General features: G+C 35.2%; 4 protein-coding genes across 4 annotated transcripts in view; 1 reads left to right on the top strand and 3 right to left on the bottom strand.

The window, feature by feature from the left end:
- Positions 1-11,103: 11,103 nt before the first annotated feature.
- LOC145799478 (uncharacterized) lies at positions 11,104-11,466 on the bottom strand. The gene has a single exon (XM_082889069.1). The coding sequence runs from the start codon at positions 11,464-11,466 to the stop codon at positions 11,104-11,106; it is 363 nt and encodes a 120-aa protein (XP_082745195.1).
- Positions 11,467-16,153: 4,687 nt separating this feature from the next.
- On the bottom strand, positions 16,154-32,192 carry LOC114263568 (phospholipase A I). The gene is made up of 18 exons (XM_082886887.1): positions 31,265-32,192; positions 30,038-30,185; positions 29,769-29,847; positions 29,500-29,653; positions 29,195-29,404; positions 28,857-29,102; positions 28,528-28,690; positions 28,185-28,445; positions 27,975-28,096; positions 21,104-21,265; positions 20,798-20,990; positions 20,530-20,666; positions 19,474-19,612; positions 19,049-19,231; positions 18,486-18,966; positions 18,184-18,400; positions 18,002-18,091; positions 16,154-16,901 (listed from the first exon to the last, which is right to left on the bottom strand). The coding sequence occupies exons 1-18, from the start codon at positions 31,847-31,849 to the stop codon at positions 16,455-16,457; spliced, it is 4,017 nt and encodes a 1,338-aa protein (XP_082743013.1). The 5' UTR covers positions 31,850-32,192; the 3' UTR covers positions 16,154-16,454.
- Positions 25,338-25,971, top strand: LOC114263578 (acetyl-CoA acetyltransferase 2). Its single transcript, XM_028204141.2, has one exon. It carries the CDS (start codon positions 25,369-25,371, stop codon positions 25,954-25,956), a length of 588 nt encoding a protein of 195 aa, XP_028059942.2. The 5' UTR covers positions 25,338-25,368; the 3' UTR covers positions 25,957-25,971.
- Positions 32,193-57,724: 25,532 nt separating the features above from the next.
- LOC114321369 (adenosine/AMP deaminase family protein) overlaps positions 57,725-60,948 on the bottom strand; it is a 4,833-nt gene continuing 1,609 nt past the window's right edge. Inside the window, exons 5-11 of the mRNA XM_028268542.2 lie at positions 60,276-60,509; positions 59,812-59,888; positions 59,637-59,706; positions 59,432-59,545; positions 58,769-58,835; positions 58,492-58,596; positions 57,725-58,068 (exon numbers count right to left, since the gene is read on the bottom strand). Coding sequence (XP_028124343.1) covers positions 57,944-58,068; positions 58,492-58,596; positions 58,769-58,835; positions 59,432-59,545; positions 59,637-59,706; positions 59,812-59,888; positions 60,276-60,509 — 792 coding nt within the window. The 3' untranslated portion in view covers positions 57,725-57,943. The remainder of the gene's footprint in view (positions 58,069-58,491; positions 58,597-58,768; positions 58,836-59,431; positions 59,546-59,636; positions 59,707-59,811; positions 59,889-60,275; positions 60,510-60,948) is intronic.

Here is a 60,948-nt window from a genome sequence, read left to right as displayed (position 1 = left end):
AATATGGGGAGCACCTTTCTAATCATCGAGAAGTGATAAGTGGAGTTAGAAATGTGATTTCGAGACTTCTACCAAATTTAAATGAGCAAATACAGGCGATAAACCAAGTTAGTCATTATTTAATATTGGTTAAACTGATAATTTATTATTTGACTTGTGAATTGTGTTTGTAAATTGCTTATTGCCTTTTGTTCATTGCAGATCTCTTTATTTTGTAATAATGAAGATTCTTTTGGTGTTGTGTTAGCATAAAGAGCAGTGAAAGCAACAAATTCTGGTAATTATTATATACTCAATCAACTATTAACTATTTTAATTACATATCATTGTTACATTGTCAACACTTCTATATCAAATTATAACATAATCACTAATGATTGATTGATTTGTATATAACTGAATGGTGGATCCATTATGGTACATTGGCTCCTGCACTCCAAAAAGTGGCTGTGAGAGTATTGAGCCAAACCACGTCTTCCTCTAATTGTGAGCGCAATTAGAGTACATTTAGCCTGATACACACAAAGACAAGGAATCGGTTGAAGTATAAAAAATTAAATAAACTTGTTATGTGTATCACAATATGAGGCTAAAGATCAGACATGCAACATGAAAAGCCAAGATGACAAGGAGGAATCTTTTAACCCCATCAATCTTGACTATTGTAGACCACCCGAAACTCCCGGCTCCGTGCGCAAGGGCGCGAAATCATTTGTTCTTAAGCTACTACAATTCAGACTCAATGTCACGGTTCTGAATCTAATCTCGCAAAGTGCAATGCAAGACCGATAAATCACCAAAGAGCCCAAATCCGGCAAATCGTTTTGGAAAACTGATTTTTATAAAGAAGTGCCAAACATGGACTGTTTTGCCAAATACAGAGTCGCCACCTAAATGTTTTATTTTGAGAAATTTAGGCAACCCTGACTCGTGCCTAAGGCCACGTGTCCGTCATCACCAAAGTTGCCTCGGCTCGGGAACTTAGGTACGAGAAGGGAAGGTCATGCAATGAGCACTCCCGCTCGCCCGATCAAAAGATCGGCCTTTACTAACATGATATGTTGTTTTTGAAAACACATGTGTTCTTATTCCGATTTATTAATCTATCATTACTACGTGATGTGCACAACATACAAGTATAGACTAAACCGCCTAAGTTGGAACAAAATATCTCGTGTTTGTTTGTTTGAAAATGGTTTGAAGGTGCTACTCGTAAGTAGGCTAAGACGTGGATTTGCCACCCTCGAGTGGGCTTAAGAAAACATGATTTTGCCACCCTCAAGTGGGCTTAAAACTCACATTTTGATGAATTGTTCCAATTCAAGCAATCCAACCTTCATCCACAGGCATTCATGCAATTTAAACACTTAAGCAGTTAGTCTCATGGCAAGCATGCTATCATGGCAACACTCATACTCATGCAAGATGCTAAAGTATAAACACTTACAATGTACTCCGAGCCAAAACAAGAAGCTAGTTAGTAATCAATACGTGATCCTAGCTATGTTAAGAGTGCCTAATGCAACACATGCAAAATGCAACTAAGATAGGCTCAGCTATTCTAAAATGGCATATGAAATGCAACTTGATAACATGTATTCAAATTGGTATTGAAATACAATGCAGTTTGAATGATGCGCCGAGCCCGGTGCATGCAAGACAGATGAATGAATGCGAACATGCAAGCATAAGGATCCTAATCAAAACATGACCTAGAACTAACCATCGTAAGTGGTTAAGTAAAAGGGAGAAAGACGCGGGGTTGGAAGACATTCACACACACATGCACGCTTATTACAAAATTCGCCCTCTCGACAGAGGGTTCGAATGAATGATACAAGCTAGCTACGCTAAGCTATTCTAACTAATCTAATAATCTAATTAGACTAATTATTATATAATCAAATTGAATAACTAGCTAACACTAAACTAATTATTACAAAACGCTAACTAATTAACAAATTAACTAGTTTAATTACAAATTACAAAGCCTCAACTCAGTCCAAAAAGTTCAAAGATGCATGCTCGATCACCTCGCTCAGAAATTCGTTATCGTGCCTCATGTTGCCTCTGTTTGCACTGTTTTAGCCTTCTGAAAATCGTGCCAATCTCCAAAACACTTCTGATCCACCTCATGGACATGCAGAGAGGTCATCGGCCAAGAGGTATGGCCATCGGCCAAAGAATGATGGTCATCAACCAATCTTGAGGCTATTGGCCAATTATTGGTAGCTGATCGGCACATTAGATAGCCGATCAGCCATGTCTTCCTGCAAACTGCTCCTTTTACTGCAATAGAGCACAAACAGAGGCATGGCAATGTATTTGCAAGAAAATGTATGTGCCACTACACCCCTTATCATGTCTAAGGCTCAAAGGTGTGTAATGCTCGGCTCTCGAGCCATCAATCACGCATTTCAATGCATGATGGCCAAAGAGGTCGAGTTGCACAAATCAATATAACATGCATACACAAAAGACACAAAAATGCCTTAACCTCTATCATGTTTGATCAATAGTGTCGGCGACCGAGAATTGAGGCACGTTTCATCACTTCAAGTATGAAACGTCCCTCGTTTCTCGTGCTTGGCTTAACACCCAAACCAAACACAATGCAATGCATGTATGCCAAATACAATGTGATGTATGCAAGTAAGCAAAATGACATGCAACAAAGATGTAACAATGTCATGCAATGCAACTAGATTGACTTAGTGACACTAATGGCATGTGAACAATGTAATACAGCATGATTAACTTATCAAAGCCAAAGGCATGCCAACTCAATGCAATGCAACCTAAGTATACAAACAAAGCTAATGCAACATGAGCATGCCAACAACCATGTAAACAACATGCAAGATGGACTTAAACCGAATATGGACAGACCTCAATCATGTACAAAACAGTGGCCAAAATGCTGAAATGATGGCATGAAATGCAAAACAAAGCATGCACATGCTCTAGCCCACCAACTAAGCATAAAAGCATAACTCTCAAAAGTGCTCAAGGAGTGACAAATGTAAGAGTGTAGCCACACTATAAGCACTGAAATCATGTATGAGATGATGCCAAATCACTCAAACAACACAAGTATGGCATGCAAGAGTCCTTAAGTATAAAAGCTAGTGAAGTGAACTACACAAGAGGCATGCAATGTATGGCACAAATGGATGAACCAGCCACAAACAGAGCTCAATTAGGTCAAAACAAGGACCAAAACATGCTGAGATGGGAGTTCAAAGGTTTAGGCATGCATGCATACAAGCTAGGCCACAAACAAGGCAATAATGCATAACCCTTAGAGGCACTCAAAGAAAGAAAGAAGTGAGAATATGGCAACGTTATATGCTCTGAAATATCACGTTAAATGATGCCAAATCATACACATGTCACAAATGAAGCATGCTAGAGGCATGAAAACACAAGGCTAGCAAGGCCAATTGCACTATAGCTATGCAATACATGAACCAAAAGGCCAAGAACACCCAAAACAGTCCTAGAGCATGCCAAAACAATGCTAAAACATGTATGGAGCAAAGCCAAAACAAGCTAGCATGAAGGGTCAAAACATGGAGTATGCAAGGCCAATAAGGAGGATTACACTATACCTACCAAGACCAAGCATGAGATGACTTAACCAACAAAAATCAAAGTTATGACATGTCAAATTAACGCCAAAAATGGGCCAATACCAAGTCAACACATGCTAGAATAACAAGCTCACTCATTAGGCATGCAAGACTAGTAACGAGGACTTACACTACAAGTGTAAAAAGCAAATGAGGAATGCCCCAACCAACCAAAAACAGAGTTGTATCATGGCAAAATAACACCAAAAATACACTGAAATGGTGGCCCAAAAGCCTAGGCAAGATGGCATGCATAATGGCTCATTTTTAAAGCATAAAGAACCAACCCTCCAAAGCATTGAAAGAATGACACATGAGAGGGCATGTCAATGAAACATGCTCTGAAATCACATGAGAAATGATGCCAAATCATGCAAATAGCCCAAGCAATGCATGTTAGTGGCTTGGGAATTCAAAGCTAGTGAGCTAGAATGCACTATGGCTATGCAAAGCAAGGCATGCATTACCAAAATAACATAAATCAGACCTAGATCATGGCAAAACATGAGTAAAATCTTCCTGAAGTTAAGCCAAAATCACACTAGAATGATGGTCTAAAGCATGATGCGTGTTAGGCTAGTGTGCAAGTTTATACTACAAGTGTATAAAGCATGCAAGAGGTGACCAAACCAGCCTAAAATAGAGTTATGAAAGGTTCTAAAAGTCACAAAAAAAGTGCTTAAACAAAGCTATAAAGAAGTAAAAACACATGCTCATTTGGTTGGCCATCAACACTAGCAAGCAAGACAAGAGGAGAGGGGACCAGTCCCTCCTATTTGGGCCCTCAAAACATGGTTTTTACCATTGAAAATTCTTTGGATTTCAGTGGTTCTAAGGCCAAAAATAAGTTGGTTGAAATGTTTGAAAGTTAACTCACAAGGCCTTACAAGCCAAGGAGCAAAAGGGAAGACAACCCCTTAGCCAACCAAGGCACAAACCAAGACTTTTAGGACTGAAAAACAGAGAAAAAATAGAGATTTTTTTAGTTCAACACCACCCCAAAAAACAGCCCCAAAGTAGTTGAAAACTATGGCAAAGCTAGTATGCAAAACAAGCTAAAAGGGGTGAGTGATTACCTTTGGAGCATAGCAACAAAATGGCCTCTTTCTTGGCTCAAATGACCTTCTATCAGCCCAAAAATAAACTCTGAGGGACCTCAACCCAATGGTGATCAAGTCTTCTTAAGGGTTGATAGGTTGAAAATGGATGTATGCAAGCCTTCAAGTACAAAATCCTTAGAGAGAGTGAAATCTAGAGAGAGTTTCTAGAGAGAGAGGCTCCCAAATCTTTTGCCAAAATTGTTCTAATCTATTCCCACATGTTCTAACCCTTGAATATGAGATATAAGGCTTCATTATATAGCAAAATATCAAGCTTGGTCAAAAATATCTGAGCTAGGACAGGTGGCACAAGCTGGAAACAGCTGGAGGAGAAATATCTGCCAATTCTGGGCTTTCTAGACATTTTTGGCCAATCGGCCAACATTTGTGGCCGATAAGGTTCACTTTTGGCCGACCTATGGCCGATGAGGTCAAATTGTGACCGATGCACTTCCATAGAGGCCGATGGCAAAAATCAATCCTGGTCCCTGAATTGAAGAAAGCCTAACTCCTTCATCTGGACTCCTTTTCAGGTCATTCTTGAGCCTAAACTATAGCTCTAGAAGTCTTCTTTCCAATTATTCAAGCCTCACATCAAAATTCCATGTGTGCTAAGAGATATCCCTCTTTTAGTGAAGGTTGATCAGTTTCAATCCAACCGGAATGATGCCTAACTTTGGCCAATCATATCTCCCCCATCCGGACTTGGCTTCAGGAGATTCTTAAGTGAAAAATGAAGCCCTGGAAGTCTTCGTTCCAACACTGGTGGCCTCATAGCTTAAATCCAAGTGCATAGACAGATAAGCCTGATTTAGCGAGGACCGCTCGACTCTCTCTTAGCGATTCATACCCAACTTCTTCCTCAGCTAGGTTTCTTCCCTCTTCTCCTCTTTTCTTTAACTCCAAACCCCTAAACAAGGTGTTTTGAAAGATTTTTCAAAGATTTCAACTCTCTTTCAATTATTTTCACTTTGTCCTAGCTCGGTTTACCGAAAAGCTCAACATTTGACAAAAATGCGAGCCTCGGAACATCGTAGAAACTTCTTTTCAAAAATATTTTGAAAGGGAGGGTTTTAAGGTCTAAAAACCATTCAAAATAGCTTTGGTCTAAAATGGGGTGTGAGGTTAGGATTTGACTCTCCTCTTGCCGAAGAAATCGAACCTTTGCCCTGCACATCTTTCATCACCAAGTAAACCATCAGTAGCGCCCAAGTCTTAAGGACGGTCAAAAATGGGGTGTCTACAACTATATATTTGAAGAAGATGATTTATTAACTCCATGGCTTCAAGAGAGAGAACATGCAGTCTTGGATGATGAAGTCAACTCAAGTTGGTTGATTGTTGATGATGATGATGAGAGAGATCATGCCACTAGTAGCCAAGCACCTCAACACCATCAAAGATCAGGGTCTGCTGGAAATGGCTCTAGTGAAGGTCACGGTTTGAGTCCACCTAGTAGTAGTGGAGATGATAGTAATGGCAATCGTCCTCCAATAGGTGGTGGTAGTGGTGGACAATGGGAGTTTGTAGGTTTTGCACATGGTAGTAGATGTAGTATTCATCATATTAATCATGATTTGAACAGGGATTCTACATAGCAATGACGACATTCTATTTCTATTCCTGATGTAGAAGCATCAATTAGGCGTTCACAACATAATGATGATATTTATGGTCATTGTGACCTTAGAAATCAATTTGGATATCTCGGAGTTAGACAAGAAGATGGAAGGAGAACTCAACATTGACAACCAATATGCCCAATACCTCCTCCAAGTCAACCACCACCATACATCTATCAACCACCTTATATGGGAAATTGGAACTACTCTCAACAACCTTATCAATATCCATATACAGAGGGTTTCAATTATGGTACAAGGGGCTTGCAATGACACAACAACAATCAAGTAGCAGTGGCAGCAACAACACTACTTATGATCAATGTACTTTCAATAACTACTACCAGGAATATCAATATGGAGAAATAGGCCAACCAATTCATAGTGATGATCAACGTGATGTGAGATATGGTGATTCTTCTGTACCACCACGTAATTCTTTTTATTACTCAGTTTCAGAGTTTTTGATTTGTATAAGATTGTTTGTATACGATTATGACTGAAGCGAATAATTTATTTTCATGGCCCTCTTTCTCTTATTAATTTGTTGTGCATTTGGAAGTATTTCATTGTTGAAAATAAGTAAAAAAAAAAATTCCAAATCAATTTTTTTATTAAAATTTTAACATATATGCCAAATAAAAGCTTGAAACTAAAATAAATACATATCTTTTAGTTAAAAATAAGTCAAAAATGCTCCTACATATCAAAATTTTGATTAAAATGTGACAAATTAAGGCTAAAAGAGTCACACGAAAAAAAAATTTGCATAAAATTGAGTTTTAGAGGGATTGCTAATGATTTTTTAAATTTTATGACCGCGACATTAGAATCCCGATACGTACTGGTCGATATTACTGATAACGATATTCCGCAATCGATACCTTCACGTTACTCGATACCACGATTTAGAACTATGGTCATATGCTATAGATTCAGAATTTAGGATTTATGAATGTATATTGCATATGTCATCTTTTGTGTTGATCCAAGAAAAGATGATACGATGTCGTTTGATCATTAATGAATAATGTTATGAGTTGGATTATTGTTATTTAATTTAGGGCATTACACTCATTTCTTCGTGTAATGGACGATTTTGGTATGCCAAAAGTTTTCTGAAAACTAACTTTGAAAATTCTAAAATATTCATCTTTTGTTTCTTCCTCCTCTGTCTTTCTCATTCTTCTTTTTCTTTTCTCTTATAACATGATGAATAGCATGGTTCTAGGTGGTAATGGAGCTGGTGATAGTGGTGGTGGCAGTCCGACGATAGCGACGGAGCTCGCGGAGATAGTGGTCATGGAGCTTGATGGTAGTGGTAATGGAACTTGGTTATGAAGGAGGTGGGTTTGATATTGAAAGGTGGTGGTGATGGTGACGCTCATGGTGGCGGTAACAGAGTTGGGTGGCAATGAAGTTGGTGGTTCGGGTGGCGATGTTAGTGACGTTGATGAAGGTGATGAAATTGATGAAGAGACGATATGTATCTATATATCATCTGTCTATATATATACATATCAATTATCTATCTATACGTTGTTGGATTCACCTCACGGCTTAATTTTCGTATCACCTCTCACACATCTCATTCTTCTTCTTTTTGCATGCCATCGAAGCTCCGAAAGTTGATAATAAAAATAAAAAATAAAAAAGACTTTTTTCTTGTTTCCGACTTTTCTTCGAGCCATCTTTCAGACTTCATATCTTTCTCGATTCTTGATCGTTCTACTTCATCATTTTGTTATTCTTCACCTCACTTTCTATTTTGTCCTACACTACCTTACTTTCTCAATTCTTCATATAATAGGCAATTTTGGTATGCCGAAAGTTGTCTGAAAATTGACTTCGAAAATTCTGAAACATTCATCTTTTGTTTCTTTCTCTTTCATCTTCCTCATTCTTCTTCTTCTCTTCTTCTTCTTCTTCTTCTTCACTTATAACATGATGTAGAATATGGTTCTAGGTGGTAATGAAGCTAGTAATGGTAGTAGCGGCGGTTCGACGATAGCGGCGGAGCTTACAATGATAATGGTCGTGGAGCTCGATGGTAATGGTAATGGAACTTGGTTGTGAATGAGGTGGGTTTGGTGTTGTAAGGTGGTAGTAATGGTGATGCTCATGGTGGCGGTAACAGAGTTTGATGGCAGTGAAGTTGGTGGTTCGAGTGGTGATGTTGGTGAGGTTGATGAATGTTAATGAAATTGATGAAAAGATGATATGTATCTATATATCATCTATCTATATATATACATATCAATTATCTTTCTATCTATCTATATATACACATCATATCTCTTCATCAACTTCACCAACATCACCACCTGAACCACCAACTTCACTGCCACCGAACTCCATTAACGCCACCATGAGCATCACAATCACCACCACTTTACAACACCAAACCCACCTTCTTTACAACCAAGTTCCATTACCAGTACCATTAAGCTCTGTGACCACCATCACCACAAGCTCCGCTGCCATCGTCGGACCGCCACCATTACCATCACCAGCTCCATTACCACCTAGATCCATATTTCACATCATGTTATAAGTGAAGAAGAAGAAGGAGAATGAAGAAGATGAAGGAGAAAGAAACAAAAGATGAATGTTTCAGAATTTTCGAAGTCAGTTTTCGAACAACTTTCGGCATACCAAAACTGCCCATTACGCGAAGAAATGAGAAAGCGAGGTAGTGTAGGACGAAACAGGAAATGCGGTGAAGAGAATGGCAAAAGAATGCAGTAGAACCGTCAAGAATCGAGAAAGATATGAAGTCCGAAAGATGGCTTGAAGAAAAATCAGAAACAAGAAGAAAAGTCTTTTTTTTTATTATCAACTTTCGGAGCTTCAACGACATGCAAAAAGAGGAAGAATGAAACGTGTGAGAGGTGATACGAAAACTAAGCCGTAAGGTGAATCCAATGACATAAAAATGAGGCAAAACAGAGTTATGACGAAGGAGATAAAAGAGCTTGAAGTAGTGGTGGTTTGTTGGTAAAAAAAGGTGAGTCTGCATATTTTTTTAAAAAAAATTTAGAGTCAAAATGTAATTTTTTTAACCTTTTCCATTTCAAATGTGACGGCAAGGGCAAAATTGATAAAATTTCAAAAATATCAGGGGTAAAATTGAAATTATTTGTAGTTTGGGGGTGTAATTGAAAATTGAGGTAAGGTATAGGGGTAAAAATGAAAATTTTACTTTATTTTATCGCATTTGTCTTTGAAAAAATAGACAATAAATAAATTGCTATTCTCATTCTATTTTGTTCCAAATATACTCCTTTCTTTATCCTTATTATATATAGTTACAATAATATTCTTTTATACAAAATACACTCTCTGAAAAAACTAAATTTTAAGAGTATTAATATAACGATGTATAATAAGGACAAAAAAAGAAGTATATTTGGAGTAAAGTTAAGTGGGAATAGCAACTCTCATAAAATAAAATATAAAACTTTTTTTTTATATCATAAAATAGAAAACTTGTTTGATAAACTGTTTTTGAAATCTGTTTTCTAAAAGCAACTCACTTATTATGAAACAACTAAAAGTAAAAATTATTTTCAAAATTTAGAAAGCTATTTTTCCAAGAAAATTATAGGGAGGGGGATTTCCTCCGATCCAAAATCTAGACTAGAAGGGGTTGCTTAGGCCCATTAGGCTCACTATAGGGCCCGTTTTGATGATCCAAACTGTGCATTTTATTGGGTACTTTATGTATTTCATTTACATACAAAATTAGATTGATTTGATAACTGTAACTTCTTCAATTTATTGTACTTTTCACTAAAAAAATCGACGACAATTGTGTTTTCAAAAAATGAACCATACCTTTTTTTTTATGACAAAAATAATAAATTGAACAAGTTGCAGTTATTAGAACAATGTAATTTTTTTTATGAATGAAATACACAAAGTATCCAACAACATAAACGATTCAGATCATCGAAATAAAACCTGTGGTAAACCCTACGGGCCAAACAATCCCCTCCACCGGAGGGAATCCTCCTCCATTAAAATGATAGATATTTTCAAAGTTCTCATTATTTTGGTTTCCTAAAACATAAAAAAATATGACGACGACAGACGAAAACAAAAAGAAATACAAAATGATCAGCAATACTCTCGATTCCCAAGTGTCCTAGCCAAAACATTTACAACCATTAGATATTTCTCGAGATTTCTGTACCCATAAATTCTCATATGAGGTAGTAATTGTAAAAATATTTTAAAATTGAGGGAATATAAATATTTGTCTCAAAACATGTAGAATCACTGAATACATCTTGAGATTCCTACACCTTAAAATTTTCACATAATTAATAGTTGTTGATATTGTAGGACAGAGAGACATGAAGACAGAGGATCTATAGCCTGGCTAGCTAGCAAAAATACAACCACAACATGATGAAATTTATGAATCCCTGAAATTACATACATCTATATACACAAAAGTGTAGCTCCTCTTGTCTTACCAGTTCTCAGTCTTCTTTACATACCCTTCACATTAAAGCCTCACAAAGCAAAACTTCTCTATATCTTCATTGTGAAGATCCTTCAGAGCTTGATTAGTTCTCCAAAGTACAAAAAATGTGCCCAAAAAAATGGTGATCGCAAAAACAAAGGACACAATTGTCAGAACAAAGCCGTCCATGTTGCCAAACACTAGTTGAGAGAAAGAACAGAAGCAGAGAAGCACTGGCAAAGACAAAGCAGCCTTGTATGCTATCAAGACACCATTGTCTACACCTCATATTTCTTGGCATCTTCTTTGAGATTTCTGTAACTGAAACCCGGGATTCCATTAAACCGATGACTGTCTGAGACTTCCACAACAGAACACATGCTTGGAATCACTCCACCACTGCCTCTCCTCTTCTTCCTCCGCCATGTCATTACCAAGAAACCGAAACTAGGCCAGGAATGAGCTCTGCTAGAGGCTTCCACGTCCACAACATGCCCTTGAGGCTTTTTAGAGCTGCTGCTGCTGCTGCTAATGCTTCCTTGACGGCTTAATTCAATCCTCCGGAAATACTCAATTTCCTTCATGACAAGCGATGCCACAGTGCCTCGCGTGCCTACCTCAACCGGGGCAGTGGCATCCATTTTTTTTTTTCTCCAGGGAATTGGTGGCTGTGTTGATGTGTTTTATATAGGAATTTAGAGTACTATAGTGGAACCAATGTTGGTGGCTTATGGATTGAAAGGAGTGGTTGTTTTATGTCTTTATCTTGGTAAGAGGATTGCTTCAAGTTTGGAGAAAGTCTTTATTCTTTCTATTTTTATTTTTGGATTTTAATGATGTGTTTGTAGACATGCTTTATTCAAAGTGGACAGCGTGATATATTGCATAATTGGAGGTTTGGATTGAGAGGGGTGATCATTCTCTCATGTTTGCAAAAAACATAAAAATAAATAAAGGGTGAATTAGACTTTTCCCCTCTTAGTCTGATTCAAATTTCACTTCAATCCCTATTGTTTCAAATTAAACAAATTAGTCCAATTTTTTTTTTTATGCGAACACTTCAAGAGAATCCAAAATCGTTAATTTTAACCTCTAATTTCAATGGAAGGACTAACTTGAAATTAGACTTAAAGTTGTTCAATCTGAAACAACAACTAAAGTATATGAATTAAAAGTGTAATTTATCAAAAAAAAAAAAAAAAAGCGAGAGAGAAAAAAACCTTTTACCCTCTTTGAAATTATTTTGTTTTGAGTAAATTGTTTGGCCATGTTTGTTCACTCATTATGATGACAAGTAATCATGCTCTTTGAAGTATTGCCCATTTGGTTAAAAACCCAAAAATCTAAATACGATGGTAATCCGAGACACTAGAAACTGAACTTGTCATCTACTTTTGATGCCTCTCTCTCTCTCTCTCTCGTTTGTAGGTAGTAAGTGTAATTAGTGCTTTATGTCCATATATATTTGCGAGGCACGGTATACTATGTCAAGTGTACTGATTCACACAAAAAACTTTGTTTCTTTGGGCGGCAGAAGAGAGAGTATTGATGTATATTTTTTTTTTAATTTGATGAACCAAAATTGAGTGCTTTTTAGGTGGGTGGTCCTGGGTGTTCTTGCTTTCTTCACTACTTTGTTTTGCTTTACATTATTACTAAATTTCTAAACTGGGATGGTGGAATAGATTGAATACAATCCACATTGTGTGGTTTGCAATTGATGTTTCTCTTCCTCAATCGTTATTTATTATTTTTTTTAACGAATGTATTGGACTTCTTATTTTAACTAGTTTTTATATACATATAATATTTTATTCTACACATATCAAGTAATTACTGAATACATATCTTAACAGTGATTTTAAAAGAGTCGAGCGCATTATGAAATTCTAACTCGTGACCTGTACTTCTAGAGCATGGCTTGGATAGTTTTCAAATACTTCTAATGGATTATACAATACTTGATTAGTTTGAAGATAATGTTTACTTTTGGAGGAGTTTGGACTAAACCTAAAATACTTCGTTCTTATTAATTGGAAACATGAGTAGCAATGCAATTTAATATTGGTATTAAAGCACATATCTTAAGCCAAAAGCCATCAGAGGAGTGAGAGGTGGGGTGGGTCTTTTGTTGAAAAGTCAAAATCAACCCCAGTATCTAAATTAATGCCATTTTGTGACAAAGGAAGGACCATTGACTTCAATATTTTTTAACCTAATTCTCTGTCTAATTCTATTGGAGTAAACCGCTCTTCGAAATATGACTGACCTAAAGTGATAATATAAAAAACTACTACGAAGCCGCCGCTATTATTTGAATCTCATCAACTAAAAAGAGAAAAAGAATTTATTAAAAGACAAAAAAAAAAAAGGCTGATTGACCTGAGATTATGTAAATTGAGCTAGGATTGAGCACCATCATTAGGTATGATGTCGCCTTTCAACAAACAGTTAGATGAGAGAAAGGAGTTGTCTCATAGAGCAGTGATCCATCAAAAGAAAAAGAAAAAGAACCACAAAAAAAAAATATTGAAGAAAAAGAAAAAGGAAAAGGAAAAGAAAAAGAAAAAGAAGGAACTAAATATACTTTCATAAAACAAAAAAAAAAATTATTAGGAACCTTATGAAAAGTTATTTTAACACTTCGATCAGATAATTCTGTCTATCTTAATGTTACTTGTTGAGTCTAGTTACTATTTTCAAAAAATTTCTTTTTTAAATATTTGCCTATCTTTTTAGATAACATCATCCCTTTTTTTTTTCAATACTTTTCATGGGTTTTAAAAACATGTAATTTTTTTTTTTTAAAAAAAAAAAAAAGAGCAGAACATTGTGTCAAGAAAGAAAGCTAATCACCTAAACCCATCACAAAGCGGTGGCCTGAAGTCCTAGCCTATGGATACCTACACCAAATCCAAAAACATACAAAACACAGACGTTGACATCTATGAATGTTACTATAGTTAGTTGATAATTACATATACCTACATCTGAAAATGTTTGTCTTCTACCCCTTCTATAAGAAGAGACATTTTTCTACCTACCCTCTGTTTGTTTGAGGAAAAATTATTTTCTTGTATTTTTCAGAGATTTGGTACAACGAAAAAAAGAAAGTAAATAGAAACTATTTTTCATGGTCAATAAAAAAACAAGGTTATTTGAATAAAAAAAAATTTCACTTTTAAAAGGTGAAAATGATTTTCAGATTGAAATCTTACCAATATTACTACACTTTCACTACCATCATCACCTCCACCAACACATCACCATCACCATAGCCACCAACACCTTCATCCCTCCACTAAACAAAGAAAATTTTTTCTCCTAATAAAATTTTTTTAAAAAAAATTTCTTATCGACACAAATGGAGGGTTACACTCGAGTTGATGTTGTGTCTTGGGGTCGTAAAGTATCAATCAAACCATCCAAGTGCTTAAATTTGATTTGCCAAAAAAACAAACCTAAACTAATAAAGATTTATTTTTATATAAAAAAGAAATTAATTTTTTTTTTTTTTGGGAGGAGAAGAAGGGATAAGTGAAAATTGAAACCCCATGAGCATAGGATGGTCCACCATTTGCATGTCATGACCCTCAATTATTCTTTGGTTACCAAATTTTTCTTAAAGAGAGGTCTCGAACTCCACTCTTAAAACAAATTTTTTTACAAAATGTATGAGTGAGCGTGAATTTTAACTCTCCCAATATATTAATTTAACAATTAATCACTGACATTTATTAATAAAAAAAAATAGTATTTTTCCTTGAGCTTTTCTTCTCTCTTTTAATTATTAAAAGCAAATAAAAGAACACTGCTTTTATCATACACAATGATCTTATATATTCCTAATCATCTCACTTCTTACCTACAAGGCTACATCATTTGTCAACCTAATATCAGTTACTTCTTTGGTATTGTATCTCTCTCTCTCTCTCTCTCTCTCTCTCTCTCTCTCTCTCTACACTATTGCAATCTGGGCACAAATTTGAAGGTGAGACTTTTCAAATTGAACCTTCTTTCCAAAAAGAAACCTTTATTTTCTCAAATACTATGGTCCATTTTGACAGCTCAAGTTGAAAAGTCTTGACCTTCAAATTTGTAGAGGGCAATTGTTGAAATAATGGCATTCCAATATTAATAATTAGGATAAATTATACACATAGTCTATGTAATTTACACGATATCTCAATTTAGTTCATGTTGTTTCAATCAGCTTAATTTTGTCTTAATTTAAAGAATTGTGTAATTTTAATCCAATAAATAACGATTGTTAAGTTTGGTGGATGGAAATCAAACTATGTATTAGTTTGGTCCATGTAGTTTACACAATATGTCAATTTGATCCCCGTCAAAATTGAGCAAATTAAAACAAGAAGGACCAAATTGACCCATTGTGTAAACTACAGGGACCAAATTGACACATTGCGTAAATTTTCCGTTTACCAAACTTAACAGTCATCATTTATTAGACTAAAATGACACAATCTGTTAAATTAAAGAATAAAATCGAGCAAATTAAAATAACATAAACTAAATTGACACATCGTATAAACTATAAGGACCATTTACATAATTTACCCTACTAATTACTATTGAAATATCCTCCTTTATTTCAACAGTTAAGACTCGGAAAATTTTCGTCAATATCAATTGCCCCCTCTAATTTTTTTCATGTCGGTTATAAAAAATAAAAAATAAAAAATAATGTTTTATCACTATACGATGATTGTATTATTTGTGTCTATATTATTGTCCTATGAATTGTGGATTATACTATGATAGACATCTGTATTTGTCTTGAAGCCGTCTCCTTTGTCTATATAAGGGAGTCTCATCTCCTAGTGTAACCCAACCCAACCTCATTCGCTCGTAATAAACTTCTTTCTTAATGTGCTTAACAACCCTCTCCTCCATAATTGTACCTCCTTCCTGGTTTGCCTCTCTTGGTACCAAAGCAACAGTAGCATCAGAAACTTTATCACCTTAGAACTATTGTGTGTAACACACTTTTATGCCATTTTTTTATGGTCAAGCAACCATCGCAATGCAATGTGGCACTGACAAAATGAATGGCTAATTATGATTCCATTGCATCCACAACTATGAGACTTTGAATAAAATTTAGTTTGAGAATTAGAATAACCACAGAATAAGAGATTGATTTGGTATACCATAGTATAAGAAAATCAAAGAACTTTGTTAATCCATATAATTCATGATTAACGCTGGTCTCGACAAATTCAATTCATGACCCTTGGTTCTTAGCTAGATGTTAAAAATAAATAAATAAAATCATTAAAAAAAAAAAAAAGCCGTTGCACCACTTGCTCATCACAATATTCTCATTTTTCTGACATTTTTTTTCTTATTTGCCGAACATCCATATTACCATACAATATAGCAGGTCTTACAGATACATATATATACTCCCCCCAAAAAAACACTTGATTGAATTTATGATGACAAACAACAGATAAATTTGTAAGCCTCAAAATTGAATGTTCCCTCTTATTATCTCACAGATTATTTCACTCATAAATCTATATTATCTCCTCTATTTCCTTCTGTTGTCTTTTCCTTTTCTTTTGTTTGAATTTGTATATTCTTGTATAAATGCTATTCAATAAAATTATGGTATACTGGGAAGATGGCACGAGTACCTCAGCTTCCGATGTGAGGCAAGAGCGTGTTGGAGGGCGACATCTACTCTTGCACCTTCCCGAAACAATGAATCATACAATTGACAGACAAACTGAGACAATTCCTCTTCATCATTGTCCCAAAATCCCATCGAGTGCTCCCCGCTTTTCTCAGGTTCGCTATCTTCCCAGTCACTCCCTGGACTGGCAGGCTCTGCCTCCTCGTCTTCCATTTCTTCCTCTCCAATCTCAAACTTCCCGTTCTCCAAAGCATTAAAGTCGCCATACCCATGAAGTGTTGTTAACTGCATTTCTTGGGGTTCAGCAGAAGGGCATACAACAGCTTTTGCACCGGAGTCTATAAGGGCCTTAATTAAAGTCGGGGTAGGCCCATATGTACCAGTGCAGATTATGATCCTGTCCCTCCAAGCTCCAACCTGAGTTTAAAAGAGATACGAGGTATTAGTCACATCAACAGATGGGAGAAAATTTGCAAAATGATAATGAGGATAGTAATGGGTTTGATGGAAATCTTGCAAACAGAGTTACCATGCAAAGAATATTGACCCCAATGAAAAAAATAAAACAAAGAAAAATAAAAATAAAAATCAAGGAGTCTTGATGCCAAGGAAGTGTACAGTTTTAACATCTATCCATTTCATTCCAAATTCTTGGACAATCCACACGAGAAAATGACAAATATTGGTCCGTTCATTATTCCCACTGAACTAGATGAGGCATTTCATAATTACATCCTAGGGGCTTACTTATCATCATCTCAGTAATCATTTGTATTTAATTTATTTTTGTTAGTATGATAAATTGGTAACAGTTTCTTCTATTTCAATGTGGGTTCATTCGCTATACATACATATAATTACATATATATGTCCAGTAACTTGCCAATCTCTCCCACAATTCCACTTGCCAAAAAAAGCTGCAGTAACTTGAGAACGTAAACTACACTGATGTTACAATTTTATGTAAATAGGGCCACTTTCAATAATGGTATCATGGATGAGATGGATTCTAATTATCAATACTGTTGAAATAATTACTCCGCCCCAAGTTTGATTAACTTTGCCCATGATTTTCCATTTAGCTGATTAGGGCATCTCTGACTTTCCTAAGGGTTTGATTCATAAGCCACAGAAGCTGACAGGAAACATCCTCCTCCAGAAGAGTTATATAAGAACTTGATATTATCGAGTACTGTTACAATGCTGATGTCACAACCCCTTGGTAACAAAACAAATATATTGACAGCATATTGTAACTAATGGCTTAGTTTTCAAAAAATTATCCTGTAATTCTAATTTTGGGTCGAAAGCAGTAGTCATGAGTACATCAAATGGCCAACTACACCAACTTATTTCAATCAAGTCACAAAATAATTATCTCGATGCTGAATACAACATATCAGAGAAAAGCCCAAGGTAAGCAATTGTAGATATTTAGCAAATAATATGTTGACTTAATGGATTATAGGAGTAATAAGGATAAATGGAAAATCAAAATTAGGATCCAAAAACTTTACCATCCAACGAACATCATCAGGAGTTAAGTGCATAGAAGGGACTGTTCTACGGAACATAAATGCCCCAATTTCCTGATCATCTTCCATAACCTTTATAAAAAAAATAGAATGTGTAAGTAATTTTGTAGTTCTTAGTTGCTAAAACCAAACAGACCAATCAGGCATGAGCCAAAGAAGCATACTTGTGTTTGGCGTCCAATATACCGGTGGACAATGCATCCAATCTGGAAGTGCGGCCTACATGCTACTAATTCAGCAACAGTTGATATGTTGTTAATGGCTGATGTAAACTTCCTCCGCCTGGCCCTCATCATTGACAGCAAGCTAACTTTTACACTCTGTACAAACTTATCTGCAAGTTCTCCCGGTTCAGCAACCACAAACACATCATTCTGCCAGCTACAGTGTAAGAAAGAGCAAACTTAGAAGCAAGTACAAAGTATGAAAACAACATTGACGAGGAACAAGAGAGGGAAAATTCGACCTTAATATTGAGCCACTTGTGTCATTCTGCAAAGCCAAGTGTACAATTCCAACTTGTGGTGAATTCTGTAATTTCTCATGCAATGATTTGACAGGCAAAGAGAGCTGCCTGGGTACCGGGGGAGACTCGGGTGGTGAAGAAAATGTTTTTCCAGATTGAAGTCCATCCAAGCTTAAAGGTGGAACCAAATCTATTCTACCAATCCTCTGAGGACCAAGATCGGGACTGTATAGAAGTGGGCTTGATGGAAAGCTCCCAGTGAACAGAGGTGATGAAAATGGTGTTGGGACTTTTTTACCAGGTACAGACTTGAAAGTTCCTGATATCCCATTCATAAGAGACAATCTAATTCCATTTTGACTACAGAATGTCTCTAGTGACCGAGCATGATGAAAAACTCTTCCTGAATCAAGACTATGAGAAGCTTCCACAAGTAACACATTACGTCTCCAACCCAAAGAGGGGCTTTTCTCATTTAGCACTACCAAAGACCAAAAATATTCAAGTTCAAATTAACAGAATATCTGAAACCAATAAGAAGCAGCTACAGAGTAATCTGGTACCTATAGCAGCATTTGTAGCCTTGGCATTCAAACACTTTTCATCATGCTGATTCTGCAGCAGTCTTTCACAAACACTCTTGAATGCAGAAGAGTTGTTTTGGATGTACTCCTCTGTTGCAGCCTCTAACTTCAGCCAGACTGTAGGATCAGTCTCATCCATCTCCATACCACACCGTTCATCCACTGAAATACAAATGAATATAGAATGTTAAATAAGGCGGCACTAATTCAACCACTTGGACATGGATATCGCCATTCAGCACTTTCTACATTCATTCTTTGACATAAATGATAAAACGTGAAAATCAGAATCGAAGATAACTGGACTCTTTTTTGAGGTTTCAAACAAATTGAAGAACTTGTTGAACCACATGACTCTAAACCATCAATGATTCCCAAGAAACAAAAATAAATAAATAAATAACCTGGATTGAAACGAAAATAATGTATTTCAGGAAGCATTGGAAGCAATGCACTTAAAGCTTCCTCCACCCGGTCCACTGTGCACGCACTCTCAATCAACACTTGACCAGTATCCAAATAACGCCATCCACCCCTCCGAACCTAAAATAGTGCACAACTCTACATTAACAATGAAAAAGATGTACAAAATTGCATCACAACAAAGAAATCAACTTTTAATACGAAGTGCCTTTTAAGAAATGTGGGCAAGAAGAACCAGATAAATCTGTCCTGTAATTAATATAAGGGTAAATTATAAATACACCCCCTAAGGTTTGCTTAAGAAAAGTGCCTTTTAAGAAATGTGCACACTACACATTCCTTGCAAGATAATTTAATCTTGTTTATACAGCATTTATCTTTTCGCTTAAATTATATTACAAGGAATGTGTAGCGTGCACAAATAAACCACACCAATACAATATTTGTAGCTGAAAATAATTTTGCCAAACAAAAAAGCCAAAAAGCCAAAAATCTAGCTTTTACCCGAGTTCCCAAAATATGCATTTGATTCAGATACGACAAGAAGAAAATTTACAATTTCACCATCAGTTCTACTTTTCTAAACAACCAGATGATCAAGATACATTGAAGAAAAAAAAATCCAGAGAGGATTTTTATATTGTTTATAAAAACATTCAGCAGCAAGAATTCCCAAATTTAAGTAAATGCAAATTCATGCAACATATTAAAACTTTTTGTTGTATTCTTCAAAACTTTGAAAATATTCTGCCAACTTAAAAGGCCTTGTTTGTCATAACCTAAAAAAGTCAAAAAGTCACTATCCCATTTAAGTCACATCTTATTTAAGTCACATCACCTCTCTACCACATCACTTCAAACCCAACCCATACCTAACCCATATTTCATAAAAAGTCAAAAAATGCACTTATTTAAGAACATCCCAAACAATTTAAACATATAAACCAAATTTTTATTTTTATTTTTATAAACAATATATAACTCAGAATCTTTACATACATCTCTACTGAAAATGAAATTCACAGAACTATGGTTACCTTAGTTGGAACTGAACCACATCCAATGGAAACTAAACAGTCAATTTTTGTATCTGGCCATAATAGTTGAGCTTCTTGTATGGAAAATATGGTAGGATTATTTGCTACAAGAGCACCATCTTGCCACCGATACGCATCTGCAGAAAAATGGAAGTCAAAAAATTGTTAGGACAAAGAAGGGGCAGGTAAACACCATACTACAAATCAATGTGAAAGAAACAGTATATCAGAAAACTGAGTAGTCCAAGAAAGAACGGAAAGAGAGTACCATCAGAGAAATCATCAAGATAATATGGAGCTGCTGATGATGCTCTTATAGCTTTCCATATGCGATGCTTACAACTTCCCATAAAAGCACTGTGTTTGTATCCAACCTGAGGACTGGCATTAGTGGTTCCTAGGCCACTAGTTGCTGAACCTTCTGAAACTGCAAAAGGTATCTCTGGTGTGCCAGCAGGGTACTACACTTTGAAACAGAGAAATAATTCATCGAAGCTTCAACAACTAAAGTAACGTCCACTAACAGAATGATAATCTGTCCATGTCAATCAACAAAGGAAATCTTTGTATTAACCTGGTAATTGCGGAATATAAAAGGTTGAGCTGGCGCCATGCTGACCAGAGTTGATACTATAAAAACTTTGGGAATGTTTTTCACTGCCGACTCTATCAAGAGATCACCATCCTCATCAGCACACAGCTCCTTCAGCAATCTCTCAAACTGATCAGCACTGTGCTACAAATCAATAATGACATTTCACTTATTGCAGGGTATAATGCGATACTTTACTTATGAGAGGAAGAAAACTTGGATAACTATTTCATTCCATGTCCTCAAATATGTCTTACACTAACAGTCCCCAAAGTATGCACTTTAGTCCTCACAATCTTTTGATTTTGTCAATTTGATTGCCTAAATAAAACTACAAAAAAGTGCATTAAAATGGACCTTGTAGGTATTACGAATGTATGGTGGTCAGTTGTGAACCTCTTGGAAGATGGTGGGCACTTCAATGGGTAGAGATTGCCGGACAAGATAACCAAGGAAGCTTTAGAGAGAGAGAAAAGGAAGCAGTAAGAGACCTCAGTCACTGGAGCTATGGAAAATGATAAGCCTAGATTATGATTGTGTTCTATGTGCATGGATACTCCCTTTTATAGGTTCCAAGACTGTTGGAGGACAATTCATCTATTGACAGGTGGCCAGCTCTCCTTGGTTCGATAGAGCGGAGGTATCAGGCCTATCGCTACATCCTATAATTCAGACCTTGAAGGTTGTACCATGGGAGCCACAGATATAGGTGTAATATCTCAAAGGGTGTATCATGACATGGTGTAGGTTGTAGGTTGTAGGTGTGATACCTCTCCAAATTTGTCAGGTATTGGGTAAATGTCCCTCTTCTAAGATTAGGCAATGTAGAATTGTCTTCCCTTGGAGACCCAGCTAAGAAACCTTAGGAACCCATGATCCTAGCCTCCAATCCACAATCTTCCAATGATCCCGAGCAGTGGATGCATATTTTTGTAACAAACCCATGCCTCAGGCTCTTCATATGACTAAATCACTTGGTGCTCTGGCCTACTGGGGCAGCGAGCACACTAGCGCCACGAGCGCGCTAGTGAGTTGAGCAACCATATTTGGTGGTTTATGTTCCCCTTTCAGGCAATACAACGCCAATTAGTCTTCTTAGGGACATTGTGGTGCCTCAGGAAAACTAACAAGTGGAGATGATGACACCGAGACGGCAATGACATGGCACAAATGGGACTCATCACATAACAAGTATGGTATAGGTACACCCACAGTCCCCAACACTCACACCATCTAAATTAATTAATGAAATCGGGGTATTTTCGGAACTTTAGAAAGAAAAAAAAAATTAACAAAATTAACATATTGGGACCAAATTTGTTAATCCCATACCGGACAAAGTACCATTTTTTCAATTGGTACGGTATGTACTGGTACCGGTATATTTCCGGGTACCGTTTTGGATTTATAGTAAAAATATTATATATGTAATAAAAATATTATGAGACGAAGTGTTGGGCAACCAAGAAACAACATGTAGATAAGATGAATGTGGCTGAGATGAGTATGCTAAGGTGGATGTGTGGTAAGATTAGACAAGACAGAATTAGGAATGAATGTATTCAGGAATGGATCGAAGTAGCACCGATAGAACATAAGTTGAGAGAAAATCGATTGAGATGGTTGGGCCATATTCAACGGAGACCAACGGACACAGTAGTGAAGAGATGCGATACAGTGGCGGTAGATGGTAGTATTAGGAGACCGGATAGGCCTAGATTAAACACTGGCTAGTGTTGTAAATAGAGATATAGATCTACTTAATTTGACTAATGATATGGCCTTTGATAGAGCCGCGTGGAGAAGAATAATTCATATAGCCGACCCCATTTGATGGGACTTAAAGCTTGGCTTGGTTGGTTGGTTGGTATGTATTAAAAATATTGTCTAGTAGAAAATAATTTAAACATATATTAAGCATATAATTTAAGTATTCAAGGTTGTATTGCTTTGTTTTCTTAGGATAACAATTTATATCATATAATATATTTGACATGATATATAAATACTAGCGTATGCCTGTATCTGAAGGCACGGTATATGTTAAAATTCAATGTATAAAGAGAAATAGAGAGAGAATAAATTGTATGTATTATGATTGATATTGATATTGTTATATTATTACAAATGGTGAGGGGCTCCTTATATAGGAGATGTAGTGGAGTAGGTGGTAGTAGGTGGTAGTGGTAGGTGTGTAGTAGGTGGTAGTAGGTGGTGGTAGGTGTAGTAGGTGAAGTAGGTGATGGTAGGTTTTAACAGCCCCCCGCAAACTCAAGGGGGATAGGAACTAACCAACTTGAGTTTGGAGAGAGTAACAAAACAAGAAAATAATCTGAAAAATAAAAAATGGATAGGAGACACTGTATGGTCGTGTCAGACCGTTGTAGAAGACTGTATGGTTATGGCAGACCGATGTAGAAGACACTGGCTCGTGTCGGACCGATGTAGAAGACAGTTTATGGGGTCATGTCGGACCGTTGTAGCAGACAATGTTGTGATAGTTGTTGTGATAGTTTACGGAGTCTTGCTGGACCCTTGTAGAAACTAACCGGAATCAATGTCGGGACAGTTTACAGAGTCTTGTCGAACCCATGAAGGAGCTAACCGGAATCAATGTCGGGACAGTTTACAGAGTCTTATCGGACCCCTAAAAAGTCGCACCCTCAAAAGGCGTGCCCAATTTTTCAAAAGGCGTGCCATCAAAAGGCGTGCCATCAAAAGGCGTGCCCAATCCATAAAAAAGGCGTGCCATCAAAAGACGCGCCCATGTTGTCGTCGAGCGCCGAGCGGCGCATGATGCGCGTGTCTGCCTTGGCTATTTAACCAAGGTTGAGGCGGAGGCTGTGCAAACCAGTCTGAAACTGCCGAACATTTGCATTCTGAAATACTCTGTAAACACTTTGTAACCAATCCTTCTCTGAAAGTACCAGTCGAAAATCGCTGCTTCGTTGAAACGCTCAGCAACCCAAAAACATGGCCTCTTCTTCCCGTTCAGCTACCCAGAACATGGCCTCTTCTTCCCGTGGTCTGCTCACTCTCTTTCCCGACCTCAACGAGTCCACAAGAAAGATAACCGGTGCGGTTGCCCGTGAACCTCAACCAAGCACCTCTAGTTTTGCTCCGTTGAACTTTCCGATGCGGTCTGTGGAGCAAAAAATGACGGTGCAAACTGATATTGAGGCCAATCAGTATACACTGAAGTCATGTGTAGAGACCATGACTGCGGTCACAAACTTGTCGCACCGGCTTCAGAGTAGGACAAATGAGGTGCAGCAGTTAAACGCCCAACTGGCTTTGCTCCAGCGCATGTATAAGGATGCGCGAGCAGAGATATGTGTGCTAAAAGCGGAAAACAAGGAGCTGAAGCGGAAGGCCACCGTGATGTTCCGATTTGGAGATCCGCCATATGCTGCAATGGAGGAGCAGCGGGGAGTGAACGTGCTCGGTGGCGTGGGAAACACGGAGGCAACACCGTCAAGGGTCGCGCAGGACGGAGGCAAGAAGAAGAGACCGGCGACAGAGTAGAGAAGAAAAATCCCGCCAGCGAATGTGGTTGTTTTGTTTGTTTTTTTTGTTTTTTTTTTTGTGTAAAATTCTGATCGGGGTTGATCCCCGACATGAAGAAATGACAAGTTTGTGGAATGGTTTTGGTGTTATTTTGTGTTGTTTTGTTTAATAAAAATAAAATAAAATAAAAAATAGAGAAAAAAAATATATATTTTTGGATGGGTTATTTGAAAAAGATCGGTGTGAGGTGGATGACGAAGGGAACATGGATGTTTCAAAATAAAGTTGGGGGTAGTGCCCTGCAAAAGATATATTATTATAGAGTGGATATTTGAAAGAGATTAAAAATGGTTTTGAGAAAATAAATAAAAATAATTGATTTTGAAATCAAACGGAGGAGAGAGAGGGGACAAGCCCATGTGATAAAGTGGAGAGAGAGGGTGTTGGGTTTGGAAAGAAATAGATAAAAAATGGAGCATCTCTGCTGTGCTACCCCATCATCAGTCTCACATAATAAAGGAGGAGAGAGAAAGTGGGTATTGAAATTGGGGGAAGTGAGACCAACTAAGGTTTATAATAATGAAAATAAAAGTTGGGCGGTGGATCGGTGTGATTAAAAAAGAAAAGGAAGGAGGATTGGTATCCGTGTAGGTTTATCAAAGACAGCGGTGGCAGATAGCTTCATCCCCCTTGGTGCACCACCACAACTCTCTCTCAGATATTCATTTACATATATCATCATGGCTCCAGCAGCAGCAACAGCATCTGCAGATTCTGTAAAGCCTAGAGATGTTTGTATTGTGGGTGTTGCACGTACACCAATGGGTAGATTTCTTGGTTCTCTTTCATCTTTACCAGCCACTAAGCTCGGATCTATAGCTATTGGCAGTGCTCTTAAAAGGGCTCATGTTGATCCGTCACTTGTCCAAGAAGTTTTCTTTGGGAACGTCCTCAGTGCCAATTTGGGGCAGGCTCCGGCTAGGCAAGCGGCATTAGGTGCAGGAATACCTAATTCAGTGGTTTGTACCACCATTAACAAAGTTTGTGCATCAGGGATGAAAGCAACTATGCTTGCAGCACAGAGTATCCAGTTGGGCATCAATGATGTTGTTGTAGCTGGCGGCATGGAAAGCATGTCCAATGTCCCTAAATACCTAGCGGAAGCAAGGAAGGGATCTCGACTTGGACATGATTCTCTTGTTGATGGTATGTTGAAAGATGGATTGTGGGATGTTTATAACGATTATGGAATGGGAGTTTGTGCTGAATTATGTGCAGAACAACATAAAGTAACAAGAGAAGAGCAGGATGATTATGCCGTTCAGTAGTGGGTCCACCAGCATTCCTCTCAAGGCCACCAGGACTCGTTACTTCATATGTGGTGTCGTTGGTCACTGTGGCAGTGGCATGAAGCTGATCGAGACGGTGGTGGGTTTGGGTTGACAGGGTGAGTCAAGGACAGCGACTCGAAGGAGTTGGGCATGAAGGTGGTGGACTCGAAGAAATTTCAAGGTATGTGTAGAGAGAGAGTTGTGGTGGTGCACCAAGGGGGCGACTTAGGGAGTGCGCCATGAGCGACTTATACATGATACTGTGTATAACCCCCCCTCAAACTCAAATAGGTGTGAAGATAGAAACCTATTTGAGGTTGAAACAAAGGGATTGATAAAGCGGACCAGGTTAAGGTCCGGCGGGCGGCCAAGGCGAGGTTGCCGCCCGCCGGTGAAGCGAAAAATACTAAGTGCTTAACCTTGCTCTGATACTATGTTAAAATTCAATGTATAAAGAGAAATAGAGAGAGAATAAATTGTATGTATTATGATTGATATTGATATTGTTATATTATTACAAATGGTGAGGGGCTTCTTATATAGGAGATGTAGTGGAGTAGGTGGTAGTAGGTGGTAGTGGTAGGTGTGTAGTAGGTGGTAGTAGGTGGTGGTAGGTGTAGTAGGTGGAGTAGGTGATGGTAGGTTTTAACAGTATAAATAATGTTAGGATTATAATATAATTGTAATCCCAATACTATTTAAATTTATTTTTTAATTTGATAAATTCACAAATTTATTATAAAATTTTGGAGTTCTTACAAAACTCCCAACGAAAACTCACTTTTGCTTATACAATATATAGCTAGATAGATAGATGTGCCTGGCATACATACAATAATGCTTTTGCTTATATAATTATATAGAAATTGTATGTATGCTCGTATTGTCCTAGTGTATTACGGGCATACATATATTGTATGGAAATATGCGTAAAATATATTAAACAAAAAGGAGAAAATAAAAGAATAAACAAATAGAGAGAAAAACAAAAATGGGCGAAAATAAAAAAAATAAAAAGAAAAAAGAGAGGAAGATGGGATCATTGGATCATGGAATGATGGGTGAGAAAAGAAAAAAGAAAAAAGAAAAAAGAAAGAGAGAGAAGCGGGAAAGTAGAAAATGTACATGTAGGACATTTTTTGAAAAATATATCTCAAACAATTATTTTATAATTTAAACAGATTTGAGCCATTCAAATGTCCTAATAGGACAAAAATATGTTGAAGATTCAAAAATCGTCCTGCTTTATTATATAGATATAACATAAAACAAAAAAAATCACAAATTCACTTTGCTTGGGTACTGTTCAACTCCGCCGGAATTATATTTTCTGGCTAGTATTGTCGGGTATTTACAGAATTGGCCAGTACTCAACGAGAAATTAACCAGAACAGTATTGGCTTATTTGTACTCCATTTTTTTCTCTAGTATGGTACATACCGGCCAGTACGGTGCGGAATTGACAACTATGATTGGGACCAAAATGCAACAAAGTGTATGCTTTGGGACTAAAATGCCACAAAGTGATACTTTGGGGACCATGTGTATTTGGTACTTTTGGTTTCTTGAGTCTTCATGTAAAATTACAAAAATACTCCATTTTCAGTTAATCAATTTGGAAGGTGTGAGGACTGTGGACCATTTCCACTCAAATTTAGTGGTTTGAGAACTAAATTAACAAAATTAAAAGATTGGGGACTGAAGTGCAACAAACACATTCATCAGGGACCATTGGTTAATTAGTCCAAGAGAAGTAATTAAAATAAAAGAACGAAAAAACAAAAACACAACACCACCCATGTTAACAAATAAAGTTTCTTCAGCAAATGTAAATCATATCTGCTTACACATTAAAAACTTTTTATAATAGCATAGTAAATTTTGTAAAAGATACATTTTTTTCAGAGAAATTAAATTTTTATACTTTAACAGCAAAATTATCCTGAATTTCCAGAAATTGACATCCATGAAAGAATTCAAAAATAACAAAATAGGGAAAGAAAAGATTTTCATACTTTAGATCCATGTACAACAACTCTAAAATTTTGCGATGAGCTTTTGTAAAGCTGGTCCAACTTCTCTCTCCAAGTTGCTGCTTCGTTATCCTTCGGCACAGGGTCAGCAAAGACAAGTTTTCCTGAAGAGTTACATCAGCAAAAAGAAATGAAATTACTGAAGAAATCATAAAAAATTTGAAATGCTCATCCCTAGTGCAGCATACCCACCGAGATTTTTGTATATTTCTTCACATTTTTCCAGGGACATTAGTTTGATTGCAAGAGCAACAGCAAGCATACCACCCGTTGATGTGCCACATATAAGGTCAAAGACCTCATGTATCTGTTTCCCAGTTCCTTTCTCGATTTCTTTTAACATCTGTACAGTTGCCATACCTTTCATACCACCCCCATCCATCGAAAGTATACGCAATCCTTGCCTTGGAACAGGTCTCCCTCTAATGGCGCGCCGCAGAATCTCATTCTCTCCTGTTGTGGCATAAGATAGGCCTTATCAGGTTAGGGCAAAATGAAAGTCTAGATGCAGAAATTAACAGATATAGGAACAAACCAAGAATTGCCAAAGCACGAGCAGCAGCTTTATTGACACGTGGCTCAGATGCAACTGTCAGCCGTAAAAGAAGTTCCCGCAAACTTTCAGAAGTAGCAAGTGTACGACGGTTCTCCAAGCAAAAGGCTAGATTTCCAACTGCTACTAAAGCTAACCTTTGGACCTAATGAAAGATAAACCGTCATATTAAATGACCAAGCAACATGACGGCAAGCAACAGAAACAAGAAAATAAATTTTAACTTCGAAGTAAGTGGACTTGCAAGTTGTTGACGGCAAGCAACAGAAACAAGAAAATAATGATTTTAACTTCGAAGTCAGTGGACTTGCCTCTGGGTTTTTATGGGCACATAACAATTTCAATGATTTCAGTAAATCCTTGGTCAACATCTTTTGAGCCACAGTATCAGATGCAAAAGCCAAGTTGACAACAACTTGCAACATAGAAATTAGTTCTTCAGGGCCAACGGATTTCAACACAATCCCAATTGGTTGCATGATGTCTGATTTCATCAACTGCATTGCCACAGAAACATCAGCAGCAAGAGATGAAAGAGCCGAGCATGCTTGTTCAACCTGAGAAAAAGAAGAGAAATTTAGACGAAGTGCTGAACAGAAATTAAGAGAGCAGGATATCCAGCTGATAAAACTACAATCAGCTGACTTACCACATGGCGATTATCACTACTTATCATACTTATGAGCTGCCGGACAGCATTCTCGTCTTTGCCAACAAATACACGGTTTCCTTGGTCTTGGATTATCTTCGCAAGAGCAGATGCTATGAGTGGGTGATGGCAAGAAGAAAAACGAAATATAAGAGAGAAGAAGGCGCTCAGTTTGTGTCGAGATGCACCAAAGTAAGAACTGTTCTCCATCTGCCATGACCCCATATGTCAATAAAAACGTATTTTAATTTGACAGACCTAAAGTGGTCTATAAATTTTACAAGCATTTCAGCATCCTTCGATACCTCTATCTGCACATTCACTGATCTTAGATTTTCATCAGCTACTATTCTGATGTTCGCCAGAGACAAGTGGCGAAGTTTGTGTAATGGCAAAATTTCAGGAAGGAATTCAAGGGGATTACCAAACAGTCTAAGAACACGTAACTCGGACATAGCCCTGCAATTAAACTGAAGACAAATATTAGACCTAGAGAAAATAGGAGATACTAAAAAGTTCACTAAAAAATAAAATACATAGGCTAATCAAGGTCATTAATTGCTCATGAAATGACCTGAAATCAAGAAGAGGTCGGACAAGCTTGTTGTGCTCCAATGATAATTCCTCGAGTCCAATGCATTGTCTCAATTCAACTGATTACAGTTTCCAGCAAAGACAAGCAAAAGGAATAAGTAATACACATGCCCTAGACCTCCAGACTTAGAGGGTTTTTTTTTCTTTCTTTTTCTTTGGTTCATTTTATTGGACCATAAACAAATATATATGTGGGTGTAAAATAAAAGGACAATGCCATTAAAAAAACACACACAACTGTAAGCTTACCAGGTACTGAAACCAGCATATTGTTGTCAACCCTGAGAACTTTTAACTTTTTCAGATTGCCTAGCTCAGATGGCAAAACTGAAAGCTTGTTGTTATCAAGGTATAGCTTCTCAAGAAGTGGCAGCTGAGTTAACTCTACTGGCAATACCTGACAAGTGTGCAGTAATCAACTATAAAAAGGTTATTCCAATTGATAGCATACCTCAAAGGAAATACATTTTTAAATTTCTCAAGAATTGGACTAGTAGCATTTCTTCATTGACCTCTCATTTATTTTAAACTTCATCACAATTTCCCCTGACTAGATGTCATTAAAACCCCACTACAAGCCATGGTTTGAAATTCAACCCATTGTTGCTTCCCTTTCAGAATAGCTAGACTTGCTCTCTTTCCACTTAACCAACTTAATGTCAACAACCACCAAAAGTTCAGATTAAAGACTGCAAAAGTCATTTTTAAGAGGTTATTCCTTGTTGATTAACTTAATTGAAAATCTACATAATTGAGTGTGATATAAACAACATCACAGCTTAGGCATCCATTCAAATCATAATAGGAACAGAAACTACTAAAAAAAATCATTCTCTTTTTTTGGCGTTCACAAGAACAAATAAGCATAAACTTTCACATCAAATCAAGAAAAACTGAAATTTTATCACTCGGATATTTCGAAATGAACCAAATCAATAATTTCAAATCTAAGTATTTTCAGTGTTCAGTATATCTTAAATGAAGTGAAATAAGATGCATAAAGAAAAAATAACAATAATAAATAAATAAAAAAGCATAGCACCAATTTTTATCTAATACTGAATTCTTTAGTGGGATTGAATAATATTTAAACTTATTTTATATTTTTTCTGTTCATATCAAGCCTTCAACTTTATGCAATATTCAGTTTCCTATTTCACTCTGATGGATTCATTTTTTACTCATTAGGGTAAATGAAAAATTCCAGATATAGTTTTCTTCTAAAATTAGACATCTGCTCTCAAACTTGAACTCAGATCTGTTCTCTCAAGCCGAGCATTACCCAGTTTCTCTCATTCTCAAAATTACCACTAAACCAAGCCAAACCCAACAATTTAAGCTTCAATTTTATTTTTTCTTCAAATAGAAACACCAACCGTTATCACATTCAAAATCTTGATTTTCTTTGGTTTCCTGAACAAAACAGAAAGAAATCCAATATAAAAACAAGTCATAGAATTCAAAGAAAAAACTCACCGACAATCCACAACCATTGAGGTTTACCACAACAACACTCATCCAATGATTAGCAAAACCCACCACCCCATCTCCACCACTCCCAGACAAAGAAGTCCCTGCCGCTGCCCCCGGCGGCACAAAATTTGACTTCAACAGCCTCGTAAGCACTCCAATTCCTTCACTCTGCTGCCCAGAACCCCCAACCCTCATCAACCTCACTGCCCTAAGCGGCTCTCTCCGCTTCAAAACCTTCATATCCACACCCACATTGCCTTCAACCTCCTTCCCCGCCTTCAATTCCACGACCACCGAGTCCTGAGGCATTGGCAGAGCTACCATTATCTGCGATTGCAGCCTCAAAGCCACCTGATCTTCATCATCACCAGCCGTCCAATCAAGATCGATCCTAAACCCTAATTCTTGATCTTGGGGTGCCGGTGCCGATGTCGATGCTGATGCAGCGGATTCCGATTCCGATGAGGACCTTGATGATGATGATGATGATGAAGAAGGGCTGTGATCGTCCAGGGTTTCTTCGGAACCATAGTTAAAAGTCAAATGAAAAACCTCTGAAGGTCGCTTCCAACCAAGTCCCCAAGACATGGTTAGGGTTTTGCTACAATGACGATCTCATCAAACATCGAATTGAATTGAGAAATGTAATTCACTATTTTTTTTTAAATCAAAATTTAGGGTTTCAGAGAGAGAAAGTGAGATTTGTAGAGAGAGAAAGTGAAACCGAACTACTATTATATTATCTATATATATGCACATGTTATCGTTACTTGTATATATATATATAATATCTTGTATATATATATATAGTATATATGCATATCTGTAATTGCTGGGGTTTAAAGGAAGAAGACAATAAATACGACGGCGTTCCGGAGAGAAAATCGATGCGACTTCTTACCTATATACGCGACGTCGTATTAATGTGGCAGTTGCCGACAGTTTCTAAAATTCAATTTTTTTTTTTTTTTTTTTTTTTTTTTGTATATCTTTAAATATTTTTTGCTATTAAAAACTAAAAGAAAAATTACAATGCAGTTCACTTTTCAAAAAATAATTACATATTTATTAATGTTTATAAATTTTATCACTGATTTATAATTACATCTCCAATGGTTCATCAAACTTGACATCAGATTTGAATTTTGGCGAAAAAGTTACTTTTTGGTGCTCCAACGGTTTCAGCAGATTGGTATCAAAATGAAAATTCACCAAAAAATTCATCAAACTGAGAACAGGGTACAAATTTCACAATTTCACTGTGCATGACCATTGGAGGAGAACAACCGATCAACCAACCGGTTAACCGGCCGGTTGACCAACCGGTCGACCACTAAAAGGTTCAAAACAGTTCAAATGAGTAGGTTCAAACAATTTCAAAAAAATTTTTTTTTTTTTTTGCCTTATCAGTCGACCACTAAAAGGTTTAAACAGTTCAAATAGGTAGGTTCAAACAATTCAAAAAAAAAATATATATATATATATATATATATATCTCTTTTTTGCCTTACCGGTCGGCCAACAGGTTATCCCTGGACTAGATTTGATGAAAATCAACCATTGGAGCAGTCTGTATCAAATTGAGAAAATGGTCATTTTTTTAATCAAATTTGGTGAAAAATTAGATGAACCGTTGGAGATGTTTTTAGTTGATATTTTCCTCCAAAAAAAAAATATTAAGTAAATTTTTTTAAATTTTTAAAATACTTAATTTTTAAGAAATTGTTAAACATGCTTACTAACAAAATGAAAAAGATATGTAAAGCTTTTCAATCATTCATTACTTTTATTGTTTTAAATCTTAAAAAATCAAAATCAAAATCAAAATCAAAATCAAAATCAAAATTAAAATTAAAATTAGAAATGTGAATAATGAGAGCAATACCAAAAGGGTCTCAAAATTTCTTAATTTACGTTTGGATGATGCATTTTGGATAGGAATTTTTAAAATATACATATATATATGAATGAAATAAAATTATATTTTTTTTTTCTTTTCTAAATTTTTACTTAAATATATAATCTAAATACAACCTAGGAGTTTGAATTTTCTCGAGTTTGTCATTTAGCTTAAGAAAACAATTGAGTTTAGTAGGCTTATTTTAGAGACCTGATCTGTAATTCGAACCGTTTACTTTTTAAGACTTATTATGTAGAATACTCGTCGGATATCGGTAACTATATGTTTGAATTATGTTTGTCTTAAAAAAATGGATGGGTATTATTAAAATTCTAAAACAAATGTAATTCAAATATATAGTTATCAATATCCCATCATTTTAATTTTTTTTTATGAATATTTAACCCAACGAACCCTAAAAAACAAACGATTTAAATTATTGAAATCAGCCGAAAAATAGGCCCCAAACCTAAACATTTCTCAAATTGGCCAACTTATAATTTAAACCCAAACCATTAGATTAAACTTGAATAAGATGTCTTATGTTTAATATTCAATGGCAATCTTTTACTTGCCACAAATTAACACAACATTTTCTCTTTAATTTTCAAGAAATAGTTAAACATGCTTACTAACAAAATGAAAACGATATGTAAAGATTTTCAATCATTCATTACTTTTATTTTTTTAAATCTTAAAAAATCAAAATCAAAATCAAAATTAAAATTAAAATTAAAATTAGAAATGTGAATAATGAGAGCAATACCAAAAGGGTCTCAAAATTTCTTAATTTACGTTTGGATGATGCATTTTGGATAGGAATTTTTTTAAAAAAAAATATATATATATATGAATGAAATATAATTATATTTTTTTTTTTCTAAATTTTTACTTAAATATATAATCTAAACACAGCCTAAGAGTTTGAATTTTCTCGAGTTTGTCATCTAGCTTGAGAAAGCAATTGAGTTTAGTGGGCTCATTTTAGAGACCTGATCTTGGTAATCCGAACAGCTTACTTTTTAGGATTTACTGTTGTTCAAATTGTGAAATTAAATAAATAGGTTTATGAAGAAATCAAATTATATACCAAGAACATATGCTAATAATTACAATTAAATTTCAACAGAAATACACAAAACAATAAAAGGGTAAAGAGACGAAACCGAAGCCTCCACGGAAGCAGTTTCCTTAAAACAGATTTCGCCGCCTCACGGGTCGAGTGCTTGAGGAATCCCGGCATCTGTCTCTCAGGATACGACAGTCAAAACCAGCTACGGCAGAAGCACTTTCTGTCTAGCTTAGCGAACAAGAACAGTGGCAGCACTCTCTCAATGTAGGAACTTTCTGGCAAACTGACTTGTAAAATGGAAGCAAAAAATTTCTATTTTGAAACTTGATAGGAGGGTCTCAATTTATACATGTAAAGGGGAGAGAAGAAGAGCCTCCAGCCTTTAAGGCTGATTATTAAAACACCAAGCATCCATAGCCCCTTTCCAAAAATATGAAAGTTTGGATGCCCAAAGGATTCACACCCTTTAGCCAAGAAAAATGATTTAAATACTCTTTAAAAGCCTATTCATGAATCTAACATCATGAGGCAATTTCTTGGCAATTTCTTATTCAAAACCCAATGATTTTTGGCTCACTTGGACCTAACACAATAAAAGGTTGGGACCCACTTTTATATTTAATTAAAGTCATCACACTTTAATATTAAATTAAAGTCACCAAAAATTATTTTTTCCAACAATCCCCCACATGAATAAAAATTGACCGAAAGACTCAACAAACGGACATCGTTCAACAATAAGGACTCGAAGAGAGAGTACAACGAACTAACCCCGACATCAGAGAATGTAGCTTTTGGCTTTGAATCTCTCCCAGTGAAAACCTATCGAGTTTACTGGCTGATTAGTGAATAAGACATCTTGAACTGCTCTGCCGTTTATGTAAACTTAGACAATAGATCTCACACGGGAATTACTCCTACCACCATTCTGTTCTCACTGGTGTGCCCCGTGTGACCCTGGACACTAGCCTGGTTCAGCGAGTGGCTTCAAAGAATCTTAGCCTGCCCAATTCTTCTAGAAGCGGCCCTACTTCACACTCACATAGGTGACTCTACTTGAGTATCCTGCAATACTCAGCTCAACAGCTTAACACACTAGAGTCATTAAAAGCTCAGCTTAACCTCTACACTTGCAGGTATCACTGATAGAAAGAATGGCTGAAGCTTTAACCTCCTCAGTGACATACCACTGTTACACGCAATTAGGTTGTCCCATTGAACCTAGATCTTGGAATCTCCAGTCAACTAGGTTGGGTTTCCATTCCGGTAACTTCCAAAGGCCTCAACTCCATTCCTTTTGACGACATTTCGACTAACACTCGACTTAACCCTTTGGTTGGCGGATCCGCAATGTTGTCCTTAGACTTTACAAAGTCTAAAGAGACAACTCCATTCGAGAGTAGTTGTCGTATGGAATTATGTCTATGACGGATATGTCTAGACTTTTCATTATACATATTACTCTGTGCTCTACCAATTGTAGATTGACAATCACAATGAATACAAATAGCTGGCACAGGTTTGGACCAACGTGGAATATCTTCAATGAAATGGCGAAGCCATTCTGCTTCTTCCGTTGCTTTATCCAAAGCAATATACTCTGATTCCATTGTTGATCTAGATATACACGTTTGCTTGGAAGATTTCCAAGACACGGCTGCCCCACCAAGAGTGAACACATATCCACTAGTGGACTTTGAGTCCTTTATATCTGATATCCAATTCGCGTCACTATATCCTTCAAGCACCATTGGATATCGAGTATAATGCAGCCCATAATCCCGAGTATAGCGTAAATACCTTAACACCCGCACAATGCCTTTCCAATGAGAAGCATCGGGATTACTTGTGTATCTACTAAGCTTGCTAACTGAGTAAGCTATATCCGGCCTAGTACAACTCATCAGATACATTAAACTTCCAATTACCTGAGAATATTCTAACTGTGAGACACTTCCATTATTATTCTTGGTAAAATGTAATGTAGACTTAAGTCTACAGGTGTCGATGACACATTCGTATCTAATCCACTAAACTTCTCAAGTATCTTATCAACATAATGAGATTGAGATAGTACAATTCCGCCGGAGATTCTGGTAATCTTAATTCCCAGAATAACATCTGCAATGCCCATATCCTTCATGTCAAACTTAGAGTTTAACAACTTCTTGGTAGTTTTGATCATTTCATCGTTACTACCGATAATAAGCATATCATCAACATATAGACACAAAATGACATAACCTCTGTCAGTGTCTTTGACATAAACGCACTTGTCACATTCGTTGATTCTAAACCCATTTGACAACATTACATTGTCAAACTTCTCATACCATTGTTTAGGCGCTTGTTTCAAACCATACAAAGATTTGACAAGTTTACAGACTTTCTTGCTTTGTTCTAGAGCTGAAAACCCTTCAGGTTGCTCCATGTAGATTTCTTCATTCAAATCCCCATTTAAGAAAGCTGTCTTTACATCCATCTGGTGTATCTCAAGATTGTGCAAAGCTACTATCGCAATCACCATGCGAATGGATGTCATCCTAGTTACAAGTGAGTACGTATCAAAGTAATCCAAGCCTTCTCGTTGCCTATACCCTTTGATAACGAGCCTCGCCTTATACTTGTCAATTGACCCATCGGCCTTCATCTTTCTTTTAAAAATCCATTTGCAGCCTAAAGGCTTGCAACCTTGAGGATAATCTACTAACTCCCAAGTGTGGTTCTGTAAGATGGAGTCAATTTCAATTTTGATCACTTCTTTTCTTAAAGGATTCTCAGGAGAAGTCACAGTTTCGTGGAAAGTTTGAGGTTCGTTCTCAACCATATAAGTCAAGAAGTCTGGACCAAAAGATTTGGATATCCTAGCCCTTTTACTTCTTGTGGGCTCATCTAAAGAAAACTTGCTACTACAAATTGGTAAACAAACCAACTACATCTGAAGCAAACATGCTTCAAACATTTAAATAAAATAGTCAATCCATAAGGATTCTATTTAGTCCAAAAGCCTTTCCACACTTAGGTATTCCTATTCAACACAAAAGTTAGTAGTCCAAACATTTTTGTTTTTTCATTCCAAATACTATTCATTTGGTTTTATATTTGTTTTTCGCATTGGTATCCCTACAAAGAAAGTTAGTAGCAAACCACAACAAAATACAAACAAATAATTTAAAAAATTTAATAAATTAAATGAAACCATCTAGCCAACTTTTAATTATATAAGTAACCAATGCATTAAAATGCCAATTAAATTAAAACTTTAAAATAAAGTTCTATACTCATGGGTTATGAATGAAATTAATTCATAATAAACATTTAAACTATTAACTCCAAATAAATAAGTTAAATTCAAAGTTAATGCACCCAATTAAATAATTTAGATTAATGCTCCCAATTAGATAATTTAGAGTAATGCACCTAATTAAATAATTCACATGAATGCACACAATTAGATAATTTAGATTAATGCTCCTGTAGACGTCCCCGAACGCCCCAGGAGGGTTAGTCCCGTTCAGTTCATTTGGGGTCACTACAGCTCAGGACTCTCAAATTTGTCACGGTTCTAAGTCTGAACCAAAGAGTCCAAATCCGACAAATCGTTTTGAGAAAAACAGATTTTTGAAAGAAGTGTCAAACATGGACTGCTTTGCCAGATACAAAGTCGCCACCTAAATATTTTTTAATGGGAAATTTAGGAAACCCTGACTCGGTGCCAAAGGCCACGTGTCTGTCATCACCAAAGTTGCCTCGGCTCGGGAACTTGGGTACGATTGGGGAAGGTCACTTCGTGAGCACCCCCGCTCGCCCGATCAAAGATCAGCCTCTACTAACCATGATATCAATTTTTGAAAACTTTGTGTGTCCTTATTCCGGTTATTAGCCTAGGTTACTATGTGATGCACACAGCATATAAGTATAGACTGGGTCGCCTGAATTGGAACAAAACATTTCATGCTTGTTTATTTGAAAGATGATTTGCTACTCGCAAGTAGGCTTAAAATGCAAATTTTGCCACCCGCAGGTGGGCTTAAGAAAAGATGGTTTTGCCACTATCTAGTGGGCTTAAAACAAACATTTGATGAATTGTTCCAATCCAAATAACCCAACCTTCACCCACAGGCATTCAGGCAGTTATATCATATAAGCACATAGCCTCATGGTAAGCATGCTATTCATGGCAGTCACTCACACGCATGCAAGGATGCTAAAGCATAGAACTTACCGAGTACTCCAAGCCGAAATAGAAACTACATTAGAAATCATGCATGATCCTAAGTATACAAAAATGCCTAATGCAACACATGCAAGAATGCAAACTATAGCAGGCTCGGCTATTCTAAACATGACATATGAAATGCTACAACTAACATGTATTCAACTTGGAATTGAAATACAAATGCAGTTAGTATGATGCGCCGAGCCCGGTGCATGCAAAACAGATGAATGATGCAAACATGCTGTCATACTGTATGCTAATTGAAATATGCCCTAATCTAACCATCATAAGCAGGTAAATAAAAGGGAAGAAAGACGTGGGGTTGGAAGACATACATCACACTCACGCACAATTATTACAATTATGCCCTCGCACAGAGGGTCCGAACAAATATACAGTTCCGAATAAAAGAATATTACAGTCCAAATATTACAGTCCAAATAATATACAAATTCCTAATTAATTAATCAAATTAGCTAAGAAAGCTGTGAAACTGGCGTGCAAGCCAAGGACTGCCTTGCTCCTGATGAATGATGCATGTCTGGGCTGCCTTGCGCGGAAATCCACTGGGATGCCCCAATTAGCCTCTGTTTAGCAGTTATTCTTGGAAAGCGTGCTGAGCTCCGAAAAGTTACTGATTCTTCATTTTGCTGCAACAGAGAGCAGGAAAGGGGCATAGCAATGTATTTTCACAAATATATGCATGCCTCGATCCTCGTGCCACTAATCACGCATACCGAGGCATGATGGCCGAGGAGTCGAATTGCACAACTCAATATAGAATGAATGCACGTATAAACACAACAAGAACCTAACTCCATCATAGATGATCCGGAGTGTCGGTGACTGGGGAATTGAGACACGTTCCGTCACTCGGAGTACGAAACGCACCTCGTTTCCCGTGTCCGGGCTAACTCCTATCCCGAACACGATGCAATATGCATGATATGCATGAAATGCGACTAAGATACAATCCTAACATACACAATGCTATGAAAATGAGGTGCCTCGAGATGCGTGCACATGGGCACGCAAATCAAGAAAATGACAGAATGCGATCTAAGATACAACCTAGTATGCATAATGCTATGAAAATGAGATGCCTTGAAATGCGTGCACACGGGCACGCAAACCGAGAAAATGACATACGTAATGCAAATGACATGAAAATATGATATGGGCTTACACTAACATGAGAGAGCCTCAGCCACACTCACATAAGAGGCCGATGGATGAAAATGAAGTGCCTCGAAATGCGTGCGCACGGGCACGCAAATCGAGGCAATGGTATATGCAATACAAGATGGCTAAAATGGCATATAGAATGTAACATGGACTTATACTAACATGAGAGAGCCTCAGCCACACTCACATAAGAGGCCGATGGATGAAAATGAAGTGCCTCGAAATGCGTGCACACGGGCACGCAAACCGAGGTAATGACATATGCAATGCAATGGCATGAAAAATGATATGCAAACATGCTAATGGATTTTCAGCAATGAAATGTGGGGGAAAACAGCCCCGAAATGAGGCGAAAACACACCCGATGCATGGAATTTCTCCCGAAATGCAAAATTAGGCACATAGAATGAACTACAGCTATACAAAGCATGCATAATTGGTACATGAGATGAAAAGACAGAAGCAAGGCAGCCTCAAAATAAGCATTTTACTAGTACAAATCATGGCCAAACAGCAAGCGAAGATAGGGCAACAATGGCATGCAAAAATGGCCCTAAACATGAGATTATGAAGCAACTCATAGCTGCTAACTCCAAATAGGTTAGGGCCCTTCAATAAAGTTGAAGAGGGGCCAAAAATAATCCACTTTACAGAACTGTAAAAACCTTAAAAACAAACATAGATATGGCTAAGCTCTCATGCAAGAAAATGAGCCAAAAGGTGGCCAAAGAAGCAAGTGGTATATGCAAAGCCCAAACTGAAAAATTCCCTTCTACAACATTGAAGAGGGACAAAAAATAAGCATATATATAGAACTGTAAAAACCCCAAAATAGTATACAAACATGCTAGAAATGCAATGCAAAATAAGGCTCAAAAGAGGCTATAACACAAAGTATACAAAATATTCATCAAACAGCCAAAGACCCTTAATGAAAAATGAATAATGGGCCAAAATAAGACTATTTCTAGGCCTGTAAAAAGACCAAAAACAGAAGCATAATAGGCTGCCAAAGCATGCAAGAAAATGGCATTCAAGGAGGATATTGAAGCAAGTGCAATATGGAGGGCTCAAACAGGGTTGAACCCTTAATGAAACAAGAAAATGAGCTCAAAAAAATGACCTTTTCAGTTTTGGTCGGAGCTCAAATCAGCAAGCATGTATGGCTTGTAAATGGTGCAAGAAATGGACCGAAAATGGGGAAATGCTACTCACCCTTGAAGACCAATGCTTTTGTTGCTTCTTGGACCAACTTTGATGATTCTAAGCTGCTGGAATTCCTCCCCTTGCTGCTTGGAATGGAGTGGTGGTGGTGGTGCTTGGTGGTGATGAAGGAATGAGGTAGAACTTAGGAGTTTTTCAAGGAAAATGAGAGAGATGGATGGAGATATGGATGCTTATGCTTGAAGCAATTTTTTTCCAACCCCTAAAACCAATGCTTGCAGCTGGTTATAAGGACCAAAAGGAGGGGGAGCATGGAAGGAAAGGGTGGGGGAAAAGGACCAAGGCTTTCCCCCACCAAATATCCCCCGGATTGAGATATTTTCTGGGGGAAACAGCTATACAGCTGTAAAGTGTGCAGAGAGAGGAACATGGCCGGCCACCTTTTGGGACTTGAGGTGGCCGGCCGGCCACCTACCTTAGCCGGCCGGCTAGGGGTCAAAAAGGCCAAGTTTAATTAGTGGCCGGCCACCACAAAAAGGTGGCCTCCCAGGTCTCCTCTTCACAGCCCTGTGGTTCGAATTTGGAAACTCTAAAACAAGAGAGAGAACAAGCCATTTTTAAGAGGGGTTCAAAAGGTTCAACTGGAATTTCTGGCCGACCATAAACTTTTAGGGTCCTCCCATGTGTGTACAACACAAATATGTGGTTTGGGGTTGAAGAAAGTGGCCCTAAGGTGTTCAACATTGGCTCGGAAGTGCGAAAAACGGGCGCCGGAGGGCGAAAATGGAATATAACTGGTTGCTAAGATAATTGCTGGCCTCCCACCCTCCAGTGACCTTCCTGGTGATGAAATAGAGGTACCTGCCAAAAATGAACGAAAACCGATGCAAAACAAATGCTCGGGGGTCAAAACACGCAGTTCGGGGTCTCGAAAATGGGCTGCCGAGCACCGAAAGTGGCGTTCGGCCACGAAGTGGATTTCTCAGACCCCAGTGTCCCTTGAAAGGGAGTAAATAAGATGTATGCCAAAATTTAGAGCAAACGGAGATGGTTAAGCGGTCCCGAACCGAGGCACACGGCCAACGGTCCCGAAAAACCGAAAACCGGGCTCCGAAATGGGCAAAATGGCTTACGACCATAAAACGTAGCCTACGGCCACTAAGAGATGGCCTACAGGACCTCTCCCTCCCCTCAGGAAAAGAAACCGAGAAAACCCAGTCTGGTTCGCAAACTGAGGCAAGGCACAGAAGAGGGTTCGGAAGTCCGGAGGCGGGGCTCACGGCCGCGACTCTGGAGCTTCTGAACGAGCACATTATGCAATATCACCAAGCGCTCAACTGGTGACGTCTAAGTCTTAAGGTCGGTCAAAAATGGGGTGTCTACAGCTCCCAATTAGATAATTTAGATTAATGCACCTAATTAAATAATTCACATTAATGCACCCAATTAAATAATTCAGATTAATGCACCTAATTAAATAATTCACATTAATCATGTACACAATTCATAAAAAAAAACTCTATAACTCCAAAATACATTAAATTATGTAATATAGTCTAGAAAATAATAAGCATGTAACAAATTAAAACTAGAATAGAATTAGAATGTCAAAATTGCAACATCCATAAATTATATTTTATAACCTTAAATTCCATGCAAATTATGATAGAGAATTCTAACTAAACTAAGCAATTAGAGAGTACCATTGCATAATTTACAATCATTGAAATAGTGAGCAATACCGCAACAATTCCTAGTAACATTATACAAAGCTAACCTAATAGTCTATATAAATCTATTCGATCAATTTCATAGAAAATATATATAAAATCTATTTTAAGCTTGTTGTTCAAATTGTGAAATTAAATAAATAGATTTATGAAGAAATCAAATTATATACCAAGAACATATGCTGATAATTACAATTAAATTTCAACAGAAATACACAAAACAATAAAAGGGTAAAGAGACGAAACCGAAGCCTGCACGGAAGCAGTTTCCTTAAAACAGATTTCGCCGCCTCACGGGTCGAGTGCTTGAGGAATCCCAGCGTCTGTCTCCCAGGATACGACGGTCAAAACCAGCTACGGCAGAAGCACTTTCTGTCTAGCTTAGCGAACAAGAACAGTGGCAGCACTCTCTCAATGTAGGAACTTTCTAGCAAACTGACTTGTAAAATGGAAGCAAAAAATTTCTATTTTGAAACTTGATAGGAGGGTCTCAATTTATACATGTAAAGGGGAGAGAAGAAGAGCCTCCAGCCTTTAAGGCTGGTCATTAAAACACCAAGCATCCATAACCCTTTTCCAAAAATATGAAAGTTTGGATGCCCAAAGGATTCACACCCTTTAGCCAAGAAAAAGGATTTAAATACTCTTTAAAATTCTATTCATGAATCTAACATTATGAGGCAATTTCTTGGCAATTTCTTATTCAAAACTCAATGATTTTTGGCTCACTTAGACCTAACACAATAAAATCTTGGGACCCACTTTTATATTTAATTAAAGTCACCACACTTTAATATTAAATTAAAGTCGCCAAAAATTATTTTTTCCAACACTTACTATGTAGAATACTCATCGGATATCGGTAGCTATATATTTAAATTACGTTTGTCTTAAAAAAAATGGATGAGCATTATTGAAATTATAAAACAAATGTAATTCAAATATATAGTTATTAATATCCAATCATTTTAATTTTTTCTATGAATGCTTAACTCAACGAACCCTAAAAAACAAATGATTTAAATTACTAAAATCAGCCGAAAAATAGGCCCCAAACCAAAACATTTCTCAAATTGGCCAACCTATAATCCAAACCCAATTACTAAGGCCCTGTTTGGTAGAACTGTGGGAAAGTGTTTATAGCTTATGCCTCAACAGCTTATAGCTTATAACTTTCAGCTTAAGTTGATTTTCAGCTTATTCTTAAAGCATCTCCTGCCCCACTCAAAGAATAAGCTGATTTCTGACTTCCAAAAAATTATAAGCTAAACTAAACACATCAAAATAGCTTAAATTAAGCTGAAAGCTGAAATAAGCTGTAATTAAGCTCTGCCAAACAGGCACTAAACCATTAGATTAAACTTGAATGAGATGTCTAATGTTATTCAATGGCAATATTTTACTTGCCACAAATTAACACAACATTTTCTCTTGCTATATACTTAAATAAAATATATTGAAAGAAAATCCCAGGTTGTATTTGGTAGAGTTTTCTAAATATGATTTGAGAATAGAGTTGTATTTTAAATTTGTGAGTTTTGAAATTATGATTTGAGTGTGAAAAATTTGTTTGGTAAATGAGTTTTGAAAAGAGTTTTGAATTGAATGAGGAATTTTTGATATGACATATGATATTTGATATAAAAACTTACAACTCATAACCAAACATACAACTTAAAATTGTATTCAAAACTCATAAAAAATTTTAAAAATTCAAAAAATATTTTTTATTAAATATATAAAAATTAACATGTGTCAATTGTAAAAATAAAAAATAAAAATTATGCACTGTTCTAGTCAATCGGCCGGATGACCGGTTAATCTAAATTTTCCTGTCTTGGATAGAATTTTTAAAAATGAGTGTGGAATTAATTTTTAAAAACTATAATCAAACACGCTGTACAAATCAAAGCCTGAAACTAACGTTTCAAAACACTACCAAACAGAGCCTCATTTTTTCTTTAATTAAAGTTGTTACTATTTTATAATAGCAGGCCAGCAGTGGGTCACTAAGGAACATGATTGTTATGCTTTGGTTGCTTTACTAATATTATTTCTCTTATTTTACAAAAAGGTGAAATTTTAAATTAATTTGTGTTCTAAAGTGACTTCAAATCACATTGCAACCAAGACACCAACTAATTTATTAATAAGGACTGATTTTCAAGTCGAAAGTAACATGTTTGGCTTAAACTCAGAGCATAGCGAACTTACCATGATACTAATCAATTTAAACTGAACAAATTAGATAATTTCAACTTGAATTTTGACTTTTAAATCATTTTCTTTTACAGTCTTACATGACTTTTAAATCATCTAGAATTAGAAAGATTTTTTAACCTTCACAAAAGTTCCTCGCATTGACCGTCAATGTAATTTGTTATATTATTTTCTTATCTTTTTCTACTTTTCTTCGTTGACAAAATAAAAACTAAAAGCCCGTTTGGGAATATATTTTTTTAGTAATTTTTTAATTTTTTTGGCAAAAATATGATATAAAAAAATTAATATATTTGGAATGACTTTTTGATTTTTTATAAAAAAATATGCAAAAAGTAAAGAAAAAATAGAATCTTTGACTTTCTAGTATAAATTGTTGACTTTTTAATTTTTTTAATAACTTTTTAACTTTTTGACTAAAAAAATCACTTGCCAAACGAGACTTCAAAAACAAGCCTAATTGGGCCTTCTCTCAAAAGCAACATCAATAAAATTTAAGGTATATCATATCATCATGCACATGTGGTATTATCAATTAATTATAATTTAACACATAATTAAGCGAATCTTACTTTTTAATTGTAACTACCCACCCCCGTCATTATTATAATTTTCATGTCATCATAATAAAGTTAAACCCCTGTCATTATTATAATTTTCATGTCATCATAATAAAGTTAAGATTTCTATATACAGTGAGTAAATGATAATATGTTATTAACTCGGTGATATCACACATACATGATGACATCATATCATCATTATAATGAATTTTTGGTCTATAAGCGGAAGGCAAATGCTCCTCATGGATTGTTTTATGTTGTGTTTGAATTTTAAAATTATGATTTTTTTTTTCCTTTTCCTCAAGTAATCTTGCCTTAATTTCATGATTCAAACCCAATTTTTAGGATCACAAACAAATTTAACTATTCATGAATGTTTTGAGCTTAACTTATTGAAACTTGATTCATTTCGTAAATAAACAAACTCAACGTTTTAAATTTGTTTATTAAAAAAATTAAATTATATTTTATTCACTTTTGCGTCCACAAATCCGTACTCAAAATTAAATTTATGATGTTAATTATGATATTATATTGGTTATGATGTAATAGTTTTTTTATTATACATTAAGTGGTGTTTGATCATAACTAATTTTTTTAATTATAACTCTCATAATATTGAATTATACTATTTATCATAATCATACTCACAAATAACAGTGCACACCTATGAAGCACGACTATGAATACGAATACTGGTACTGGTACGATAAAGGTACGTCGATACGATAAAATTCAAAAAAAATGTAGGGTATAGGTACAGGTACAGGTACGATTTGATACGTTTGTAAAAAAAAATTCTTTTTAATTTGAAATAATATAAAAATTAATTAAATGATTTAATTTGTTAAGATTCAACCCACCATAAACATTTAATATCAAAAATAAAGGTATAAACGAAAATTAAATGTTATTATATTAAATAATTTAAAAACCATAACTTAATTTAAAAATCATATTAAATATAAAACTAAAAATAAAAAATAAAAAATCTAATGAAATAAATTTTATCTTTGTAATAGAAGAAAATATTATTTTGACTAAAATATTATTTTGATAAAAATCATATATTCGGTACGTCTGAGTACGTTAAAAAAAAAAATTTTAAAAATAGATACAAGTTTTGTATGCCTAATAGATATATAATATCATACATAAATAAAGAGTCCAGCTTGTCTCTAGTTGAAATTAAGACTGGATCCGTCCAGTCCGACTCATGGGGCCCTTTTTTGGCTCGTTTTGATAATCTGAACCATTCAATGTGTAGAACTCGTCGAGTACTATAGGCCTGTTAAAAATCATGTTGATCGGATATCAATAGTTATGTGATCAAATCAGTTTTGTATTAAAAAAATGGACGGTGAAAAAATTAACGGTTGATAAAAAACTATTTTGTTCACATAGCTATCGATATCCGATCAACGTGATTTTTTACAGGCATATAGTATTCAACGAGTTCTACACATTGAACGGTTCGAATTATCAAAACGAGACTCGTGGTGGGCTCTCACAAACCTAACAACACAATCCAATCTGATCTTAAACTGGACCAAAATCATGCCTAAATAAATACCTAATACAATATATTTATCAAAATATTCACATTCCATAAATGCACGCCTTTTTAAAAATGTGTACCTTTGACACCCATCTTAATCCCCACGGAACTCTTTTTTCTTTTTTCTTTTTTGTTTAAGGTATAGAAAGTCCTACGTAACTTTAACATCCATTGTAGATGCCCAATCAGGATGGTTTTGGCAACATAAGTGAAAAGTCAGTTTTTTTTTTTTTTTTTTTTTTTAAATTATATCATTTTTCTATTTTATAACAAAAAAGTTAAAAAAATTATAAAAAATTTTAAAAATTAACTTTTTATTAACTTTCCAAAACATCGCTGAGTATCTCATTGGAATCCTCACGTTTCTTTTTTTCCCCTATGGGACGAAGATTGACAACTGCCTTTTGTTCTTGCTTTTCGTAGAGCATTTTTATCAGTGTATTTTTTATATTAAATTTAAATAAAATTTCACTTGATAATAAGTGTTCCAACTGAAGATTTTAAAGTTTTATTAAAATATCAATTGTCTGATTAGTGTAATTTTTTTACAAATTTTTTGCAAAGAGATGGACGTTCCCAAACATTTTCAATTTGGTGAAAGATTTGTTCTATTCTCAATTTGATACTCATCTAATGAATTCATTAGAGTAGGAAAAATAATTAGTGTGTTTGGTTTCAATTTTCTAATAACTGAGTTTTTTACTTTTAGTGTTTTTTTTTTTGGTTTTAGTGAATATTTTTAAAATTTTAAATATATTTTTTTATTTTTTTAGATACACCTTACTTATATGTATCTAAATAGTAAAATATTTGTGAAAAATATTTTAAAAATTAATAAATACACAAAAATAGAAAAAAAAAAGTACTAAATTTTCGTATATTTTTATATTTTTTGGTATTTAGTGTATTTTTTAAAGATTTTTTCACAAATATTATATTTTTTAAGTATATTTATGTTAGGTGTGTCTAAAAATTAAAAAAAAAAATTGCTTAAGACATTAAAAAAAAATCATTGAAAACATTAAAATACAAAAAATAAAAAAGTAAAATTTTTTGAAAATTATTTTTTGAAAATTGAAAATAAATAAGCTAAATTTTTTTACTAAATTTAAATTTGATGAAAGAATTGATTATAAGTTAAAGATGATTTTAGATAACATCAAAGTTTTATTTTTTTTACGTTTTTTTGGTAATATCAAATGTTTTATTATTTACTTATCACAACTTTTAAGAAACTTATGTTGGCTAAAAAATTACAGAAAAAAGACACCAATAAAGGATTTTTTAATTATTCATACTTTTATGTCTATTGAACATGCATATTCATATCAACCCCATTTGGTGGCTCGAGAAAATATTGGCTTGAATGATTCGAGGTGTCAAAACGACGTTGTTTTGACACCTTTTTTTTTTCTTTTTTTCTTTTTGGTCTTGCCTCTTTCTTTTTCCTTCAGTAATCTAACATCTGGGTCAAGATTTGCCTTCATGTCCATGAGTGATCTGAGCTCGGCATTTCCACAAACAGGTTGAGGGTAAGCTAGTGTGAAGAAAAGAATGAGAGATTACAAAGACAAGTTTGGGTCTTCATTACAGAAATGGTGGGTCTTCTTCATTATAGAGAAATGGTGGGTCTTCATTCTCCTATACTGGTTTTCATCTTGCTTAGTGTTCTCTCTCTCTTTTTCTGAGTCTTCATTACATAGAAATGGTTTTTTTTTTTGGTTCATAGAGTTCTGCAAATGGTTTTTTTTTTTTTTTTTGGAACAAACAAAGTGGGTTTGATTCATGAAGTTGAAGAAAAAGAAGAGATTCATCAAACCTAGCAAGAAAAAAAAAAAAAAAACCAGTTTCAGAGAAGGAAAAAAAAAATCAAAATCAAAATCAAAATAAAAAAAAATAATTTCCACAGACAAAGTCACAAATCATTCACCAATTGCTGGGACTTTCATCGTTCAACGAGATTCCAATCAGCTCAAATCTTTGTTTTTCTTTGTCAAAAAATGGATGAGTTCACACAAAATCAAACCCAAATGAGAGAGAGGGATGAGAGGTGAGAGTGCTGAGAGTGTTTGAATAGAGATAGAGAGGAGAGGAGAGAGAAAATGTTCGGGCCACTCGAGCCCAAAAAATTTCGAGCTACGAAGCTTTTTCCGAATAATATAGTAGTGAAAAACATAAGATTAGTTACTTTGTTTGGTTTCAAAAAATTGAACTCATTTTTTTGAAAATTAATTTTTTTATTTTTTTAATCAAAAATTTTAATATTTAATTTTATTTTTTTTTAGATGTACATAACCTAAATACATTTAAAAAGTACAGTATTCATGAAAAAAAAACTATAAAAATTCATCAAATATAAAAAATATAAAGATTTAATATTGTTTCGTATTCTTGTGTATTTATTGAAATTTTAAAATAACACATATTTTACTTAGGTGCACCTAAATTATGTGCATCTAAAAAGTAAAAAAATTATTTAAAATATTAAGAAATTCACTAAAAAAAATACAAACAAAAAAAAATCAATTTTTAGAAAATCAATCAAAACTAAACAAGGTTACTATATATATATATTTTTTTTCCCCAGTAAAAATGAAACTAGATTGAATTAAGATCACTATTCACTAATTTAGTATAAGGCATAATTAAAATGATTAGATTTTGTTTATGCACAATGTACAAGTGGAAACTCATGCATGTTTAGAGAAAATCTAACATTTAAGACAGCTAAAAACTTTTGAATTTTCTTATTGGCTTTTAGTCTAATAATAATAATAATAATCTATATATTATATAAGAAAATAGAGGCTTTTAGTGAAGGGTCTTGTGAGAGTTTCAATATCTGATATTAATTTTCTTAATTTTAAATAATTAAAAAAAAATCTTAATTGGTTAGTTTTCATTTAACCATATAAAAATAAAATTCTAATTAGTTTATGATTTATTTGATAATTCCATTTCAGGAGAAGAAAGAAAATGTGAGATTTTTTACTCATATAAAGTGAATCTTATACTCCCATTTAATATTGTAATGTTGTGCATGTTTCAATTCAATATAGTTTTAGTGAGGAGTCTTGTCAAAGTTTCAATATTTCATACTAATTTTCTTGATTTTCTTAATTTTAAATAATTAAAAAAATTTCTATTTGTTAGCTTCCATTTAACCATATAAAAATAAAATTGTAATTAGTTTATAATTTATTTGATAATCTCACATAAGGAGAAGAAAGAAAAAGTGAGATTTTTTACTCATATAAAGTGAATTTTATACTCTCATTTAATATTGTAATATTGTACATATTTCAATTTATTAATATAGTTTAAATTTTAAAAATTTAAATAATTAATTTTTGTGTAAGTTGGTTGGTCTTTTGATCTAACCGATTAGTCTAAATCATTTTTGATTTGACTGATTTGTTGGTTTAACTGCGATTTTAGCGACTTTTTCAAAATATATTTATTAGATTTGTTTGATTCGAAATAAACTAAAGATTGATTTGATTAAAGATTAGGCGACTGAGATTGCTTGATTAAAAATAAACTTCCCGCCTAAATAATTATTAACTTTTGTTTTATAATCCCAGAATGAAAAAACTGAATTGTTTCACTTATATAAAGTGAACCTAATGTGAGTGTTTGGGAAGTGGGTTTTATGTAAGTTTTTTTAGTTGTAGGATATTATTGGATAAAAAAATTTTGGTGTTTGGGAAGATAATTGGATTTTTTTGTGGTTGGATGTGATGTTTGTGAGAGAAAAAGTGAAATGATTATGGGGTTAGATGTGATGTTTTGTTTGGATTTGTTTTTTTTGGTTTTGCAAAAAATTTGTCTTTTAGTGTAAAAAATAAAAAAAAAACCCAACACACAAACTTCTCAAACACGTGTTGTAAATGTTTTAATTCAAGAAAATTTAAATTTTAAAATTAAATTGAAATAACATTTAAAAATTTTAACTAATTAATTTTTGTACAAGTTGGTTGGTCTTTCGAACTAACTGATTATGCTGAATCATTTTCGATTTCATTAATTCACTGATTTAACCACGATTTTAGCGGTTTTCTCAAAATATATTGATTAGATTTGTTTCATTCGAAATAAACTAAAAATTAATCTGAATCAAAATATATTGGTTAGATTTGTTTCATTCGAAATAAACTAAAAATTAATCTGATGAAAGATTGAACGACTGATTGTTTGATTAGAAACAAACTTTCCGTCCAAATAATTTTTAACTTTTATTAATGCGGTGTTTCACTTATATGAAATGAACCTTATACTCCTATTTAATATTGTAGTGTTATACATGCTTCAATTCAGGAAATTTTAAATTTTAAAATTAAAATAAAATTAAAAAGTTTTAATTAATTAATTTTTGTATAAGTTGATTGGTCTTTTGACCTAATCGATTAGGCTGAACCATTTTTTGTTTGACTGATTGGCTAGTTTAACCGCGATATTAGCGGTTTTATCAAAATATATTGGTTAGATTTTTTTGATTCGAAATTAACTAAAGATTGACCTAATTAAAGATTAAATGACTGATATTGTTTGATTCGAAATTAATTTCCTGCCCGAACAATTATTAATTTTTATTTTACACAATCCCACATCTGGAAAAGAAGGAAAAAATGTGTTGTTTCAGTTTCTGTTTTGTAACGTTTATGTTTTCAATTTATATTTACAAAAATTTTATAAACTGATTTTTGTTTATTTTTAGAAAAACATAAACTACAAAAACTACAAACGCGTTTGGTAATTGACAAAATGTTTAAAAATATAAAAAAGAGAGAAATTGCAAGTGGTGGCAAGTGGCGGCGGAAGACGGTGGTAGAAAGTGGTGACGGTGGGTGGTTGGTAGCAGGTAGCGAGTGGGTGGGTGAGTGACGATGGCGGATGGTAGCGAGTGGGTGGTGGGTGGTGGTAGCAGGTGGGTGGCAGGTGGTGGCGGGTGGTGGTGGTGGTGGATGGGTGGGTGACTGTGAGAACCCGTATTTTTTGCATATTAAATTATTTTGGTAATTATATTTAGCTACTTAAATTTTGTAATCAACATCTATAATCCAATTCCATAACAACATTTTGTGACGCAATTCTATAATTAACTTTTAATTATTTAATTAGTGCAATTTTTATTTTCATAGTATTATTATTGTTGTCCTTGTCATCGTCACTTTTATGACTACACAAATCTAATTCTTAATATATATTATTCTGTATAAAGTTTTACATTAATAATTTGTGTACAAGAAAATTTACCCATAGAGATTAATTGGTTCAATCTCATGTCTTTTAGTTACATAAAATAATATTCTAATATTAAAGTGACTCAAAATCATATATGTATATAAAAGGTTATATATATATATATATATATTAATATTGTATTGGCACCAATTTCAATTCAATTCAATTCAAAAAAAAAAAAAAAAAAGAAAGAAATGATCAAGTTGCAAGGAAAGTGGCTGACTGCCACTTCCTTTTCTCTTTATCTAGGTAACATGGCTTGCATGCTTATTTTCCCCAAGTGCACACTCAACCTCCCTAAGAGGTGAGCATGCAATGGCATTCCAAGCCTTGATAAGGCAGCCACGGCAGCAACCTGCAAGCAGCCAGCTACCATTTAAACCATTGGATGAGAGTGCCTAAGATAGAAGGAGAAGTCAGAATTTTTTTGGGCTGATTCTGCCCAATAAAGCTGCTGCCAAGGCATGCTATGGCATGCAAGCATACTCTAAACCCCTAGCCCATACTTGTAGATGACAATTCCAAGCAAAGAAGAGAAAATAAAATAAAAATAAATTAAATTCTCCAAGCTCTCCTACATATAGAACACAATCCAGCCCCTTTGCTTTGTACTACACGGCTGAGAAAAGAGAGAGAGGGAGGGAAAGGAAAGAAGAGAAGGGAAGAAGGGCCAACACTTGGGATCGTTTTACCTCACTAAAGTAAGAATACATCACCTCCACCCTCCCTTAGATTCTTCTAACTGAATTTATGTAATATATATGCAAGCCTAAGCATGGTTAAGTCATCTATAGCAACATAGTCCATGCATGTTTAAAACTTTGATAGGATGAGAATTTCATTGTGCTATAGTTTCATATTCCTTCTTGATATAAATATATGGCTTAGCTATTGTTCTTTTTATGTAATTAATATTCTCCATTGTTGAAACAATCTTGCAAAAAAAAAAAAGAGTAAGATGAGATGAGAATGACCCCTTTACTTGAAGTATAGATTTTTCTCACTGTTTTAGACTTTATCGGGCGAAAAGAGAGCTCTAATAAATTGAAATTAATTGATGTTAAAAATCTGTGTATACTGGAAGTATATTTAGATGTTGTACACTGTGTAAAATTTTTACAAAATTATCGGACACCATTTTCTTACCAAAACAAATATTTTCCCTAAGCATCACTTACAACACAGCAGAAGCAGCAACTTCAAACAGGTCCCATTTTCTCTACAAATAGTATTTTTCTGCACGACCACTTGGAAAAGTTAGATTTTTAAGTTACCTTTCAAACGCCGCTGGTTTCATAATTTTTTATTAAGTATTGAGAGAGAAACACCAATTTTTCCAAAATGTGACAGAATCTGTCCAGTTTTCTTATAAAAATTATTTGACCTCCTTCGACTGGTTTTCAGTCTTCACACTCTTCTGGAAATATGTTCTAAACTCAAAAATTTAGCAAACCGTTCTGACCATGCCTTTTTTCGACACTTCTTGAATACCCTTTTTATTTTTCAAACACAGAACACCTGAGCTGACGTTTTCATGGCCTGGATACATATTTTTACTTCATTGCTGTTTGGCGGCAGCAGCAATGCTGAATTTACCAGGTCACCGTTTATTCCACAGAATAAATTTTCAAGTGATTCAAATCAGAAAAATTAGATTTTTAAGTTACCTTTCAAACGCCGCTAGTTTCATAATTGTTTATTCAGTATGGAGAGAGAAACGTCAATTTTTCCAAAATGTGACAGAATCTGTCTAGTTTTCTTAGAAAAATTATTTGACCATCTTCTGTTGATTTTTCAGTCTTCGAATCCTTCTGGAAATATGTTATAAACTCAAGTATCTAACAAGCCCTTCAAACCATACCTTCTTTGACACCGTTTGAGGCCGCTTTTTATTTTTCCAACACAGATCACCTGTGCTGGAAGTACTATATCTCACTGTCCCAGAAACACCAGTTTTCTTCCAAAATTTAATTCTCCCTTTTAAAATCGTTTTTTTTAGCTCTGGTATTCTTCTCGGAATATTTTCCTAACTCAATGAACTAGCACCATTTAAAATATCGTAATGGTTGAACATCGTTTGGTATGGGTTTCATATTTTTTTTTTTTTTACCATGCAGTGCTGAAAGAAGTAGTGTATAAATTCCTACGGAATTTGGTGATAATTCCTAAGACATTCTATCATATTTATTTTGGTTGTCATACACGATTGTGTTGTGCTATATAAACATTATGTCACTGTAGTTTTCAAACTAAAACTCACACATGCATCAAAATGTGAATTTGATGAAGTAAAGAAACACGAAATTGAATAGATGCATTAAAGTTTACAAGTGATGGGGTGAGCCCGGTTTAGAATCTTGCGCAAGTGAGTTGCGAACCCTAACATGGCACGGGAAGGTATTTCGGCTCTTATCGGTGTAGGCGATATAAGGTTGGTGGTGCGGGTGTCACAACATAGACCGTTCCCTTGGGGCAGACCGTGATGTCACGACTCGGGTACATAACCCTGGTGCGTGGGCATCATTGGTAGTTACAGTAAGTAACATTTGAATATTTGACCAAGGGGGAGTCAGAATTGCCCGTGGCCATTGCTTAGCGGTTGAGTGGAAATAGTGCTCCGCGGGGAGTTACTTAAATTTATCTGATAAACTGAATCTATGAGAAATTAGAAAGAAAAGCATGCATTTTCCTTGTGATGAATCACTATTTCCATTTGTCATTTTTATTTATTTATTCATTGTTATTATTTTAACTATTAGCATTTCTGTTATGCTTATTAAATGCTGCTTATTATTCTGTTATTATACGATATTTATTATTTATGAGTATTATTATCGGGGTGGGTATTTTCGGGGTGTAGTATATTACTGAGCTCGTCGCTCATTGGCATTCTCGTTGCCCTGGCGTTTTATGCCAGGTACCGAAGAAAACGAAGGAAACGCCGAGGTGTAGGAAGGCAACATTCAACCCTGGTTAGCTTGAAGCGTGCCAAAACTCCATGAACCATTTTTTTTAGTTTTCTAGTTTTTCTCTAGTTCTTTTTATATTTGTGTACTAAGACAAGGTTTTAAATTTGATTGGAGTTGTAATTTAAGAACTTTTAGTTTCCGTGTTGTAAATTAATGGATGATGGTAAATTTGGTGGCAACATTGATGAGGATTCTTAATTAAGAAAATTGACTTTAAGTTTTAAACCTTATTATGATGTCCTCAAATTTTGGGGCGTCACAGTGACGGTGACGGGTGGTAGCGAGTGGGTGGTGGTGGTGGTGGGTGGCGGATGGCGGGTGGTGGTGGGTGGTGGCGGTGGCAGGTGGTGATGTGGGTGACGGTGGCAGGTGGCGAGTGGTAACGAGTGGGTGGTAGTGGTGGCAGGTGGGTGGCGAATGGCGGGTAGTAGATGGTGGTGGCAGGTAGGTGGTGAGTGGTGGCGTCGGGCGGTGGATGGTAGTGGTGGGTGGTGGGTGGCAGGTGGTGGCGAGTGGATGGTAGGTGGGTGGTGGTGGTGGTGGCGAGGGGTGGGTGGTGGCGGTAAGTGGGTGGCGGGTGGGTGGTGGCGGCGAGTGGTGGGTGGTGGTGGCAGGTGGATGGTGAGTGGTGGTGGCAGGTGGTGGTTGGGGTGGGTGGTGGAAGAAGACGGTGGTGAAAAATGGTGGCGGGTGGTGGCTAGTGTTGGGTGGTAAAAAAAAAAAAAAACTGAAAACTCAAAATGGAAACACATTTTTTGAGTTTACATTTTTTTGGCCAAATTTATAAACTGAGATCACTGATTTATAAATAAAAAATTTACCAAACAAGTTTTTATTTAAGTTTTTAAAATTTTTATAAATATAAACAGAAAATTGAAAATTCAAGTGTTATCAAACGGCATATGTTCCTATTTAATATTGTAGTATTGTGTATGTTTCAGTTAAAAATAGTCTAAATTTTAAAATTAAATAAAATTTGAGAGTTTTAATTAATTAATTTTTGTATAAATTGTTTAGTCTTTTAACCGATTTTAACGATTTTATCAATATATATATTGATTTATTTCTAAAAGATATGTATAAGTTTTATGACAAATTTTAATATAAAATAAACTAAAATTAAAAAAATTCTAAATTGAAATTTATTTTTATTTTATCATAAACATAATTTTTTTTAATTTATTTTATTTTTTTTCATATTTACCAATTAAATTATGATATCTATTTCTTACAATGAACTTAATATATACAATTAATGACATAACAACTGCAATATATATTTTAATACAATGATTAAAATTTAATTTATTCTAAATTATTTTTAATTATTTATTTAGTCCGTGCATTGCAGGGTTCATATGTTCCATATGCTAGTAATAACACACATGAATGAAAAAAGAAAAATAAGATAAATAATTGATCAAAGTCCCCAATTCCTCACTCTGTAGAAGAATTTAGAATGAAATTTGGCACCTTGAGCAAAATGTTTAATATATCCTCTTGACTTTCCAACGCAACGGACTGTGTCCATTTAGGTGGCTACTTCTCTAGCTAGAAATGGTCATGGTCATTGTCAATCCAGTAAATTAAGCTCCTCACTTCTGGTAGAGTTTGGCATCAACCTAAAAAATTTTATTTCTGAATTTTTTTTGGCTTTTAGTGATTTTTTTTTACAATTTGTATCAAATTTTGTTACTTTTCAAATCCGGGTAGTGTTGCAGGATCTAAATGCTTTTTTATTTTTTCATTTTTCTTATTTTTTTTGAAAAATTCCAAAAACATTACAACCTAAAAAACCAATTTTTTTTTAGTTTTCAAATGGACCCCTTTTTTTCAATTTTTTTTTAAAAAAAAACTTCTATGGTACATCTAATCTACAAAACTTTAAAATGTAAAGTTTTATAAAATTCACTAAAAATCAAGAAAAAAAATAACAAAAAAGTCAATCCCAAACACAACCAGTATAGCAATCAACACTGGTTAAGAGATCCGTGATTAAAAAATACAGCTACCACTACTAGAGAAACATGATATACAAAGACCAACAAATGCTAAACATCAAGTTTTATGCTATTCACCATAAACTATGATTAAAAAGATCATGAGAGATAGCCGCCTCCTCTCAACTATAAATATATAAAATTTAGACCGTAAGTCACAAGTGTGAAAATATCATACATACCGTTACTCCAAAAGTTGAATCTGCAATTGAGTATTGGAGTGATTAGTGTATAATACTTATCACGATCAACACTACTCCCAACAAGCACACCTAGAGAACCTTTCTTTGTTTTCTGTAGTCCACAATGTTGACAAAGTCCTACCAAACTACAGCTACAACAAAAACAACAATAATTTGTTTATGTATTTGATAAGTTCACCATACAATATCAACAATGAGGATAACACGACAAAAATTACTCAAAAGAGGTGGCTTCTCTATATTGTAACCATTCTCAATGCTTCAAGGAGGCCATACAACAAAAACTATTTCAATGTTCTGACATACCACAATCCAAATGATGATAAATGCACCATCAAAAAGCAATCACACAATTTTCTCCATAATTCTTTCTTCTTTTAGCCAAAGTCAAGCTGTAAATCGAAACAATGAAAACAACACAATGGCAATCACCCAATTTGGCCATGCAACGCGAGTTTGTTAAAATGAGCCAAGAGCGGCTACGATAGTCTTTCCTACATTGTCAACAAACAGCAATACAGAATAGAATACAATGTCTGATCTTCTACATTAGTATTATAAATCTTACTGGTTAAGTCCTGCATTTTCCAATTGAACCAATAATGCTAAATCATGACCATGCTTAAAGAATGGCTTCTGCTACACATGCTATTAATCATAAATCCAGCTTCCTCGCAGCAGATTCGAAAATCTCTCCAAGTTCCCTCTTCACCGCATCATCAGCAAATATAAATTCAATGGCTTTCCGAGCAAGCCGAAACATTTCACTCCTTCCAAGACCTTGGTCATTGACAAATGAAATATAAGATTCAAGTGACAATAGATATATTAAATAATGGGTAAATTACACTAACCCTCTTTGAGATTTAGAGAAAATACATTAAGCCCCACAAGTTTATCCCTTAAGGTTTTAGTTCACATAACACTTAACCCCCTTTTCATTATTAATATGTTAGTTGTATGGATAGAAAATGATGACGTCGTCTCTTCTTTTAACACTGAAATATATATTTTAACCCTTGTTTATTTCGGTGTCTACACATCTGCATTAATTCCGGTCACTTTGGGCTTACTAAAAGAGATTTCGATTTAATTATGTTAAATTTGTGGGGCTAATTATATTTTTGCTAAACATCAGGAATGGTTAGTGTAATTTACCGTTCAATAATCTATATTCATATTCATAGAAAGCATAGGACCTACCAAATGCAGAAGATGCAAGAATGTACTCGCCAGACAGACTGGTAGAAAATACCCCAGAATCATCAGTGCACAGAACTGTTGGATGTTCTGCATTATAAAGATCAACTGCAATGCCAACACATTTGGTTTATGTATTATTATTATCAAGCACATCTAAAAGATTATCATCAACAGATAGTCAAGTGAATAGTAACAGTTCTCTATAATCTATTCTACTTTTAGATTCAATTAATGTTGGAAAAATATACAAAACAAAGATAGAAGCAGAAGAGCTAACCAAAATGATGAACATCGACAGAAGAGATTGTTTCCGTTCGGATATTGGATGTCAAGCAAATCTCAACCTGCAAGGTGTGAAAAGAGGAAAAATGATTTCTACAAATATTTTGTATGATGATGACAAATAAATTTAATACCACTCAAGCACATTTTTTTTGCATGTTACTGATGATTACTAGTCCATTCTAGAGAGATGACATAATATCTTGGCACTTTTCTGTCGCAAATATACAAAGGTTGGAAACAAATCAGGAAGAGTAAAAATCTAAGTTGACTAGATGATCAGATGTCCATATCCACAATCTCTGATGAATAACGTATCATCTAGATGGTAAACAATATGAACATTTGACGACAAGACAAAGAAGTTGAAAACCAATTGAACCAGGCAAAAAGTATAGCATGAAGAAATTGATGTTACTTCCTTATCTTTTGAGTTGTTTTGCAGGATCAGTCGCTTAAGAACTTTGGTCTTACCAGGACTGGATGAAAAAATGGGATAACTTCTTATGGACTCGTTGAGAATGATTCTAATCTAGTTCACGGCCTAGCGTAGAAACAGAATTCTGCCAGTTGGACTCATTATGTTATGGGATTTTGTATAGAATATCAAAATACCATACATCTTTATGATAGAAAGGAATGAACAAAAATATCAAACCGGTATCTTGCAAGATTTCAACTTTCTCCATTCTTCTTCTCCAAAGAAACAAGCATGGCCAATTCTCCCAGGAAGAAAGTCTAGCATTGCGTTGATTTCCACCGGATTGGGTACCTACAAGCACTAAGTTATGAAAATAACCAGTCAAGGTAACTAACACCATGACAAAAAAATAGAATAAAAAATATAAGAACACTAAACGCACCTCGCCACAGTGAAGAGTTATGGAGAGACCTTGCTCCCTAGCAAACTTTAAAGCTGGTAAAAATGTTGCCCTGCCACAAATCCGAAGAAGCAGTGATGCAGCAGCAGCAGCTCAACAGAAAATGGAGAATAATACTAATGGAAAAACAACAATTGTTTTGGTAGTGAAAAAGTACCATTCACCGACAATGGGATTTCCAGAAAGGTCAATTCCCGCTACACCCAAATCTCTCATTTCCAGTGCAAGTTCAACCTTCAGAAAGAAGGGTAACAGAAATAAAGCCTTAGTCTTTGGACAAACTATAAACAGGAAACATCATAGTAAAAGAAGAAATCAAAAGATTTCGTTGAAATTGTTCGATTGAAAATTTTCCCAAAAAGTTAATCTCAAGTTCTTCTCTCCATCGCAACAATAGGGCCGTTATGCATATTACTAAACTTGTTGAAAAGACGAAATATAACCAAGGTATTTTTTTTTTTATCAAAGGTTGAATCAATCATTAGAAAAAGAATTGCGCCAAAAATTAGGACACATGCTGGGAAAATAAAACTTCCATTGAAGAGACGCAAATGAAAGGCTTTCATTAAAATTCTCGTAGAATTGAAAATGAAGTTCCCATTCCTGATTCCACTAACATACAGTTTCCATTGCAGATGCAGTAGTCTCGCGACGGTCAATGCTGAGAAGAAGTCTGACATATATCTTCTTTCTTGCAGTTCCATCACACAAATCGGTAATAGCACAAGAATTCACAGGATTTCCCGTACCCAAATCCCTTGGGGCAAGGTCAACTTCTACTGTAGCGACAGCCCTTAGACCCTTCACCACTGCTTCCATGTAAGACCGTTTGCTCATCCCTATCAAATCATTCCTCTGTATGCAAGGTAACCCATCATTTCATCCAAATAAAAGATCAAAAAGTCATTAACTTCATATACAACCAAATGACTATTGAATACCATATAGACTGCTACAAGTCCAAACAAACTGAAATGAAATGGAGAATTTGTAAAATTTATAATGGAATTGCCCCCTAATTTTATGAAAATCACTTTACTTGCTCTCTATTTCATTAATTTTTCACAAATGAGATGATTTTTCAACTATTTCACATGCTACTTAATAGCATCAATATATTGATAGCCCAGGTTCAGTTCAAACCGCTGCAAAAGAATTCATCGAAGGGGTGGAACAAGCTTACCCATTATAGAAGGGGGAAAGGGATTTTTCTTTTTCCCCTAAGCAAGTCACTACCCTTACCACTTATAACATAGGGGACTATGAGTCGAGATACTCTTTGCTTGAAAAGGCA

This window comes from Camellia sinensis, chromosome 9 (assembly GCF_055761805.1).
Source record: "Camellia sinensis isolate YWXY chromosome 9, ASM5576180v1, whole genome shotgun sequence".
NCBI classification, from domain to species: domain Eukaryota; kingdom Viridiplantae; phylum Streptophyta; class Magnoliopsida; order Ericales; family Theaceae; genus Camellia; species Camellia sinensis.
Note: the sequence above shows the minus strand (reverse complement) of the source record. Positions and strands in the feature narration are given on the sequence as shown.

Bases quoted from the DNA above. Each gene is read 5' to 3' on its own strand.
- LOC114263568 (XM_082886887.1), bottom strand. From the start codon at position 31,849: ATGTCTTGGGGACTTGGTTGGAAGCGACCTTCAGAGGTTTTTCATTTG. The intron at 29,848-30,037 runs GTAAGCTTACAG...AACTGTAATCAG, and splicing joins TATGCTGGTTTCAGTACCTG to TTGAATTGAGACAATGCATT. The intron at 18,092-18,183 runs GTATGCTTCTTT...TTTTTTATAAAG, and splicing joins ATATTGGACGCCAAACACAA to GTTATGGAAGATGATCAGGA.
- LOC145799478 (XM_082889069.1), bottom strand. From the start codon at position 11,466: ATGGATGCCACTGCCCCGGTTGAGGTAGGCACGCGAGGCACTGTGGCA.
- LOC114263578 (XM_028204141.2), top strand. From the start codon at position 25,369: ATGGCTCCAGCAGCAGCAACAGCATCTGCAGATTCTGTAAAGCCTAGA.